General features: G+C 37.8%; 7 protein-coding genes and 1 long non-coding RNA gene across 19 annotated transcripts in view; 5 read left to right on the forward strand and 3 right to left on the reverse strand.

Moving 5' to 3' along the window:
- Positions 1-6,142: 6,142 nt before the first annotated feature.
- chst3a (carbohydrate (chondroitin 6) sulfotransferase 3a) lies at positions 6,143-19,085 on the reverse strand. 5 transcript variants are annotated; one of them, XM_020709560.3, is made up of 7 exons: positions 18,665-19,085; positions 13,056-14,175; positions 12,397-12,443; positions 12,040-12,212; positions 10,493-10,658; positions 8,172-8,711; positions 6,143-7,951 (listed from the first exon to the last, which is right to left on the reverse strand). In XM_020709560.3, the coding sequence occupies exons 5-7, from the start codon at positions 10,570-10,572 to the stop codon at positions 7,255-7,257; spliced, it is 1,317 nt and encodes a 438-aa protein (XP_020565219.1). In that variant the 5' UTR covers positions 10,573-10,658; positions 12,040-12,212; positions 12,397-12,443; positions 13,056-14,175; positions 18,665-19,085; the 3' UTR covers positions 6,143-7,254. The 5 variants fall into 5 exon arrangements, with proteins under 5 accessions (XP_020565219.1, XP_078787481.1, XP_020565218.1 ...); XM_078931355.1 differs by having other exon boundaries at positions 12,040-14,175; positions 18,665-18,741; positions 18,818-19,085; XM_020709559.3 differs by having other exon boundaries at positions 12,040-13,197; positions 13,271-14,175.
- LOC144984044 (uncharacterized) lies at positions 17,194-19,371 on the forward strand. Its single transcript, XR_013647654.1, has 2 exons — positions 17,194-17,554; positions 19,031-19,371. It is a non-coding gene; the product is annotated as an uncharacterized LOC144984044 (long non-coding RNA).
- A 2,563-nt stretch (positions 19,372-21,934) lies between these two features.
- cdhr1a (cadherin-related family member 1a) lies at positions 21,935-34,449 on the forward strand. 3 transcript variants are annotated; one of them, XM_011484433.4, is made up of 17 exons: positions 21,935-22,108; positions 22,822-22,917; positions 23,298-23,443; positions 23,525-23,575; positions 23,844-23,933; positions 24,939-25,025; positions 25,513-25,629; positions 25,907-26,050; positions 26,363-26,441; positions 26,528-26,628; positions 26,832-27,035; positions 27,690-27,842; positions 27,937-28,101; positions 28,803-28,870; positions 31,015-31,243; positions 31,346-31,603; positions 32,421-34,449. In XM_011484433.4, exons 1-17 carry the CDS (start codon positions 22,048-22,050, stop codon positions 32,619-32,621), a joined length of 2,250 nt encoding a protein of 749 aa, XP_011482735.1. In that variant the 5' UTR covers positions 21,935-22,047; the 3' UTR covers positions 32,622-34,449. The 3 variants fall into 3 exon arrangements, with proteins under 3 accessions (XP_011482735.1, XP_011482734.1, XP_078787752.1); XM_011484432.4 differs by having other exon boundaries at positions 33,095-34,449; XM_078931626.1 differs by lacking the exon at positions 21,935-22,108 and adding an exon at positions 22,712-22,738 and having other exon boundaries at positions 33,095-34,449.
- A 2,653-nt stretch (positions 34,450-37,102) lies between these two features.
- Positions 37,103-43,512, reverse strand: lrit2 (leucine-rich repeat, immunoglobulin-like and transmembrane domains 2). Of its 2 annotated transcripts, XM_011484434.4 has the most exons (4): positions 43,312-43,512; positions 42,359-43,149; positions 38,862-39,607; positions 37,103-37,974 (listed from the first exon to the last, which is right to left on the reverse strand). In XM_011484434.4, exons 1-4 carry the CDS (start codon positions 43,413-43,415, stop codon positions 37,951-37,953), a joined length of 1,665 nt encoding a protein of 554 aa, XP_011482736.1. In that variant the 5' UTR covers positions 43,416-43,512; the 3' UTR covers positions 37,103-37,950. The 2 variants fall into 2 exon arrangements, with proteins under 2 accessions (XP_011482736.1, XP_004077165.1); XM_004077117.5 differs by lacking the exon at positions 37,103-37,974 and having other exon boundaries at positions 38,672-39,607.
- Positions 43,513-44,928: 1,416 nt separating this feature from the next.
- On the reverse strand, positions 44,929-49,746 carry lrit1a (leucine-rich repeat, immunoglobulin-like and transmembrane domains 1a). The gene is made up of 4 exons (XM_004077365.5): positions 49,353-49,746; positions 48,491-48,951; positions 47,266-47,571; positions 44,929-46,953 (listed from the first exon to the last, which is right to left on the reverse strand). The coding sequence occupies exons 1-4, from the start codon at positions 49,472-49,474 to the stop codon at positions 45,887-45,889; spliced, it is 1,956 nt and encodes a 651-aa protein (XP_004077413.1). The 5' UTR covers positions 49,475-49,746; the 3' UTR covers positions 44,929-45,886.
- Positions 49,747-52,819: 3,073 nt separating this feature from the next.
- Positions 52,820-59,321, forward strand: rgra (retinal G protein coupled receptor a). Its single transcript, XM_004077118.3, has 7 exons — positions 52,820-53,211; positions 53,471-53,627; positions 53,774-53,895; positions 54,783-54,936; positions 55,051-55,168; positions 56,179-56,292; positions 57,471-59,321. Exons 1-7 carry the CDS (start codon positions 53,133-53,135, stop codon positions 57,612-57,614), a joined length of 888 nt encoding a protein of 295 aa, XP_004077166.1. The 5' UTR covers positions 52,820-53,132; the 3' UTR covers positions 57,615-59,321.
- Positions 59,322-65,890: 6,569 nt separating this feature from the next.
- On the forward strand, positions 65,891-68,435 carry slc18a3a (solute carrier family 18 member 3a). Its single transcript, XM_004077119.5, has one exon. It carries the CDS (start codon positions 66,367-66,369, stop codon positions 67,927-67,929), a length of 1,563 nt encoding a protein of 520 aa, XP_004077167.1. The 5' UTR covers positions 65,891-66,366; the 3' UTR covers positions 67,930-68,435.
- A 575-nt stretch (positions 68,436-69,010) lies between these two features.
- The window catches only part of chata (choline O-acetyltransferase a), a 6,825-nt gene continuing 6,248 nt past the window's right edge, over positions 69,011-69,587 (forward strand). For 2 of the 5 annotated variants that reach the window (XM_011484435.4, XM_020709562.3), the window contains exons 1-2: positions 69,013-69,166; positions 69,342-69,437. In XM_011484435.4, the coding sequence (XP_011482737.1) occupies positions 69,390-69,437 (48 nt within the window). In that variant the 5' untranslated portion in view covers positions 69,013-69,166; positions 69,342-69,389. Of the gene's footprint in view, positions 69,167-69,341; positions 69,438-69,587 lie in introns of all 5 variants that reach the window. The other 3 variants (XM_078931352.1, XM_078931353.1, XM_078931354.1) reach the window with 2 other exon arrangements.

Consider the following 69,587-nt stretch of genomic DNA (forward strand, 5'->3'; position numbering starts at 1 on the left):
AGAAATGAATGGTCAGTCTCACAAAAGGAGCTCAGCCTTGCGTCCAAAGGAAGAAAGGCATTAGCGACCTTTATGTGTATGCCGGTGGATTTCCGCCTGCCTCACTGTCCGTGTTATTTCCCCTTAATTAAAACAGTCACAAGTTTCATTGAGCGGCGAATCAAAGGGTGACCACACCATAAAGCAGAATCAACTCTGTAACCCCAAGTGTCCGTGTGTTTTTGTCTGTGCATGCAAGAAACTCAGAAATCAGACTTACACATGTGGACCAAGATGAAAGGGATTTAAGATCCACCCCTTTTTATGGTCAGTCACTTAGAAGTGGCCATTACTGTCTCACATTGATATAAAAACATGCCAGTTACCAGTTACTTTCAGATACATCGAAACCACAATTTAATCATAACTTTATTTTTTTATATAAAGCAGTTTCTTAAATGTAGAAATTTACAAATCCTGCATTTTGTAAAATCTGAACCTCAAATAATTAGTTTACTACCTGTAATTATTTTTGCTTTTGTCCTAAGGACGTTTGCTAGATCCTTAGATTAAAAACATAATAATAATAAAAAAAACATTATTTTCCCACAACAAGGCTCCTGGTGTAGAAGCCGGCTGGGATTCACCTCCCTTGTTCCCTCTGACACACAGTAAAAAAGAAGAAACAGCATAAATAATGGAGGGAGCATACATAATAGCAGAAATTGCTAATCATAGCTCGTGAAACTTAAGAGGCCCAGGCCAGTAGATCAGTTGGGGTGTGGGAGAGACGGGTACACAGGATTGAGTATCTCTTTGTAAACTGAAGTCTACATCTTATTCTCAAATAAGAAAGATGCCTTAAAGTTTAGAGGTAATGTTTTATTTTATTTTTTTAAACTAAATCAGCAACATTTTTAACAGGTGGAGAAATGCGTGAAATCTGAAAAAAATTATCAACCGAAACAAAATGTAAAAATAATTAAAGGTAGTTAAAACTGGGAACAAAAGCAGACATTCAACTAGTCACTGCTAACCTTTTGGGGGTGCCACAAAGTAAACATCATGGTTGTAGTAGCTTATATTTTGGGTTAATTGGGAAATTTAGAAGTAAAAAGGAGAGCTTACTTATGCTAAAGCATATATCACAATAAATTACAACATTTTTTGTCTTCTAGGAAGTAAGATGGAACAAAATCTGAGATGAAAACCTTCTCAGTTTATAAAAAAAACTCTTTTTTAAAATGAGAACATTGATTTTATCCTTACCGCAATTAAATATTCACAAGAATTTAAAAAGTATTTAATTTTGACGGAATATGTTGACCTTTCGAAACAGTAGTATGGAATATATTTCAAATAAAATACAGTATTTACAAGGAATTTTTTGTCTTCCCGTGAAATTTTCTTTAATTTTGCAAAGTTTTGATTTAGTAAATCCAGCACAGTGTGTTAAATCAGTTTGTGTTTGCTGTTCCTCTATTTACCAATAAACAAATAAATCAATCAATAAATAAATAAATAAATAAAATCCTCTATTTACCTTTTTCTTAATTTAGCTTACCAACCAACAACATTTCTGGCAAATAAAAATGAAAAAAAAAAGCTTTTTGTAGCATCAAAGGTATTGGTGTGTCTTACTTCTCAAATTTACAATTTGTTCTAAAACGCAACACCTTCATGCTGTTTGATTTTCAAGCCTCGATATGCAGCTTTAACATAAAAACTATGAAAGAAATGCAACAAAGTGGTAGAAGACAAGCTCTGTTTACTAATGCTGTTTGGTGCTAGTTCGTGCTGCCCCCTAGTGACGTAAGGGTGTAATTGCTGTGACAAAGTGGTTCAACAATCTGAGAAACATAAAAAACAAAAATATTTGAAAAAAACAACAATAATAGTTTAGGGTGAGCTGCTGAATTGATTCATGATATTTAATTTTGAAACAGTAATGTGATTTGAAGAATTAAAGTACTGCAGTTTGATATAAATCACGTAATAAAATTTGATTAGATTAAAAAACTGATTTGATTGGACTTCACCATGTGAAGCAAACAATTTCATAAAACATAAACATTTTAAATAAATATTATTTAATAAACAGATATTTCTGAAAAAGTTAGATTTCATATTTTAAATGTTTTGCTTTTTAACTTAATCTTTTTTATATTTAAATTGGTATAATTGTTGTTATTTTTAGCATTTATATATGTAAACCCAGTTTGGTTACCTAGAATACAGAAATTTCAAGGATAAAGATTAATAGAGATTTACATAGGGATAAAGATTTCTTAGTAAGACTTGTCATATTGGTCAACTTAATTAGCTCAACAAAGTTTACAGCTAAAAAAATGAAAATGAAGTTATCTCTGTCATGATGATGGACTAAGTGTCTGACAGGGTTTACATGACCCCATTGTATTGAATCAACACAGCCTCTCTAACACAGGAAGAGCAAAGGGAACAATTGCTCAAGTGAGTCTGAGAGAATTTCCCCTGAAGGGCTCTCTTGACGTGTGGGTGTGTTCATGTGTGTTCCCCTGCTTCTCCTTTTGTAAAATGTGCTTTTCTGGATGTTTCTGAGATGAGGCAAATACAAATAAATTAAGTGAGTATAAGAGGTGGGAAAAAGAAGCGGACATGAGTGCAACTCTATGCTGTAATTTTTTTTTTTTTAAACGAATGAATGAATGAATGAATGAATGAATGAATGAATGAATGAATGAATGAATGAATGAATGAATGAATGAATGAATGAATGAATGAATGAATGAAGCTTTACAGCACTTCTCAACTCCTTTAGGTATACAAACAAAATGAAAAACGGCACACAATTACAAAAAGCAGTCAGCAATAAAAGACATAAAAGATCATTAAGAATGCCATAAAACAAATAAAATAAAATAAAATGCTGAGCATTAAAAGTCGTTCTAAAAATGTTACTTTTAAATGGCATTTAAAGCTGGTAAGGACAGATCTCAGGCGCAGTTCTACAGGAATGTTCTTCCATAACTGAGAGGCAGTCGCCCGGTGTTGTTGTGACTGTTGTGGCATTGTAAAGAAATTTAGAACTCATGTTTGCTCTTGCAGATGGAGCATCAATACTGCAGTTTCGGTTGCTGAGTCAGCACGCTGCCTGCTTTGCGCTGCTTTCTGTTGTGTTGTCAACTGTACAAACAATTAATCTGGCAGGAGGGAACAATGGAGAATAAGGAACATTTGGTTACTCTTTTTCTTCTTTATACTTGTAACACTCTGAGCCTTGAATCATGAAATCTTATGAAACCTTGTTGAAGGTCATTGTAAATCAGTAAACTAGTAAAGTTTAATATTCAAAATAACATAAAATAACAATTAAAAAAAGGCGATTATTGACTTCTTCAAAGTTTTGTGTTGTATTTTTTTCTGAGTACCGGTTATACACTTAAGGAGATTTTACGTCACATTTTTACAAGACAAGTATTTGCCCAACGAGCAAAACAAAGGGGCTCTTTACACTAAAGCCCTAAACTATCAATGGTGGGAATGGTTATTTAACCCTTGTGCTATCTTAGATGACCCCATCCTTACATTGTCGTGTTCTCCCTACCATGACAAAGGTGGATAAAGGTGAAAAGATTTCATGTAATCCATGGACAGCAGTGAAGATCACAAATAATTGAAGAAAAAAGGTTCAGAGCACTGTCTAGTGGGTCTAGATGACCCAACTCCCAAAATTAAAGTGCCTAGGATAGCAGAAGGGTTAAAAAAATGTAAAACATCCCTTGTGCTTTCGAAATAGGTACCTCTACTACCTTAGAATTATGTTTTGCACTTCTTATGCCCTACCATTGTCTAGAAGATTCTTCCATCCAGCTATTTTCAGGGTCATGGTGTGTGTTGGCTGGACCTGACACAGCTACATCTGGCTAAGGCAAGAAAACCCTGTTTAGAGCTTACAGCTCAAAGACATTTTAGAATCACTGAATTTACCTTTTGGCATTTTTTTAAACTGTAGGAGGAAGTTGGAAGGCCTGGAGAAAACCCCATCAATGCACGAGAAGCACACAAAGCACTCTAAGAACGCCTCCTGGATTTAAATCAGGTCCTTCTCATTAAGAGTGCTGACCACTACACCACCATGCAGCTCCTAAAGTTTTTTACCAAGTGTTAACGACTGTTGAAATCATTCATACGACCGCTATTTATCTATATTTTCCTCTAAGTTAATTCAAAATATATTAGATTTGAATAGAAAATTATTTTTTGAGGAATAATACAAATAACGAAATGAATGACTCTTATGTACATGAGGGGGCAGTTCCTTTCCACTCTTGCTCTTGTGCGGTGGGATCATACTAAAAAAATGTTCATGCATTTATATAATTTAAATTTAATACTTTTTCAAGGGATGATGATAATGATAAAAAAAAAGAAAATCTGAGTTTTTGATTTTCTCTCTGTTTGTTCCTTATCATTTAGCAACTTGGAATGACTTTAATTATGGATAGAACTAAACTAAACTGAAATATTGGCAATAACAGGCGTGCATACATTTGCATTCATTTTAAGATGCGATCCAAACACCTGTGCTTTGTGACGCTCTTGCCATATTGTTTAGGACCCAAACTGAAGACATGGACTTCTTCACAATCAATAATAAATAAGTTTTCTTTCCTTAAATGTTTAAACTTTTTTCAAGATTGGCCAGCAGTTTTTGTTTTAGAACAGAAATCAAAGTTTGTGTTTCAAGTCTTATGAAGCGGGTTACATATATTGATTGTTTAACCCTTGTGCTATCTTAGATGACCGCACCCTTGCATTGGCGTGTTATTCCAACCATGACAAAGGTGGATAAAGGTGGAAATATTTCATGTAATCCATGGACACCAGTGAGGTTCACAAGTCATTGAAGAAAAAAGGTTCAGCGCGCTGTCTAATGGGTCTAGATGACCCACTCCCAATGGTAAAAAGCCTAGGATAGCACAAGGGTTAAATGCATGTTCTCCTGAAGCTTAATTGTAGAAGCAAAGAAGAAATTTTCCAGCAGTAAAAGACCAGTAAAAAGGCGCTCAGTGTCCCAAGCATCCGCTGGAATTATTTACCTCCTCTGATGGGCAAAGAAAAAAGGGAGTGTATGGAGAAACACCAGGTTGAGTGAGTTGAGAGAGGGCTATGCTGGAAAATCAAAAAGTAAATGACATGAGTCAAAAAAACAAGATAAATACACTGATTTCAAATATCTGTACAAAAATATGAAAAGACAAATTTGATTAAAAAAAGTTAGATTTCCAAACGAAATTTAGTAGAAGACAAAAATGGTCATTAAGAGATTTTTCTGATAGATAGCATAAATTCATATAGTGGCATTGATGTGTCATTTTATCTGTAATGTACTGGTTGCTGGAGATTTCAAAAGTCCTATAATACTATAGCAAGAAAGTAATAGCAGTAATGAGAAAGCGATTTTGTCTCAAAAAAAGTAAAGTGAAATTTCATGAAATGAAGATGGCCATTGTTATTCAAGTCAATAAGGCCTTCTTTTATAGACTAAGGCAGAGATGTTCTGTACTTAAACTTGCAGGTTGAAGCATCTTTATACATTCCGTTTGTGTTGTGACACACTCTTAACTGTTTTAGGAACATGGTTGACTGCACATTCTGCATTAACACTCCAGAGCTTTTAAAACTCAGTAAACTTATCACAAAGACAGAATTTGCAGTGCATGCTGGGCCCTCTCAATACTAAAACAGCCTGGAATCTGAGAAAATGTGATATGTTTTATGACCTATTAAATAATTTTGTATCCTTAATTCCATATCCAGAGTTTACTACAAGAAAGGTATTCCAAAATATGATTATGTAAATGGAAAGTTCAGGCAGATTTGACCAAAATTCTGTGCATTGCTTCCTACATTTAGACCAGAAATTTGATAAAATATTTTACTTGGCAACAATAATATCCTTTTTAATTATAGTTGTCAAACACTGAAAAACCGTCAAGTTTTAAACTAACAAACATTTTCGTGGATTCATAAAGGAAAGAAAGAAACTGTAGCATTCTATATGGTTTAATTCTAAAATATGTGGACTTCAAGAGCAAAAAAACTGAAAGCCTCTTTTCACAAAGAAAAAAAGCAACGCATCAGTTCACTAAAATGTTTACAAAGCAATAAAAACTAAGTATCAGGTTCAAATATTCACTTTTATTCTTCAAAAAAGCAACAGAAAACTAATGTTAGCAACTTGCAGCAACTCCAAGAATACCTAACTTGGACAAATTCCTTTCCATTTGGAGTGAAGTTTTACTGGCACCTTCACCAAGCCGAGTACAATGATGCCTTTGAGTCAGAGTCACAGTGGTTACCTTTATCCACCATCAATGCAGCACCACCTGGGTCAAACATAAAGTTAAAATAACAAGCATTCACAGAACTTTACAGGAACCTTCACCAAAGAACACAACTTTAATTCTAACGGTAAAAACATTTACATTTCTGGGCTTCAATTATAAATCTTTTTATTGGACAGATAGTTGAAATACAATGACACAATTATTTACTGTTCTGGAAATATATTCATCTTTAAATAACACAGCCTTATTAAAACATTAATTTATCACAGCAAGAACACAAAAAATGTGTTGAGGTAGGAAGGCAATGGGAAACTGGTCCATACTGTCATGGCTTTTGCAAATGATAAGATTACTGTAATGCTGACAACAACTGAGGTAAGGCATATTGCATGTTTCCTCATCATTTAGAATCAATATTTTTTTAAATATCTGTGTTAACATATCTTTTTAGGCTGTTATTGGGAAAAACCAATAATTAGATTGCAAAGCTAAAAACTGCTTTAGTGTGCAGGTATTTGTGCTGGGAACTTATACAATGACTTGTTTATATGTTTTAATAGGAATCTAATAGCTTAGAAATAGGATTTGGCTGAGGTGTAAACAGAATACAAAAACACACTATATCACTAATACCCCTGTACTCTTTCCCTGACAACACGTGTATGAACATGAAAATAGAGCAAATCTCATCCTGTCGGATATTTTTCTGTCATCATATTAAGGTAAAAGAACAGGCTTTTTTAGTGAAAGCTGAAATAAGATTGGCTCTTTGTAAAGGGAGGTCAAATGTTGGTAAAAAGTCGGCACAACATTATGTTCTTTATAAATGCTCTTAATGTTGTTAAAACTAAAATATTGTGTTTTAAGTCACTTTTGTAGGTCAGTTTTGGTTTGTGCTGCGATGTTTCCACTGTATCTATAGTTCTTGCAGATTCAACTCCTATTAATGAAACTGTTTCTCTTCAAGCAAACTGACAGACTTATTAACCAGTGTCTTTTCATCATCCACATACTTGTATCCAAAAAGCTTCATGGTTGGTCCACACACTTTCTGCACAACCTGAGCCAGTGTGAAAGGAATGCTAAATCTCCATTTATCTGCCTGTTCTGATGAGTTTTTCTGGGTGGAGTAAATCCCACTCGCTTCCTGAACGCTCTGTGTGTTCCTCAGAATCCACTCCCTGGCTTGGGAACTGAACGGTATCCCTGTGAATTTGTACATCTCCTCCGCCTTCTGCATAGGGTTTCTTGCAATATCTTCGTAACGCACCAACATGTAACGTCTCCTCAGCCAGGGAGGCTGGCTTAGTCCCATCTCCGCAGAAATCCTCAGCTGATCACAGTTTCCTTTGAGCCTCTTTACTTCCTCGTTGTCCTCTGGCACTTGGCCGTCCTGAGCCCAGGTCTTCCATGTCTGATATTTTGAGGAAAAAGCCACCATGCGTGATGCTAAAATGGCTCGTGGATCCCTAACCAGCTGAATAATTCTGACATCCAGACGGAGGTCCTCCAGCAAAGGCTGCAAAGTTTCCAGCAGTCGCACACGAACTGTCTTGATGGCACGGTATTGTTTAGAAAGACAGGATTCAGACGCAAGAGTCAAGTTCAGAGGCCCGCAGTGTCGAGTCTTACAGTGATACCTGGAAATGAAGAGTAAAATTCAAGAGCTTTTAGAAATCAAGAGTTGATCAGTTTAATTACAACATCTAAAGCAGGTAGCATAATCAATTTGTCAAGAGAATTAATATTCATTTTTAGTAGCTGTAAAAGGTATAAGCAGTTATAAATCCACACTGCTAGAGGCTCCTCTGCTGCAATTTTGTAGTTTACTTAACAGATGGAAAAACAAGCAGGAAATACCTTTCAAAAACCTCCTTAATTTCAGGAGTGCAGACAGGTTCCTCACAGAGTGCCATACTAGACTCCCTGCGGAAAAGATCAGGAGTGACGTGGTCTTGAGGTGGGGGAGAAATGAACTTCTCAAGCGGAGAGAAGTCACAAAGGAAGAGTGCCTGGATTATATCCCGGTAGATCTCGGGCAACAATGTCCCGTTGTTTGCCTCCACATCTGGGAAAAGCATGCGCTCCACGTGCCACAGGGGCTCAAACAGGTAGAACATGCTCTCTCCATGCTGGTTGAAAAACTCTCCTACAAACGAAGAGCCCGTTCGTGTGGAGGCCATGAGTAGGACATGCTTGTGGTCTAAGCTGTTGCCTACGTTGTCCACCTCCTCGGGTTGTTCCTCTGAAAAATTTGAGAAATTTCCTTTGGTTGAAGGCAGTTTTGAAAGCAGCACTTTGAGAACTGTGAAGGAGCTTCTAGCTGTCGTGTTGCTGTAATCCTGAAGAGTCTCTGGAGTCTGGTGTGGATTGTGCATCTGGCTCAGCTTATCAGAGACCCTATGAGATGCAGAGAGCACATCAAAAATTATCCATAAACTTAATTTTCCATCGCATTTCTAAATGAAATAGTATGATTCTCTTTATAATAAAACTAGACTTCTCCCGCATCTGTAACGATACCAAATATTGACGGTAAATAAAGCTATACATTTTAAGGTGTTTAAACAGTTACAGCTGCTAATATTTACCTGGGAATTCAATCAGCACTAAAATTCTTCCGTTGAAACAGAAGTGATCTCCAAAAAACAGGGAAAAATAATTAACAGGGGTTCATAAACTGTGTCTGAGATAACACAACTAGAAAAAGGTTTAAAATTGTTTACCCCAGAAGATTGATAATGATCAAATATTAAAAAATATTGCCAACTGGAATTGCCTTTTGTCCTCATGGGACAAAGTGTCATTCATGTTTCCCCCTTAGGCTCAATTCATTGCATTGGCCTTGCTGATGTGGTATGCTGGTATGCAAACCTTTTGCCACATAAGGACATCATTTTGAAGGAGAAGACTCTTTATCATGAAGAAACTGAGCTCACTTCTGCGCAAATGGTCTCGCTCACAACTCTGTGGCGAGTTTCTGAATAATTCCTGCTGCTCTGCAGAAACAATGTCCTTGAAAATGAGACGGTTTTATTTTATTTTGGCTAAAAATGGTATAATCATACTTAAAAAAAACACTGGGATTGCTTTTACAATGGATCAAAAGATGATTAAGATGGGTGGGGCTTTAACTTGAGCTATTTAACTTTAATTTTTTGTTTGTTTGTTTCTTTTATCGTTTTAGGTAAAGCACTATGAATTCTCTTTGTAGAAAAATGTGCTACACAAATAAACTTGCCGTGCCTACAGAGATTGAAAAGTAAAATATTTAAAGAAACATAAGTGGAAATATTTAATATTAATAAATATTTATTTGTTATTTTTAAGAGTGAATTGCTCCTCTTCCTTTATGACCTTTAGCAGATCTAACATTTGTTTGGCATTTAGCTCAACTTTACATATACCAACTGAAAAGCTTCCTAATATTTAACCCTTGTGCTATTCTAGGCACTTTAACGTTGGGAGTTGGGTCATCTAGACCCACTAGACAGTGCACTGAACCATTTTTCTTCAATGATTTGTGATCTTCACTGGTGTCCATGGATTACATGAAATCTTTCCACCTTTATCCACCTTTGTCATGGTAGGGAGAACACGTCAATGTAAGGGTGGGGTCATCTAAGATAGCACTAGAGTTAAATGAAAACAAACAAACCCTTTAGAATGACCACAAAGTATGACTGTTTGGCTTATCATATAATCCATTTGACATATTATAAGTATTCTCCTTTTTGCTTTATCTTTTAACAAGCACTATAGGAGATGGATTCATGTGATTCATGGCGAGGGAGCATTACAGACAAATGGCGGAAGGGCAGTACAAGAGGAGGAAGTTAGTCCTGTTTTCAGCGTTTTTTGTGACTTGTCTTGCAACACTATTTCAAATCAGTTTAACATCAGTGCCTGAGACAAAACGGAGTTGCTCAACAAAAGAACATTAAAATAACGTTAAAAAAAATGTCATCAACCACCTTGAATCCATTGAATACCAAAAGAAAGTCTACACATGTTTGTAATTCAAAACATTGCGCTTGGATGGATTTGAAAACTCTGTCTGGGAAAGTTTAAATTAGAAACAAAGAATCGTGGACCCCATGTGGTGTGAGATATTGAACAGTGTTGAAAATCAACTGTGGTATCTCTTGCTCTGCATTTTACACTGTTCTTTATTCACTTACCTTGACAAAATACTGCTCTCCTTTTCAATGATAACCAGGGCCACAACACAGATGAAGAGGATGGCATACTTGGACTTCATTCTTAATTTCTGGCTTTCACATCGAAGGTCTACCGTCTAGTCTTTGCATTAGTCATAACTTCCCAAACACAGTTGAAAGCTTCATTCTGCAGTTAAGCAAAACACAAAAAATTCAAACTTAATATACAATTTCAAAATAAATAAAAACACATTTTTTGTTTTATAATTTATTTTTAAAAACTACTTAATGGTCAGTGTTGCTGGAAAGAAAAACAATGAATGTACAAAACAGCATTGAGTTTTTAAGATATTTTTGTTTTTCAAATTGTAAAGCATAAAAATGATATATGTCTTTTATGTACAGAAAGGTCAGACTTGAGTAAAAGGAATTTTTCTACAAACATTTTTAAATAGAGCCAGTGTTTAAAACAAGCAAAGCACTGAGTCTGAAGTCACAAAATTCCCCATTGACATCAAGCCAAAGTCAATTTCTAAATGCAAAAGGCTTCAACAGCAACAAGTCCCTTCAAGTAAATGACTAACAGACAAAATTCATTCCTGATGACCAGGTTTAACGGATTTGTGACAGTTGAAACCTGAGCCTCAGTGACACTGGAATCAGAACAAGACATTTTTTTTTAAGAAAGTAAACATTTTTCCACATGAGGAGAAAAGATATTCATATTTCTTCAGTCTTCCGACACCTATTTACACTGTGTCTAGCCTGAAATCATTCAAATTCACACATTGGTTCTCATTTTCATTCACATAAATAAATAAATATTTTGCTTCTAGTAGTTAGTTCTGAGAATCACCTCATTACCAAAGTTTAACACGCCACAACCTGACAAGCTGACACACTGACGCGCCTGAGATGAACATTTTTCCATATTTAAGAACCACTGGAGCGTTTTGCATATCTGACTCTTTGCTCATGCAGAAACACACATCACTCCAAATATCATCTCAGTGCAAATTGCATTAATGGCTGCCTTCAGAGCGCTGGAGCGTGGTGTTGAGAGCTGTATTCACACTGAAAGCTGTTCCAGCGGAGGTGTAAACAATTAGCTGTTATTTGCATTTGGATTTCTTCATTTAACTGAGGATACAGCAGTGGGGGCCCCTCTGTTCAACACCATGCGATCTTTTAGGGGGAGGGGCACCTATTCAAACCACAACCAGCTACTGAACAATGTGTAAAAAGACCACTGATGTGTGTGGGGCTTCAATGAATCTATGTGCGCTTAAATAACCGTATTTATTTAAAAATTGTGTGTAAACCGTTTTGATGTGCTCTGCCAACATATTTATTCTATATCATAACAACACAATGAAAACAAATTAGCACATTGGATTTGTGGTTAAAAAAACGGATTTAGATCAATAATTGCGCGTAATTGCGCATTTCTAGCCATGGTTACGAGCGCTGGATGTAAGCTCTCCGCGCAGCGCCTTCGGCTTCGCTCGCTGTGCATCACTTCCTGTCAGAATAAAAGAAGAGGTGAAGATGTAGCAAATGCAACAAACCTTCGGTTCTCTCGGTGCAGTGGAGCAAAGCGTTCCAGATTCGTGCAGAAGTGAGTTCTCCTCGCATCCTTCTGCCTTTTCCGAGGCGCGGACGGACACACTGCCTCATTGTGTCCGCGGGTTCCTCTCCTCTGCCGGATGCGGCGTTGAGCCGCCAAAGAGGCGTGGGGTATCTGAGAGCCCGAACACGAGGAGAAAAGTTACTTATATGTAACCGGAGCGGAGCCCGACGCAAAGTGTAGTGCAGAGTAACCAAAAGTTTGGGCTGCGGAGTTTTCTTCAGTGGAAAATGACCAGTATCCAATAACCAACAGTAAAAGTGAGCTGCTTATTTCCATGATTCAAGCCCCCACTCACTTTTCTGAAGGACGCCTTGTGCTTCTCAAATCACGTGACCCCGCATCCTTGAGAGTGAACACAGAGACCTCCTCAGTTCAAACTCCTTCACTGTTCGTTTAATGTTCACCCAAATTAAAACTTTCTGACCATTTAAAAAAAATGTATTCATTGCTCTGTTAATAAAACACTTGGGGGGAAAAAGCATATTTTCACGTATTCATCTATTATATTGTCTTGTGCATTTTGTGCAAGTGCATTTTAATTAAATATATTGAATTAAAATGTACTTGCACATTTTGGATCTTCTTTTTACATGTTATCAAAATCTGCTTTGTTATATAGTTTTATAATAAGCCAAAAAATCTGAGGGTTTGATAATATTTTAAGAAATTGCAGCTCAGAAAAGGAAAAGTGTTTTCTTTTGAATAGCACACCAGTAATAAACCACTTTATAGAGCATAAAATAAATTATAGCCAAAAAACAAACAAAAACAATAATTTTATTAAAAACAGAAAAAGCTAATTCAAAGCAGTGATTGATAGTCTTTTTTTTTAAAGAGGAGACATCTGTCATCTGAGGAGGACAAATCGGTTTTAGTCTGGATTAAAAGCTTGCTTTCAAAAAATTGGGGGGAGGAAACAGATTTTGGAAGCATTAAATTGAAACAATACTTAACCATGTTGAGTTCTGACTGAACACCAGGAGGCCTTTCCCTGAGCTCCAGAGTCTGAGGTGATTCGTTTGGGACCAACATGCCAGAGGTGCACTTTGGTCAGTTCAGGAGAGACACAAAGTTTGTGCAACAGGGCAGCAAAGACCTGAGGACCAGACTGATATGGAAGTATCTGTATATCATTATCTATGGTAAACCTTCATACTTGTAAAACTTACCTGTGTAAACAAGCTGGTTCGGTCCTAAAAGGTGGAAGCATTTCTGGATTTTAATCTTAGGTCTCTTCTATGCAAACATTTGTGAAGCATAATTATAAATGAAAGTAAAAACCAGAAATTCATTCATCTTCTTCTGTTTGTCCCTTTCGGGGTCACATGGCTGCCAGAGCCTATCCTGGCCACTTATGGGTGAAGGCAGGGGACACCCTGGACAGGCGCCAGTCTGTCGCAGGGTCACACATATCACAACACACACATTCACACCTATGGACAATTTGGAGTGACCAAGTAATCTATGAAGCATGTTTCTGGACAGTGGGAGGAAGCCGGAGTCTCCGGAGAAGACCCACACATGCACGGGGAGAACATGCAAACTCCACACAGAAAGGTCCCCCATTGTTGTTCTGTTTCCAGGTCCCCCAGCTGGGACTTGAACCAGGGGCACTTCTTGCTGTGAGGCAAGAGTGCTAACCACTATGCCACCGTGCAGCCTAGAACCAGAAATGCTTTTTCATTTTCAAAATGAAGCTGCATTTTTTTTTATTCTATCATTTAATTGTAATGATGCAGAAAAGGGTATTTGACATTTCATTTTTTTCTCAAGTAAATGTATAGCAAAATTCATTTAGAAATGTGTAATTTGACAATTAAAAAGGATTTACAGAAATGCTTTTTTCATTTTCACAATGTAACTACATCAAATGACTGGGAACCGGTTTAGCTCGTGCTGGTTTGCAGCGCCTTCCTTCCGTGAAACCAGGGTTCAAATCCGGGCTGCTCCCTGTTCCCTTCTGTACCTCTGTGCTGGTCCCAAGCCCGGTTGCTTTGAAAAGGTTGCATCAGGAAGGGCATCGGGCGTAAAACATTGCCAAGTTTACCATGCGATTTGTTTGCTGTGGCAACCCCTGATGGGAGGAGAAAGAAGAACTGCATCAAATTACTCAAAAATAAAATTAAAAATCAATACTTCAAAATGTTTTTTTCATTTTCTACTTAAAAACCGCTTATTCTGTGTCGTAATTAAAACGAAAATGCAGAGAGGGGATTGCATTTCCTATATTTTTTCTAAATTTTCCTTATAATTTGAATTAATTGACAGAATAAGCTACGTTGAAGTAGAAAAGGAAAAAGCATTTTGAAGGATTGCTTTTTCATTTAATTTTGAGTCAAAAAATGAAGCTTCATTTTGAAAATGAAAAAGCATTTCTGGTTTTGACTTTTATTTTTAATTGTACTTCACAAATGCTTCCATACTCTTGATGCAATGAAATTTTTTTCAAAAGTATTCACTTTAAGTTAATAGACCACTTTAGTTTCTAGTTCTTTGCACCCCTTTCCCAACAGCTCTATTTAATGCAGCAGTCTAAGGTTTTTGGAAATGTGGTTATTTCTGATCCACTGAATGGAAGCTTAATTTTGTGTTGCAGGAGTTGAACGCATCTGCTTTCAAACAGAACACATATATATCCCTGTTATCACTGCTTGGTCCAGTTTTAGAATTGAAAGACAGCAGTGCTTCAATGGGCTTAAAAGAGCATCCATTTCAAAATTGCACCACAAATTTGGTTTGCTGCATCTTAAACACACCTTCAATTCTTCAATTCTTTTCTACGTTCGGCTTTTTTTTAACGTCTGTATAGTTTGTCAAAAATGTTTTGCTTGACTACTTTATTAACCAATTTTATATAAAAATCTATTTTTCATGATTAAGCCTTTTTTAATTTAATGTAAATGTGTATTTGAAAAAACCTTGCTCTAACATTGTCTTTTTTTATAGGTGGTATATGACATTTTTAATTATTAAATCATTCTATCCCGTTTCCAACTACTCATGCAATGTTCTGAAAAAAAAGCAAGTGAAAATTAAACACATGAATAAACATCAAATCTTATTTTCATACTTTCTCTTTTGTTTGGTTTACAGCATTAGATGATAAGAAATAATCAATCAATGTAGGCGCTTTATCCACTTCACTTTGACTATTGGAGGAAAGTGCAAACAAACATGGAAGCTGGCACATGGAAGGAAGGCAGAGATTTATTTTGAATCAGGAAAGTGCACTAACAATAACTCCCCATCAGGTGGCAGTGGTGTAAAAGACCAACCATTCAGAGGAAAGAAAGTTCAGCCTCCATGCCAGTGTGAATAAATTGCTTTTCAAAACTGTTTTAAAATATTTCTCTTTTCTATTAACAGCTCACAGAAATAATAATAAAAAAGATAGTGGGTTTAAAACACTTAAATAACTAATGTAATCAGGCTAATGCCATCAGGCTGTTCAACCTCAGCCTAAGTAAATAGTTTTTATTGTTTTAGTTTTTTTATTTGTTTTTTTTTTATTCCACTATACAAAAATGTATATACAGATGACTCTATTATATTCCTGCACATCTCTTTCCCTGTTTGTTATTTCAGAACACTGTTATTTTTGTAAATATTCTTTCTAAAATGTGTATTTGTTAATTACTGTCTGTACATACTTGTGCCAAACTCCATGCTACTGTGACAAGGAAATTTCCCATTTGTGGGATTAATAAACAAATCTAATCTAATCTAATCTAAAACTAAATAAAATACAGAATATATAATAAAATATGTAAAGAAATGGCTTCTTTCACAGTTTTGAAAGCAACTTATGATTCGAACTAATAATGATTCGATTGCCATTTATTGATTCAGTTTTTATAATCACTTCTAATTTCCGCATCATCGATCCAATTTAGCAGTATGCTATTTCTAACTCTCATTTAGCTGGTGTCTGATCCACATAAACCCTTGCCTCATCTATTCATCATTCAAGGGTTCCATGTGATGAAAAAAAAATAAAATTTAACACACTTCCAATGGAATATTGCACGAAAAACCTGCAACTAACATTGTGTAAAAGATGTGCTGGTCCATGAAAGGACAGAAAACAAACACCATTCCATTCTTTACACTGGTATACTGTCTCTCAATAACAAAAATCCTATTGTTTAACACCATTACTACAAAGTCATACACAGTTTAAATCAAATTTACATGTTAAACATCTTGAAAAAAGTCAAAATTACCTTTTTTTTCCTAGCATTTTCTTTTTTATCTTTGCTGATACAGCAAGGTAAATCATGTTTTTATTATTGTGGATGTGTTAAAGATGTAAAAATAATATATATGATCCATACAAATTTCTGTTAGAGAGTTTCACACAATATCACAAAAGTGCAGGTGTATTGTTTTTGTAAAATTAATGTGATTATTTAGTGTGAGCACTTTTAATTTTTCCAAAGTTACGAAATAGATACAGACCACACTCCAACATCCTTAACAAACTTACTTTACTTTACTTACTTTACAAGACAAATAATAAGGTTTAACAACAGAAGTAATGTTCTTAGGAAGTTAAAAAAAGAACTTTAAAAAAGAAACTGAGATACTTGAATCAGCAGCTAATACATTTGAAATTTATTTTATCTGACTTCCAGTAAGTAATTTTTCTGTTTATTTTAGTTGCCAATAAATGAAACGGAAATATATACTGCACAAGCTGACTTTAAAGTTTCAAATAATAGCAAAATATTTAATTTTTAGATCATAGGTGACAAGGATCAGAAGACAGGTAAAAAGAAAGATAAAGCTCATTAATATTTTCACATGTTAAGGAAAATCTGAAACGTGTTGATGTTGTGAAACAGTTTGATAGGAAATGTAGAGAAATTCTCAAACCTGCTTCTTAAAGTCCCATTGGGGTGTCCCTGATTACACCTGAAGTCATGTTTATCACTTACTTTTTTAGTTAAAAAATGTAAACATCTGGAGTGTAAATATGTTTTGGTCTTAAAGTGCCTTCTGCTTTCATTAATGTTGTTTGTGTGCAGGAAATAGTGTACAAGGTATTCACATTCATAAGTTGTTTTTACCCTTTGTTACTAATGATTGCTGAAGTCATTTCTCATTTCTGCAGTAGCAGCCAGTGATATCTTAGTAGGATTTTGCCCATTTCAGAAACGGGTTTTTGCTCTACTTTAGCACACTTGAAATTAAAAAGCGAAATGAAGAGTGTACTCGCTGCACCGGGAGATTAAAGGCGTGACCTAGTTTATGAGTGGACCCGGACTGAAAGCAAACCTCTGCCCTTGGCAAACTACACAAGAGATTATCAATAATAATCCAAAATGGTAGAGCTGTATTGGGTATCTAGACAACAGGTACTCTTACAAGCAGAGTTATCCCTGAGTGATACAAGTGTTGCACGATGACCTAAACTTTCCTCTTCTGCGATTTGTCAGACAGAACAGTTGCAGGTAAACACAGATATTCCCTTCTCCCTGCTGTTTTTAATAACAGGAGACTTAGGAAAATCTTTGATGTAGTTTTGATTCGCATGTTTGCAGAGATCTTGCAGTGATGGCCTTGCTCAACCAACATAAGATAGTTTGGGGCTATAAATATAAATAATTATCTTTTAGGATATTTTTAGGTTAATTGAGGATTTTTGTGATAAAAATGGTATCAGTATTAAATCGGTATTTGGATGTTAACATGGTCACTTGACTTTATTATCACGTTTCACAAACTTGTACTGGATTGAAGCTGAGCTTAATTTACATGCAGCTTTGCATGCTTACATTGTATCTTGAAAAGCAGCCAAGAGGTGGCACTAAACTTCAAAAAGTAAATAAAATCCTGCTTTACACTGTACAAGCCAGACAAAAAAAAAACCTTTCTCATATAATCTTCCTTAGAGTAAGATTTTTTTTAATATGCACTGTTTCAAGTAAAATCCAAACTATTTATTTTAAATGTCGAGGACAAATCATGGATGAAAGTGGCTTTTATGGGAAGGGACGAAAAAAGTTCCAACTTAATAAGTAACTGTGGTTAATTCACTACAGTAAGCAGTATTTTTATTGTATTTTCCAAATCAATTTTCTAAACTTTATTACAGGTTTTTTAAATTATTATTATCATGTATATTACAATTTTGTTAAATCCTTAACTGCATGCTATTCATTTGAACAGTTTAAATTTCAGTGCCTTTTTTGCTTGCAAAAACATGCTGATGAGATAGGAAAAACATTTCAAAATAAAGGCTGTTCACCTTTTTAATACATTTTACTCAATTCACATTAAATCTTAAACAGAAAACAAAAGACTGTTTTGTTCTAATTAATAGTGTTACAAAGCATTTTACTTAAAAAAATGATGTAACCAGGTCAAAAAAGTCATATCAGGTTTATTGAAACAAACTAATTTGTTCTGTGTTTTTGAGCAAAAATATGAGCTGTTTTTGTCCTGCAGATGTATTATCTGTACACTGAGTTATAAGCTCTGTACAAGCAAGAGTGACTATTTTTAGAAATGACTTCCGTGACCCAATGGAGAAGAAGCAGCTGAGCAAGAGATTTACTTACCATTATTGTTCCGAACTCCAATCGTGTGTTTTGGTCCCATACACAGATGCCCTCTACCCTTTTCTTTGATTTGTTTACTACAAAGCAGCAAGCCTATTAAACCCTTGTGCTATCTTAGATGACCCCACCCTTACATTGACGTGTTCTCCCTACCATGACAAAGGTGGATAAAGGTGGAAAGATTTCATGTAATCCATGGACACCAGTGAAGATCACAAATCATTGAAGACAAAAGGTTCAGCGCACTGTCTCGTGGGTCTAGATGACCCAACTCCCAATGTTAAAGTGCCTAGGATAGCACAAGGGTTAATATTTACTTTTCAATGTCCTCTTTTGCTATTGACATTTTTGTGTTTGTTTTTGTAGGGTAAATGGTAAATACACTGCAAAAACAGGCTATCTAACCAAGGCAAAAAAAAATAAGAATGGAGCAACATTTTGTCGTCTAGCAACGGCGCAACCAGCAGTCTTCAGGGTCCACAAAGTTAAATCTCTGTCCTGTAATAGCACTATGATGGACATGCCAGTATCTCTTTTAAATTTTACGATTAATTGCTATGTTGAATTTATATGATATGATGTGAAGTTAATAGTCTAGATGTTAAATAATTTTCTTATAAATTAATAAAAAATAGTTTTTGTTATTGTTGACAGCTAATGTTCACATTTATCAGTGGAGATTTTTTGCAATAAAATCTTGGAAACTACTTGTGTATTTTGTTTCTTTAAAACAAACTTTGCTTCATCATCTGGACAACATGAGCAGCACAATGATACTTTGTTTATTTTATCATGAGGCACTGGTAGTCATGACAATGCGCAGCACCAAGTAACAAATAGCTAGCTTTTTGTGAAAAAAGGGAGCTAAACCGTACAAAAAACAAGAATAAAGTACTAAAAACTGATTGAAAATATAATGTCTTTTGTAAGTGACAAAGGTATAAGCGGGTTAATGGCGTGTAATTCGGGTCGGATGGTTCAGGCTTCTATGTCGTGCGTTAATTTCTAGTAATGCACACTCCGTCGGCCAATAACCCTGACACATGTCACACAGGCCCCTCAGGTGAAATATATATAGCTGTTTGGTGATGAAACACATTTACATTCATAGGTTTAGCCATGTCCCTGAAGGGCAACAATCTACATGAAAAGCTGGACATGATGTGGCCATATGCTGACACGATAAGCATCACCCAGCATAATGGTTTTGTCACTGAGGGAGCAAGAGGTCATGCTGCAGTGATTCGAGGCAAAGGATTAGAAACTAAGAAGATGACCACGAGCTGTCATTTGCATACATTTTTGATTTTTAGAAGGACAGTCGCTTCAGAGAAGTACTTTTGCTACAGGCACAGATTTTTGTTGTAAAAATTGTGTCCCCACAGGTCCAAAGGTGTGATCTTAAATAATAATATTATTAATAATAATCTTATCAAAGTCAAAGAAATAATGGGTCATATTTTAGCATTCACTTTTTCTGTTTGTTCATTTCTGCATGTCAATTGTTCTTTTCTCTCCTGACTGTGTGTTTTGCGAGAAAGCGATGTGTGTGACAAGATGAGTAGAGATTAGAACACAGGGGGTTAATCTTTTGGTCGGCCATCTGCCAGTATCATGACAAACAAACTTGAGGTTCAAATTCAACTTCACTGATAAAGTGCAAACCAACTTTGCAGGTGACCCTTTCCCCCCCTCAGTTAATGTGTAGCTTGGTCATCTTTTGTATGGTGGAGCTGCTTCAATATGTATGAAAAATTAAAATGTGATTTTAATGTGTTTGTTTTTGAAAATTCTGTTAGGACTGGAGTGGACTTAAGTGTTGACAGGGTCAAACATTCAAAGGAACACATGGTTGACACAGAATCTTATTCTTCTGTTCACTGGACAGTTGTCATTCATCTCCATTAAAGCCAGGACTTTCATTACAAGTCAGCTGGGACAGGCGTTGAGACAGTGGAAATTAAAGTTTTGGGCAAACAGACTTCAGTTAGAAATTAATCATAATTAAAATTTTCATTTATATGTCTAATAAATTGGAGAAAAAAAAATAAAAAATAAAAAAAAACAACAATATACATTCGTCTTCTTAACCCGTTTTGTCCCTTTCGGGGCCAAGGGGCTGCTGGAGCTAATCCCAGCCAGTCATGGGTGAAGACACACCCATGCACAACTACAGTTAAACCTCAGCATCATTTTAAAAAAAAATGACTGACTGACCTCTCTACGGCAGGAAAAAACCCAAATGATAACAGTTTCACCACTGTGCCTAGAAGTTGATGTAAACATGCTGTTTTAGATTGTGTTTAGGGATGGTGGGAGAAATCCAGACTCCTCAGATGAAACATTCCACACAGAAAGTTCCCCCATTGGAGTTGTGTTTCAGGTCCCCCAGCCAGGACTTGATCAGGAGCCTTCTTGCTATGAGGCAAGAGCACTAACCACTGCACCACCATGCAGCCTATAATCACAATATGTGTTGCTTATATTAACTTTGTCTGCGTTTGTTCATGCATTTGATTTGGAAAACACGAAATATCTAAAAAAAAAAAAAAAAAGTGGTTGAAATACAAAACTTAAAACCAATCAATATAAAGTTGTTTTTTAGTTTGCCAATTTCATTGTACAGATATTTTAAATACATTTAGTAAGTGGGTTAGTTCTGCAAAAAAGGGTTGAGATTCTGGCAGTGAGTGTTCCAGCAGACGAGATAAAAAAAATATATAGTAATTAAACCACACAACAATTTAAGGCAATAAAATGAAGGGGGAAAAAAGAGATAAAATATAAAAATATTAGTAAATCTAATATTAAAATCAATTTTTTTTTTTTTTACAAATGCTTTTTAGTAGAGCTAAATAAGAAGTTTTGGATACGTTTCAGAAATACATTCCTAAATAATATAACAGTTCAGCATACAATATGTTCCACATTTTCACCATATTGGACAAAAACCATGGGGGAAAATAACAGTGCAATGTTATTTGACAAATGGGACCATCAGATATTGTAACTGGGAATATCCAAGGCTTGTTTTACAAAATTTAAAAATATTATAGCATTAAAAAACAGTGATATGACACTTAATTTAACAAAATTCTATCACTTTAGATAAAATGCTATTTTAAAAAATCCAAGTGTGTTCACCAAAGTTACATTAGCATCTTTTAAGGCATGATAAACATTTTCTATTGATTTATGATCTCCGGGCCCCAGGACGGCAGGGGCCTTGGAGTATCTCTTAAGATGAGTCATTGGATTAGCTTGTAAGCATCTGCTTTCAGCTCTCAGCAGCCGTTTTCAAACACCTTTGGAGCCGTGCCTCATGCACAGTTCTCTCAACAGAGCGGACTTTATGGTGCTTTTTTATTCCTTTGCTCTTTAGGATGAGGAATGTGAAGATTTTACATTTGCAAATCCTTTTTGTTTTTGTGCATGCCTGCTTTGGTAAGTTCAATCTACTGGTAGTTTGGTTTGATTTCATGTGACTCTAAAGTCATTGTTTATGTTGCTCAGACGCGGTTTTAAGTGTCTGGTTTGAGAGTTCATTTTTTTGCCTAGTTGGTCTTCCAGGTTAATTTTGCTATGAGTGCGATACAGGTCTTACTGCATGTGCTTTGCTAAATGTGATCAACTTTACTAACCTAATAAATGGGATCTCAATCAAATACATGTTTAGAGCTAAGATAATATTTTTAGTGATGTTGCGTAAAAGGAAAATAGAAAGGATTTCAGTTCTAGACTTAAAGGTGCTGTCTTAGAAGGCTGACGTAACTCTCCTGTAATCCGAAACAAACAAACCAGATCAGTCTGGCACGGGCTACTTTGAGCAAAGAAAATAGACAATTAGGTGGTTTGTTTTTAATTACAGACCTCTTCTAAACTTTATTGTGGGATGCCTGATCAGAATAAACCACTAAATAAAGGGCGGATGAAAACCAAAAGTGAAATACTTTTTTTTGTTTGAAAATCATTTGTAGCATACCTTTAAATAATAAAATATCTCTTAATGTGTTATCCTATGTTATAGAGAAACCAACAAAACTTGGAGTCTCTGAACACGGGTTACTTCTTTCTGTTAGTGTGTTTTCATTTTAGAAAATTATGATTGAGATTTTTCCCCACATAAAAACTTGATGGATTCTTGTTTTTGCCAACAGCACAGGCAGACTTTGCTCCCTATTTCTATGACAACGGACCTTACAGCAACAATGGAAATCTGGCCCTGTTCAGCCTCTCTGAAGACACCCAAGTTGGTGAGGACGACCTCTGTCATGGAAAACATTCACTGCAAACCATTAATGCATTTGTTTAATACGTCTATCTGTAAAATGTTCTGTACTCAAGCATCTTTAATAGATCAACATGGGAATAGTATAAGTAGCCTTTGAAAGATGAATAGATATGTAGCGATGGAAACAGCGGCAGCAACAATGCCATGTGCAGTTGCCACCAGGTCTGTTTGTTGGCTTTACAAGTGAAGCACCTGTTCTCTACCTCCAGTCAAAAAGCTCACAGTTGGTGAAATTTTGCTTTAGTTCTTACAAGCCACTGGACAAACCAGATAAATAAACACAGATTTTGGACAAAATATGTATCTGAATAACAGCCAACCATATTATTTCTCACTCTTCAGGTACACAAATCTATTGTCTCAACGGTACAGACCCAGAGGGTCAAGAGGTGAGGTATGGTGTCTCCTTTGACCCGGGGTCAAAAGAGTACTTCAGGGTGGACCCAAAATCTGGAGTAATAACATTAGTGGAAAAGCTGGACAGAGAGGTAAACCTATCCTAGTGGATTTATTGCACTAAAGTGATTTGGAATTTTTTTATTTATTTCAATATTTTTTTATTTACTCAGAAACAAGATTCTATTGATGTCAGTATCAGCATCACAGATGGAAGAAGCAAGGTACTGTTTTTGATCTGACAAAAGTTAAGCTTTAAATGAAAGCCTTAACATTTGCCATCAAACCCTTAGAGCCAGTACACCTGTTGAATTAGGAGATTCAGAACCAAGGATTATTTTTTTTAAATACTCTAAAGTATGAAAAATTAGCATTATTCTTTACTAGTAGATTTAATGTTGAGGTTGGTTGGTGTCTATTCTTATGAACGTATGTTTGATTGAAAGAAAAGCAAGCATTCATTTATTAGGTTTCTCTTTTAACTCTATATAGGTCACAGAAAGAGTTACAATTTTTGTGATGGATGCAAATGATGAAAGACCTGAATTCCAAAACTTGCCTGCAATGATCAACGTTGTGGAAGTAAGTGAAACTAAACTAAATTTGAATTGTAAACCGCAAGAAAGACAACCCAAAGATGTTTGAATTACTTAATTAAAATTAAATATTCCGGTCAATCTTTGCTCCAGTGCTGATCTATGGTCATGAGATCTGGGTCATGATCCAAAGAACGAGGTTCTGAATACGAACGGCTGAATTTCCTCCTAAGGAGCTCCAGGTGACCGAGGGCTTGGTCACCCAGAGAGCTCTCGGGGTAAAGCCGTTGATCCTTGAGGAGCTAGTTGAGGAGGCTCAGGATGCCTCCTGGACGCCTCCGTTGAGAGGTGTTCTGGGCCCAGAAAACCCATTACATTCCAGAGAGACTACATCTCTCTTGAGCTGGAGAAAGTGGCCGTTTAGTGGAAAGTCTGGTCATCTGTGCTTTGACTGCTGCCTTCGTAACCTGGTCCTGGATGAGCATAAGAAAATTGATGGATGGATAAAAAAGAATAATTGCATCTAACAATTATTTTTATTGGTGCAAAAAGTACAAGCTTCAGGTTTTGATCTGAAAATAGAATTTTGGCTAATATCAAGTTTTTCCTTACTAATTTTTTAGAAATACAGTTTATAAGTCTCCAAACAGCCTTGTCTCATGTGTTCCTGCTTCTGATTTAAATTAATCTTGAAACTTTCTTGCCTCTCTTTGGAATGATGCTCTGCAAACTGAAACTTCACAATTAGATTGAACTGGAGGTTAAAGGTATCAGGAAAAATGGAGTTACTGCACTATGAAATACCAATTACAAAATACATGACACGTTTTGGAAGGTATACCCAGTGTTGAAGTAAAAAAAAACATTACCAGAGGAAAATTGCATACTGATTCATGCTTATCTCGAATTTCACACAACTTGAGATTGCTACATCTCTGACATTTTGACCTTTTTCATGCATATGATGCATGAAAAAGGCTTTAACATGGCTTTAACATGATCTTAGAAAGATGTGAATATTTAATCTTGTCAAATGTTCTCTCCTTTTCAGACAACCGAGTCTGGAAGTAGTATCTATAAAGTTGAAGCAGTAGACAGAGATGCGGGCTCAGGAGGCTCAGTCACATTCTTTCTGCAGGTGAGTTTTCATCGAGATATACATGAGTTAAACATCATGAAAATTATGGTGTATTCATAGGGAAAATGATTAAATCACCACAACATTTTTGTTAGATTTCAAAGGCTTAGAGGGCTGCTCTGGCAATGATTGGCAGTAAAAGCTAGTTTGCACTTTGGACTATTAGGGCTGAAGAACAGCTGGTGGCAGCTTTACTGACTGTGATGAGTAAAGCTGCTCACATATGGGCACAGCTGAGTTCACCTGCCTGCTTTTGTCCTTGAGAACATCATGTTTAGTATATTATTTAAACTTCAAATCAACAAACTAGCTGTCTTTTAAGAGTCTCACTTTAATCTGCTTAGTTTTGATGCAAATTTCCAATTACTTTTTGATAATTTGTCATACAAATATGTACCACATAGGTTTTTGGTTTGTCAGGAGGGTTAGGAGTAAAGTTTTTTGGCCATAAAAATATTTGATTTTTTAAATCTTTCTTTTGTTGCAGATGCAGCAGGTATCTTTGTTCACCATTGACAGGCACAGTGGAGTCCTTCGTATCAAATCTGGAGAGATGTTGGATTACGAGAAGACAAAAACTCACTTTGTCACTGTCATCGCAAAGGTACAGGGGGTATTAAAACTCATCATCTTTCTCTATGTGTTCTCATTTCCAAAAAATAATGGTTATGTGTTGGTCAAATTGGAGGTTTCATGGGCTAAAAGAACACATTTTAGAGCTAATATTGGAGAGTTTGGATTTCACACCCAGGTGTAGAAAATGTTGTGATGTGCAATCTGAGAGAACAATTCTAACATTTTGACAAACATATTAAAGTAAGGGACGATTAGAGCTGGTTTTTTTTAATGTTGTTTGGGGGGCTCTTGTGTCTTTGCTCCAGGATGGTGGCGGGGACTACAATGGCAAAGAGCAGTTTATGTCCTCCTCGGCAACTCTAACTGTCAATGTGATCGATGCCCAAGACACTCCGCCATCCTTCATTGGGACTCCCTACTTTGGTTATGTGTATGAAATCTCTGAGGAGGTAAACACGAGACATTTCTGCCTTACATTTTCTTTCCGTATTTCCTTATTTATTACAATAAGGTACAACTTTTACATATTCATGTTATCATTAAAATTACATTACAAAGTGTCTTTTAGGGCTATGTGCATATTTTTATACTTTTTTTGTGTGTATTTTGAACAATATCTTTTTCATTGTGAAATGCAACCACTCTGCAAAATGTATGTGTTTGTTTTTTTGTTTTTTTTTGTTTTTATGTTTACCAAAATCAAATCATGAGTTCATTCAGGACATCTTATAGTAAAAACAATCCTTTCCACTTTTTTGCAGGGATCGGAAATATTCACCGTTGTTGCAGAAGATGGTGATGTGGGGAAGCCAAATCCCATCCAATACTCATTTGATGGAGGTTCGCAGTCACAAAATCATAAAATGACCCAGAAATTCCTGCGAATGCGTCTCAAAGTGTGTTATCTGCTTGGTTTTTTTAATAAGGTGACGATGGAGTTTTTGGCATCAACAAAACAAGCGGCTGTATTTTCCTACTGACTAATCCCATTAATCTGAGGAGGGAAATTTTCAACATTAAAGTCAGGGTAAATCAGATTTTTTCCCGTTAAATGTTACTTTTAATAACATATTACCTTTCATTTACTTGTTAAATGACAATTTTTTTCTCACATTTTTGAGTTTTTAGCAACTATGTAGACATATCAATAAGCAAAATATTTTTAAAATTTATTTTAATAATGAAATAAATAAAAGTTTAAAAGTGGCTGTGAACTAAACCTTCATGCAGGCATCAGAAGTGAGTCCCGAAGGCAAACTCCTGGACTACGGATACACCACAGTGGTGATACGCGTGGTGGATCTAAATAACAATCCACCAACGTTTTATGGAGAAAATGGCCCTCAGAACATGTTTGAGCTGACCATATACGAGCATCCACCGGAGGGAGAAATCCTGCGAGGCCTGAAAATCACAGTCAACGACTCTGATCAGGTGGGGAGCCAGTGTCTTTGTTTTTACATTCTTAAATAATCGTTGAAGCAGCAGCTGGAATGCAGCATCTTTTATTGTGCAACACATATTTTTTGATGGTGACAAGCTTTTGTTGTTTAATTTTAAATGACAAAAAAAATGTTTCATGGGAGTGAAATCTATCCACAATGCTATCTGCCTTTCTGTCTATGAAATAAGCTAAAGCCTGCCATTAGCTCAGGCAATCCTTTCAAAACTGCACAACAGTGAAAGCATGCCAACAAAAACTGAAAGGTGCACATCATGCCATTTGTTCTCTTATGCAAGCGCTTTTTGTGTTTTAGAGCAGCATCCAAAAGGATGATGGCTTCTGAAAAAGATTTTTTATCACATAATTCTGTCCCATCATCTCCTTCTCTGGACTAACATTATGTTTCACTCAGAACATTTTCACTTAAGCAAATATCTAAACGATCTATCTAACATCATTGTAGCAATTAAGGACACAAGGCTTTTATATTGTCCATAGAGATTATACTTGAGGTTTATCTACTTATTTTGACTTTACTTTGTGACAAATAGGAATTACTATAAATCGGGTGGTACATAATGTCCTGTAAGTTGTGTGTTGTTGGTTTTTTCTAGCAGTATGCTAATGTGTGTGTGCTTTTGCAGGGTGCAAATGCCAAATTTAATCTGAGACTGATTGGACCAGGAAGAATGCTACGAGTTGTCCCTCAGACTGTACTCAATGAGGCACAAGTGACAATATTGGTGGACGACTCTGCAGCCATGGACTACGAGAAACACCAGTTTTTAACATACAAGGTTATGAGTTTACATCAAAGTACAGTAAATGAATATTGTATTCCAGAAATATACTGTATGTGCATCAGGTGCCTCATTCTTTCTCTTCTAACAGTTACTGGCAGTCGAGATTGATACTCCGGAGAGATTTAGCGCAACAGCAGACATCATCATTCATCTCCTGGACACTAATGACAATGCGCCTAAATTCTCCCTGGAGTATTACATTGCCAGAATTCCAGAAAACTCACCCGGTGGCTCCAATGTGGTGTCAGTCACGGTGAGCCAGCCTTCATCCTGTCTAAAAATACATGCCGTCGTACGTCACTCAAAGCTAAAGAGGAATGCTGATTTTAACAAAATACCCAACAGGGCCATTAATTCCCTAAATGTAAACTCTTTGGGCGGTGGGGGTTGGGATAATATGTGAAATCATGTAGATAAAAGCTAGGCGAGGTAAGCTGCCAGATGGCTATCACTTTCATTTTGTTGTATAACAGAAAATTCCCCATTTATTTTTCGTCTCTTAATGCTTAACAGCACATGTGGTTTCGGCACAAAAATACAGCCCGAAACAAAGTGAATGTTTTTTTAAGGGATGGAGAATTGATTAATGTTTGTTGCATCTCTTTCTTGGCACTTGTCAGCTCGTTTCAGCTCCGCACAGGCAGGGAGTCTCACTAATAAGTTCTGCCCTTGGGTGAACACCACAGAGGGTTTTTGCCTTGATCCCAGGCAATTTCAATCAGATAAAAGAACAGCCTGCAAGTGACCTTGGACTCATCGAGAAAGAGAACAAGCTGGAATGGCAGACAGATTAGCTGAGGCCAGGGATAATATTCCTATGTAATAACAAATTCCTTTGAGAGGGGATACATGCATTTCATACATGCAGTAATTCAGACCAGAGAGGTCAATTTTGTGTCAAATTATTTTATCTGAAAGTTTTATTTTTCTTACCTCTGATGTGTTTTTCTGCAGGCAGTGGACCCAGATTCAGGGTCATGGGGGGAAGTCAAGTACTCCATCTATGGATCAGGGGCTGACCTGTGAGTAAGAGATTAGAGCTAAGCTAATGATGTTCCTCATATGTAATGATTAATATGTAGACAGTGATCCTCAGGTCCCTACATTTAATTAGGAGGATAGGATTAGTTAAAAAAATCTGAGGTATAGGGCATACATAAAGCAACTATTCCACATTTTAACAGTTTGCTGCTTCCTGTGAGTCTAATGGACTTAATGTATACAAAGATCATGCATTTGTGTGTGTGTGGGGGGGGGGCACACTATATGAATCTGCTTTGTCCATAAAAATCACAGCAGTATAAAATGGTTCACTCTCAGGTCACTTTTCAAAGAAACAAGAACACACCCTGGAGTCAAAAATATTGAAAGAAAAAAAAACCACACAGCCGGATCTAAGCAAAACTTAATTGTCTTGGCACAAAGAGTCATTTGATTTACAAGCCTTTGTTTACATAAAGAGTTTACTAAGATAAACATATGTGCATGAGAGATGCACATTGTTCTTTGGCTGCCTTAGAGCACTATGGCCTAAGGCGATTTCCCAAGTTATTTCTTTCATATACTCATATTTTCCAATAAAAATTGTGTTAGTCTTTTAGTATCCAGACTCCAAGAAAAAGCCTCAGGGACCTCTGTTCTCACCACAGACAGTTTTCCAATGAAATGTTATCGTATATTGTTCAGAAACAATGCAAATAGAGATGTGTACAGTCCACATCTCTGTCACACGGTCTAAATATCCATTTTCCATTATTCCAATTCAGTGGAGGTGGGAAATGTATTTCTGGGATATTTGGTACATATTTTGAGCTCTGTAGTAATCAGTTTAGGCAGATATTTGATGTCACATGGCAAAAGAAGGATTTCCAACATAAGCACTAGAGAGATTTGGAACACTTAGGCTTAGTGCATACTTGTTTAATCAAAACCATTTTGAGGCTGTGTCTCCTCAGCCTCAAGATGAGAACATGAGAACTGTAGTTTGCTGTTTGTTGTTTCAAGCCTTACCCTTTCTCACAGAATGGCATAGAGTACTTAATTTACTGCACTCAGGACGCCACAGGGATGATCTTTGCCAGTTTGCTCTCAGTCTGTTTTTAATCCATTAATGGGATTGGAGGAGAAAATAGACTGCTCTTTGGTTCTTTGTGCCTAGCATGTTACAGAGTCACTTTACGGTAACCAAACAAGACACCTAAGTGAAGTCAACTGGCTTCACCCTGACTTGTTGTGCTCGTTGTATACTTAAAACATGTTCTGTTGGTCAGTGGGGTGCTATTCAAAAAATATTTGTTATTAGTATTTTGGAGTTAGTTTAGAATGTTTGAAGTGATCACATGTATGACATGTATGAATGTAACACAGGTCATTTGAACTGAAACATCACCCAAGTATAGCAGCAAAATTGAGTGGCAAACTAATTGATTTGTGACTCCTCCAAATATAATATAATTTGTAGCTCTAAATAGGGCATTGGAGTTGGTTCTGTTTATCTTCATTCAGTTCTGTAATGGACTGCTGACTTCTTCAGATCATATTCTGCTTTTTGACAATCCAACCTTCAACCTTCTGCAACCCTGATGAAAGTTATAGCATTCAAAACATGAAAGCATTGAGTGTATTGATCACTGACAGAAAAGAAAATGAGTTTCATTGACATGTGTTGATATATATATATATTTTACTTTGGTGTCAAATAGATATTTGTAGTGGTTAACTTAAATACGTTTTTGCAGTACTTCCTGCCAATAGTAAATGATAATACTGTACATGCTGATGTAATTCTCTTGCAAAAATATCTGTAGATGATTCAGTTTTGGCTGATTTTTTTGTGTCGAAAATCACATTGTTCTTAGTAATGGACATATTTTGACTGCAGATAATTGGATTGTTGTTTTCGCATCCAAGAATAAATTGCTGATGTGTTAATGAAGCAAGTGCAACTTGTTGCGCCATGAGCCATATTTAGAAAGAAACAAAGGTTGGTAAGAAATTAGAGTTTAAAGTTATCAACACCACTATCCTGGAACAATACTGCTGTAACTGATAAACATTTCCACTTACATAACAGGCAATGTATTCCAACTGTTCATGTAACTTAGCTATTTTGCCCATAAAGAAATAGCTAATGCTGAGTTTTGTGATGTTGGGCTAACATTTGCAGGTTCCTTATCCAGCCTGCATCAGGGATCATCTACACCCAACCATGGGCAAGCCTGGATGCAGAAGTGAGATCAAAGTATAACTTCTATGTGAAAGCAGAGGACGCAGAGGGGAAGTACAGCCTGGCTGAGGTCTTTGTCACTGTGTTAGATCTGAATGACCATCCTCCTGCTTTCAATCAGAACTTCCTAGAGAAGACAATGGTGATCGGAGCACCAGTGAAAATAGAGGTAGAAACATTGAATTTTTAAACTTAGACAATTAATTCAAATTTCTGTTTTTATAATATGGCCTCTTTCTTTTGTGTGTGTGTCTAAAATGTCTCTTTTCAGGCCATAGACGATGACGCAGAAGTACCAAACAATGTTATTGAGTATGCCATCATGAACGCTGAGCCGGACAACAACATCTTTGACATTAACTCTGACACGGGAGAGATCAAGCTCAAGTCCTATATCAAGTCAATGGCCATCATTCAGAACATTACCAAAAAAAGAGACCACACCTGGTCCCTGGTGGTACAGGCTCGAGATCGAGGCCAGCCTTCCTTCAGCACCACTGCAGTCGTCAAGATTGGCATCACTGAAGCCGTAAGTCCTCATCGAGTGGATTTGTAGGTGTAGAACTGTTAACATGGCTTATGTGTTCTAAAAAAAAAAAAAGGAAAATAAAACTATTTTTAGATGAATCAACAGGAGAATGAGAAATACCAAACTATGCTTCTTGTGAAAAACAAAAAAACCAAAGAGGCCAACAATCTAACCCTTACAATACAATGAACTTAGTATGTTCATTGTTTTCGGTATTTGCTACCATACAAGGGAAAAAGAAAGGTGCAACTGCTTTCATTATCACATGCTTGGCCCTACCAATCACATGTTAACTCATTATTTTGATTAACTCTATAAAGAAAAAATATTTTCACACAAAAACATTTAAGAAAAAGACCAATTGATTATTTGTTTTTACTACTGGCACACAAAAGTAATATTGGGTAAGGTTTTGGTAAAGAATTGCCTTTTTGGGTCAATTTCATATTTTATCAATCAGTAGGGTATGATGTCATTGGATAATGTGAAAGATAATGGAAAACAGTAAATCACTTTAGTATAGATTGTATTTGCGCTTTTTAAAATATATTTAAACGCCAAAGCCTGCATTTTTGAGGTGATAAGGTCTCAAATACATAGAAACTGTAAGTTTGATGTTGGCTATGAAGATCTCCAGTGTATGATTATAAGCGTTGGTGAATTTCTTTTACAAAAGCTTCATTACTTACTCCAAAGTCTATATGCAGCACTACTATCTCACTTTAGCTCATGTTCTCATTTTTCTCTTTTCTTTATCTGAAACAATAACATAAAACATGCAATCCTAAACTTACAGATGAAATTGTCATGTTTTCAGATCAAATCCAGATTTTTCTCGTACTTCCTGGGCCTGCGGAAACGTCCCGGGGCAGTGTTTGGGATTTTTTTGACCCTTGTGACCTTCGCCATTACACTGACTATCTTCATTTCGACTGTTATATACTGGAAATCTGTTAAAAAGACCCGTGTCCAGCCTCAGGGCAAGATCAGAAAGATAATGAGGAGGCCCCTTTCTTGAAGGAGAACTGCCTTGCCTGAAAAGGCACAGCAACTGTTGTTTTTTTTAGCGGTGTGCTGAGAATTTGCAATTGTTCATTTTCAGAGGATCATGTAGTGGAAACAAGGCTGTGTCTGTAAAAGAGTACAAGAGCACGCTGTCCTCTCAGAAGTTACTCATTATGCTCTAAAAGATCCCAACATGGCAGGAAAACGAAACATGTTTTCCAGGACTTTCTGTAAAATTACATTTTTAAATTTCGATGTTAATATTCTTGATGCTAAAAGGTCTTGGCTATGGGTTTCTTCGTAAACGTCTCTGATCTTGTCTTTTTTAAAATATAAAACAATTCTACTCTTGAAAAGAGTAGTACAGTAAATGATGTAAACATTTGTTTTGATGTTTAACCTTTATATGAAACTTACCTTTACAAACATGAACTTTTGTGTGACTTCATCCCCATGGGTGTGAATTCTCCCTGTGCTCTTTTACAGACCCAACTCAAAGGGGGGCCTTTGGGATCATTTATTATGCAAAATAGAAACAATCCATTGCAAGTCTTAGGGACGATTGTTGGTTTCATTAGTCTGATGGTCATGGTCACTGTCATCATCTCCACTGCAACATTTATGCGCAACAAAAAGTCCAACCGAATCCTGCCGAACCGCCGCATACGGAGGAGGCATCAGCCTCAGAGACAGCACTTGTGGAGTTTCAAGAACCTCTTCAGGACACCAGATTCCACCAGAGAGAGATTCACAGCTGCAGATGAGGAACAGGCGCCTCAGACAATCGGAGAGAACGTCAACTACAACAATAATCTCAGTAATGTTGTGAGACACTGGTCCCCTCTTCCTCCACCACCCTCTGCACCTTCTCTGCCCCCTCCACCGCCTGCTTACTTCCCAGGAGAGCGACAATGGGTCATACCAACCGTCTCTGCAACAGTGGTGCCCAAACCCAGAAAGAAAATGGTGAATGACCGACAGGACACAGTGAACAGAGCGCTTGTTTCAGAGCTGAAAATGAGACTCGAGCAGAAAAGGATGATGTCACCCTGAGATTGATTGTAAGAAAAAATAATTTCATTTCATTGTGAATCTGCTTAGTGGCTGCCAGTACAGATTAAAATATTCATAAATTCTACTAAAATAAAAAATGCAACTTTAAAATACAAAGATGATGCCTGAGGGGCACATCTGTGCGGATTTTAGTAGATCAGAAATGACTCCTAAGCAGCTGCTTTCTACAACTTTGTGGTGAAATTATTAAATAAGGTGAAGTCAAAGAATGAAAACGAACTCAGTTGTAAACTTGTGCTTTGTGTGTTTGTGTGTGTGTGTTTTGTGTGTGTGAATGCATGCGTCCCTGAGAACCATCATAAATAACTGATGAAATTTCACAAATCTCTCCAAACAACCTCCTTTTTTCTATATATTTCAGTACAAAGCTAATTTCTTTATTCTTGTTTTGTTGTTTGTGTCCTTGTGAAACAGCTGGATTCTGCCATTTCAATACGCTTGAGGCATCAGTTGCTTCACTCTCTAACTCTCAAACTGACTAAAGTGGAAAAGTCTGACTGACTTAAGTTGAAAGAGACCCAAACCTTTAAAAGCAGCTCCTGCTTTATGATTCTAAATATTTTTATAATACTGAATGTGATTTGTTCATTCTAACATCTCAGTATATTTTTTTCAGTAGGTGGGTTTTTGTTGAAAGTGTTGGAACATCTTTAAATTTTAATGCAAAAAAAAAACACATTTGTTATTTTTCCCCTTAAAAACGGTCTGTAAACCAGAAGTCCGTCTGGCACTGACTTCATTTTTTAAATAAAAAACAAAAAATCTCATTGTTTTGTGTTTTTTCAGAAAACTTACAACAAGATTTGTGTGGGTGGTGTCTGAGCACAACCACCAATCAGAAGACTCTTCCCAAGAAGGTAGTGAAACAGTGAGACACACCTTTGGTGTGATTAATTAACCCTTGTGCTATCCTAGGCACTTTAACGTTGGGAGTTGGGTCATCTAGACCCACTAGACAGTGCTCTGAACCTTTTTTCTTCAATGATTTGTGATCTTCACTGGTGTCCATAGATTACATTAAATCCTCTCAACCTTTATCCACCTTCGTCATGGTTGGAATAACACATCAATGCAATGGTGGGGTCATAGGATAGCACAAGGGTTAAAGGTTCTGAGGCTTTTCTTTCATTGGCTGCAGAGTACTACACTGCCCCCTGTTTAAAAGCAACTCAGAAACAGATAACTAAGCAGGAATATCAGAAGTGGTATAGACATTTGAAATCATAATTAACATTATGATTTTATGCAGTTGGGGGGAAAAAGAAACAACATCAATTCATCAAATTTGACTTTTAATAAAAAAATATTGACCCTTTGCAAAATCCTTTTTCCATGGCAGACCCCACTTCAACGATGTTTGGGGACCTCGCTTCCCTTCCACTGACTGGTCTCAGCAGTATCGTCCACCATGGTGGATGTTTATCATCTCGTTCCCGCCTACTATAACGCAGAATTATGACCTTTGTAGCGTATCAATGACGTACGGGTCGGATACATGTGGCCTGGCCGTTCAGGCGGAGGTGACATTTCAAAAGATCGGACACGTATTGGATTCAGGACCACATACCCAAGTGGCCTGGGTCGCATTTGAAAAGATCAGATCTGTGTCGTTCAGACTGTCATGAAAAGATCAAATACCGGTCGCAATATTTTAAAACATATTAATTATTTCAAAATAACTTTTATTACATACACCTTAAATAAATAAACATAAAACATAAACAGATATTATAGTGAGAGGAAATTCACTACCACAAAAGATTAAGCTTCTGTTTTTGCAAAACAAAGCTTTTTTAGGCAGTTTGTACCTATTTGGTTGTATAATGTTTATTAATTATGAAATCATACTAAGCTACTCTCTGTGTATTTGTATTAATATTCATCAAACATGCATAGTATCTGAAAGTTACACAAAACATGACATTTACAAATTATTCCCACTAATCCGTATACAGGAACTTGGTCATTTATGTACAAGATTGAGAAAGTGGCTGTAAACCAGAAGTCCGTCTGGCACTGAACTCTTTCTGCAACCTCGGCTTTCAGTTCACGTCTAACATTATAAAAGGCTGACGATTTTTAAAAAAATAAAAGCAATGCTTTTCTCAGATTAGTTCACTTCCAAAAGAATTACTCTGATGATTTTTATATCATGATTTTTTAGTGTTGCAGGCTGTTAAAGCTCTGAAGTGAAATGAGGCAAACATGAGGAGCAGCCTAAACGATCATGCATTATGCCATGTAAGAAGCAGCCCGGATTACTGGGCTATTTGATAGAGGATTACAGAGTTGAAAGTTGCAAAGAGCATTGATGCTTTAAAATGAAAAAAGGGAGAGAAAAAAAGAAAGAAAAAATGCAGGGTTCAAAAACCCAGACATATGCTTGAGTTACAGAGGTTCTTAAAGGTAGATGAAATATGTAGGACAGAACATTTAAAATATGTTTTCCTGTTTACATAATTTTCACAGTAGACTATAAAAATATATAAAGTGTTGTAATGAAAGTAAATAAATAAATAAAATCCTAGGACATTTGTGTTGTTATAACTGAAGCATTGAATTGGTCAAATTGTCTTGTGCCATACACAGTGGATAAGGATTACAACAAAAAGCTGCATCAATCCCTCCACTCGCATAAACACTAATGATGGAGCAAGAAAGCTGATGCTTCAGCGGTCTAGAAAATAGGGGCCACCTGTCTCAGACAGATTTTTATTTATATATTCTTACTATTTTTTAAAAGATCCTGATCGTAAACAAATATGTGCAAACCAAACTGATCTCTTTGCATCATAAGAGAGAACAAATGGATATGAAGATGAGGCTTGTGTGATCTGATCCAAATGTGACGTCAGACAAGGGATGTTGAAGAGGATGTCTGTGTTTGGGTATTATGTCAAATAAACAATGCAACCGGTCACTGCTCGTCTGATGTACCATCTGCCTCAGCTGATCAGTGCAGATCAGAAGTGATGCGTACTTTGCTGTGTTGAGTGAGGGAGAAAACAGAAAGACACAAAAAGGGTTTAGACGACAAAAAAGCAAGTGTTGGCTAAAATCTGGCCTGGATCTAGACGCAAACATGATTAGCAAAAATTCAAGGAGAGGTGTGAGTGAGGTGTGGACTAAAATGTAGAATATAAAAAGATTTGTTTTGGTAATATTTTACTCTTTACTTGCAGTGATGAGCAAGAATTATCTCATTTCTGTTTACTCCAGTCTTTATAGATTGAAATAAAAAAATTGGCTTTGCTTTTTTGTCCTTGGAGAAGTAAAAAATAAAAGATCTTTCCTCACCAACACTAATGTCACTTTCTGGTCAGAGTAAACAGCAGGAACTAGCAGGAATATCTGCAATACAGTATCTCCTCAGGTCCAACATATGAAGCTTTCACAACACTTTATCAGTAACCACAGAAGTTTATCCCAGTGATTTTATTAAACAAGGTTTACAGAAACTCACATATCATTCATATTAAATGTAACCATCTGCACAGAAATATTATTTTAACTTCTAAAGGTTTATTTTAAGGACTAAACAGAAACCTAGAACATTGTTTTAAGAACAGAAAAAGTCCTGCAAATCAGAACTCAATTGAAAAATGTGTTTGATAAAGATTGACATACTTTGTTAATAAATGCATTAAATTCCAACAACACTTTGAGTGCAGTCTTTGTTTTGCATTTTTGGTTACAAAATACGATCAACTTGAGTTCTTGTTTTAATTAAAGTGGTTTGGTTTAAAGAAAAGCTTCATTTCAACATTTCCATTGACTGGTTTGGGACAGTTTACAAAATAATTCAATAAATTTAACAGCACCACTGTGTACAAACAAGTCACAAAGAAAACAAATTTTTGCTGAATTATTTTAAATAGATGACTAGCTTTTACACATTTTTAAATTGTGTACTTAGGCATAATACATATAATTGTACATAAAGAAAGAGCTACTTAACATTGTAGAATAAAAATATTGAAATGTGTAGAAATATTTTAGTACTAGATACATGATCTTTTTGACCCTTTTTGTTACATTAACTTTGCTTGTAAAAAGAAGCCTTTTGATGTTTTTATGAACAGTGAAACTGGGAACAATGAATTTAAATAAAGCTACTTGAGTCATATATTAGCTTCATATCTAAAAACTGTTTTGCTAAGAGACGAGATCTTTGGACAAATGATGTCAGACCAGGGATCTAATGAGGATGTTTTTCGAACAGAAGCAAAACATGACAGTATTTTGACTTTTACTCTGTTGACATATGGTCATCTTTCACATCTTCTTTGGGCCTAGAACAGAGGGAGAGAAAAGATTAAAACCAGGGCTGGTAATGTTGCTTCTCCATTACATATGGAAGTTAAAGTGATGCTCTAAATGTTTTATTGTTTGATTTAATGTGTAAAAATATGGTCCATTTTTGCCGAAAGAAGACATGAGTGTGAAAAATAAACAGTAAGGATTAGAAGTGTTGTTTTTTTAATTCATTTCCATTCTGTTTTTACTGAGTAGCAACAGAAATACAATTCAGCTATTGATGCTTCAAAACTCCTCAGCTTCATGGCAATGACTGAAACCTAAAGAATAAAATCACTTAGTTTATATATGTATAAACTAAACAGTGCTAGCCTTCTATTAACAAAGGTTTCAGCTAATGGAAGATTTTTTTGGCAGATTCGTTTCCAAAGTTACATTCTATATCACAACAAAGCATTTTATTATTTTTTTAAATCTTCTAAATCCATTTTTTCAAATAAGCATATTTTGTAGAATCAAACAATTTTAATAACTCACCTCATTATGTGGCTATTAAGAGCTATCAATTGTCAATTTGTTTTTAACAATTTTTGTGGGCTTATAAACTTAAACTATATATTAATGATAGCAACAAAAAGATGTGCAGAGTTGAGTTATCCCATGGAAATCTAAAAAATGCTAAATCTAATATTCAATTTTTTCCTTTTATTAAGGGAATTTCCATTAGAAATACTTTTTCAAAGGTTATAGTTATTTTTAAAAATGTAAATTTGCCAACATTACTCTTCAGTACCCTAAAGAATTTTTTAGAAATGGTTATTTCTGTGTTTTAATCCCAAAAAGCTGTCTAATATAGTCCTGCTGTGACTCTACTGTGTTCAGATTTTCCTTTATGATGCCAGTCTTCCGACCTCCTCCTCACCTTCCTCTCTTCGCTGGAATCTTTATTGACCAGACCCTCATCACTGGCAGCCTGCAGACTATCGAAAGTGCCCTGCCTGTCGTGCTCCGCTCCAGATGAGCTGCTTTCTCTTTGACGGTTCTTCCAGGTTTTCATGATAACCTCCAGACAGGCAAACTTGGTGTCAGTGGTGCAGGCATACATGCCGATGGGCACAGCCAGAACCATGGCTAAAACTACAACCACAATGTGGATAAGCTTCTCCCTCTGCTCCATCTCTGTGATGTCACTCCCTGTCACAAATACAATGCACTGGCCCGGGCGTGGCACCTGGTTCTTGAGGGTGACACAGATTTCATATTTGGTGGCAGGCATCAGGTCAGAGACAGAGTAGGAGTGGATCCCAGGTCCAATGTAGGTGGTTTCTTTCTTAGCAGTGCCTGATCGGCCAAAGTGGATGGTGAACCAAGTTTCAGACGGGTGCTCGAGAGCAGCAAACCACTCAATGGAGATCCCACGAACTGTCTGCTTGTTGATTCGGATGTCAATGAAGACGTTTTCATCACCAGCACTTGGTGCACCTGGGAAGCCTGGAAGATGAGGGGACTGTGAGCTGACCGCAGACTGGACATCCAGAAGAACATTGGCTGAGGAGTTTCCTATGAAGTTAACTGCAGTGCAGGTGTAGACACCATGATCTGCCATGCGGACAGAAGGGATCACCAGGATGGATTTGATGGTATCCTCAGCTACTCTTTCCTGAGATTCTGGGAGAAAAACAAGGTATGCAATGTCATAGCAAAGCATGTCTACTGAAATGTAAAGTTAGTCATCACCACATACATTAAATTTTCCATCAAACAAATAAATTTTGCATTTGTTGTTCATCTTAAAACAATTGTGCAAAAGATTAGAACAGAAGCAATGGAGTAATCATGATTAGATAACTTGTCCATAAACTGAATTTTAAATTCTATACATTTCTTTAATCATATTTTTAAGAATTAGCAGAAAAAAACAAACTAAATTTAGAGATTTCTGTTTTGCTTTTTTCTATTGCTGTAACTATAATTCTTGATATAGTTTTACATTACTATAACAGATTTGAAAAAGATTGCATTGCTTTTGGAATATGTTTTTGCTTTACAGTAGAAAAACAGAGAAGAAACCAAAAGGAAACCAAAAACATGAAAAGACAGGCATTGCTGCTCTTACAAATTTAGCATATTGCTAAAAGATTTAGCAATAATAATCAGAATTGAACCATCTTTCTAACTGCAGCTAGAACCTGTTAGATAGATCATGCCCTTGTACTATCCTAGGCACTTTAACGTTGGGAGTTGGTTCATCTAGATCCACTAGACATTGCACTGAACCTTTTTTCCTCAATGATTTGTGAACCTCACTGGTGTCCATGGATTACATGAAATCTTTCCACCTTTATCCACCTTTGTTATGGTAGGGAGAACACGTCAATGTAAGGGTGGGGTCATCTAAGATAGCACAAGGGTTACCATCATATTATTTCTGGTCTTATTTCAACAGCAGCTCACATGTGGAACTTTAAAACTTTGCACACAAAAAAAGGAAAATTATATAAATAATTTGATGGCTAATGCATTGAACATCCATGTTCTAGCCTGGAAAATGTAAGGTACTACTAGTAATGTACTTATATAAGATAACCCCATCTCCTCAGGACATGCCTGGTTTAAGAGTGCATGTAGAATATCAAAGGGGGGCAAGTCTGGGTGTCCTGACAGGTTTGTGGATACATTTATTTTCACCTTATATAAATCATTTATTTCTTATGTTTACTGTTGAATACTCTTCCTCTGTATTTACAGGGCTTAGGACAGGCACAAGCAGGACACTGGTTTGTGCTCTGAGACTGCATTTAACTTTGTTTGTCTGCCCATCGATCCGTCCATTAAAATGGTCAGAAAAATGTTTTTAAAAAAGCAGCCTTACATTAAAAATAAAACTCATTTGTTGGGTGAACATAATAAAAGTATTTCCATCTAAATAAAATGTGTTTATATGGAAAAAAAATATTTGTGTCAGGAGATCTGAATGCAATTATTTTGGTGCTACATCATTTTTTTGTGTTACTGTAACATGATGGTCAAGGTTCCGTTTAACTGCCATATCTGACAGCAGGCACAATGTGCTTGTGACCATCACTGCACTACAATACTTATTGATATTCAGTAATTTAAACATGAGTCCAGTTTAACTCCATCTGGTGTCTATAAAAAGCTGAAATAACACTAAAATGGTAAATACTTGTATAATGCTTTTCTACCTCCAAGGACAAAGTGCTTTTACAGTCCCTGTCCCATTCACCCAGTCACACACACATTCACACACTGGTGGCCACTCTGCTGCCAAACACATGCCTGCCTATCACCAGAGGCAAGGTGGGGTTTAGTGATTTGCCCAAGGACACTTTGACTCATGGGCATGCAAGGCGGGAATTGAACCTGCAACCTTACGATCATGGGTCAACCGCCCTACTGCTGCACCACGGCCACCCACACTAAGTTAACTTTAGTGTGAATACTAATTCACACAATGTTGAGAGCACGGCTAGGCCACAGGTCATTTGAAACGATTTGAGACCACTTTGAGATAATCACCAGTTCCAAGGTATTTACATATTTTCTTCATTTGCATCCCTTATTTTCAAAAGTACATTATTTTACAACTGAAATGTGTGAGTGTGTGTGTGTGTGTGGGGGGGGGGGGGGGGGGGGGGTCCTGGACCTGATTTTTGGCCACCATCTTGTCCACAACCAGGTCCCCCTCAGAAAATAGATCCACCTGTTACTGCTTTGGGGTAGTTCTTCAAGCTGGGTTTTGTGCCTTACTGCCACCTTCTGTTCTGGAATATACTATATTCGCTGTCTCAACCTAATACACTTAAGTAGAGCAAAAGCTCTATAAGCTGATGGCTACATTTTTAAATGAACATAATTGAATAATGTCGAAACACAAAACATTAATGGTGGTAGGGGCAATTTTTACACCTGGTTTGATTTTTTTGAGTGTATATTTTTTTTAACTTGTATTGTTTTTTGTTTTTTCTTTTTAGTTATTTATTTTACAGGCCATCACATTTGAGGGGACAGTCCCTGCATTGCCCCCCTTTTCCTGCCATGCTTACATCCGAAGACTCTCACACGCCTGTTTGACTTCTGATCTAACCAATGTTCATATTAAAAATACAAAAAACAAAAAAAAAGCCATTAAAGTAAAGGTTTGAAATCACAATATGCAGTAAAAACTCCCCTCTAAGGGTTTAGTGAAAACAAATCTGGCATTAATTACATTCTGCGTAGTAATCTATAATCTCCAACAATTTAAATTAACGCTGAGATCATGCGTTGAGAATGTTTTGATAATTTAATCATATGAGCTAATAATATATGGATTCTTTTTAAATATGCATTACACATTTGTGATTAAAACTTGCATGCAATTTATCATCATTCATTACTTGAAGTGGATGTTCCTACCAGGAAATCCTCTGATTATCTTGAGGCCATATGTCCACCACACGGCAGGGTCAGGCCTGGCCTTGGCCACACACTGCAGGGTGACGTTCGAGCCCAGCGGCCGGCTCACGTTCGCTGTCGTGGTGGTCACGGCGGGCTTCACGCACGCCTGTAATTCGATTTCATGGAAGAACTTCCCGGCTTTAAAGTCCGGCCCTGAGCAAGTCAAGTAGGAGTTCATCAGAATTATTGGGGGGCTTAAAGATAAGATAAACTCCACGAAGCCTTTCAGTCGGCAGTCGCAGAGCCAGGCGTTGTCGTGCAGTGCTAGAACCACGTTCGGTCCGGACGCCATCGCCTCGCGCTCTTCCATGTTCTGTAGTTTTTGGTAGAGAGGCCAGTTTTGAAAGACCTCCTTTGAAATAACCGTGAGACGATTGAAAGACAAGTCTAAATACGTCAGACCAGGTAAAAACTTTAAGGCATGTTCCGGCAGGACGTCCAGCTGATTGTGCTTGAGGTCCAGGATCTTGAGAACCGGCGTGTCCTCGAACGCTGTCCATGGTACTGAACGCAGCTTGTTCCCTTGCAAGCGGAGCTCGGACAGATTCCCCAAACCCTCCAAACCTTTTGAGTTGATCACTGTGATGTCGTTGAAGTTTAGCCACAAATTCTCCAAAAGTTTCGTTATTGAGAAAGCACCTCTGGGAATTTCAGTGAAGTGAGATTTTTCGATTCGTATCTTAGTCAGATCACCTGGAAGGTTCTCTGGTATGGCGCCAAACGCACCATCCTCCATACAGACGAGTGACCTGTGGTTTTAGAGAAAACTTCATATAATTTCACGAAAATATCTTCAAAAACACCCTCTAATTTTGTTTCAAAGAGGAAAAAAAACTTGTATGTCACCGTGTTGTAATGAAGTAAAAACAAGTTAAAAATAGCAACCTCTTAAGTCTGACCAAAGACCTTACCTTCCATGACGGTCATCGACGCAGCTGCAAGCAGGTAAACACCGAGCGAGGCTCCCTTTAGTGTTAAACAAAATTATAACCAGCAGGAAAGAAATTATTTCCATAGTCTGAGTGAACAACTAAATTTCAGGGTTAACATTTGTGCTCAAGTCATGTGCGTTGCAGCAGACGACAGAAGCCTATTAAGCTTAATCCCTGACACAGTTTGCATGGAACAAGTGGCTTTTAATTCTTGGAGGAAGGATCACTATCACAAAGGTACACAATGCTTGTCTGCCAAGTTCTTTCTTTGCGGAACAAAATAATAATAAGGTGTTTGAGTGACCCAATCATATACAGATCTACATTTGGAATAGAACAATGACATATCTAAGACCAAAGCATAGATAAAATAACATAAATGTATATATATATATATATATATATATATATATATATATATATATATATATATATATATATATATATATATATATATATATATATATATATATATATATATATATATATATATATATATATACATATATATATATATATATATATATATATATATATATATATATATATATATATATATATATATATATATATATATATACATATATATAAATGTAATGCCACTACACTCAGCTCCTGGTCACTGCTTTAACCCCCTGCCTGTTTTTTTCTTTTAATCAGTTGATGTGGGATTATCCCCAGACCATTTTTACCCTTTATTGTTCCAAGTTACATTTTACCTAAAGTACCCTTAATGTATAACACAAAACACTAGGTCTGCTATTTGAGAGCTTTCAGCTGTTTATTTGGGTCTACACCACAAAGAGACACTCTTTGATATGTAATTGTCTTCCTCTGCATGCATGGGGTGGGGAGGGGCGGTGTTAAGGATCAGAAAATACAAACAATTCAGATTACTGATTTGTTATAATTTAATATAACTTGCCACTTATGCCCATATAGTCCAGCTAAACATGTAAAGTAATAGTAATCTTTAGTTTGCATAAAAAACACAAAAGTTACTAAACTCATTCATATATGTTCTTAACCTGCTAAATTCCTGTCGGGGTCACATGGCTGCCAGCCAAACCTGGCAACTATTGGGACAACTACTGGACAAGTCGCAGGGACACAAACATTGACACCTGAGGACAATTTATACAGTCAGGACCAATGCTTCAAAAAATGCTTTAGTTTTTCACATTTTTATGCAATCTTTTGCATTAAGTCTGCACTTCAATGGCATCTGAGTTGTTTTATTTAAAATTCACTGTGGTAATGTACAGAAACAAAATTAGAAAGAATGTGTCTCTGTCCAAATATTTATGGTCATTTAGCCTATGAAGCATGTTTCTGGACTGTGAGAGGAAGCCAGAGAAAACCCATCCATGCTTGGGGTGAACATTCAAGCTCCACACAGAAAGGACCCAGCTGTGATTTGGAATGGGGGCTTCTTACTGCGAGGCGACAGCGCTTACAACTGTGTAGCCCTCAGTCACAAAATTTTGAACTCTAAACAAACATACATAAGCTATAAAGACAAAAATCTGATTTTTTTTCTACTAACTGTTATCAGGATGAGGAAAGTTGTGAAAACAAACACATTTCAAGACTAAATTAGTATAAAAGTTTATTTAAAGAGATTCCAATATGTAGTGTGACTAAAATAAATAGATCTACATAATACATGGGTTAATATTCCCCAAACTGGCTTGATATGGGTACAGTATTAAAGTATATTTCTCATCTCTGGGAATAAAAATCATTTAGCATAATTTCTTCTTTATTTACATGGTGTCATAGTTCAGTTCTTTTGTGTACGTCTCTCCAGCTCCAGCTTGTCTCCATTCACCAGTGTTGAACCATGCCTGTGTGTATATCTTCTCTGTGAACATATGACAGATACATACAGAGGCACAGGATTAACTGTGTGTGTAAGTGTACATTATCCGATAAATATTTACAAATCGTACATATGAGATATAAACAAAGGAGTGTCTACCACTGAGTTCCCTTTAAATCAGATTAGGTTGAAGGGGTTTCTTCGCTGGGTCATTCAAGAGAGATGAAATTAAAACTCCAACTGTGCCATGTCCTTTTTTTTTTCTTACAGGCTGAGTGAAAACACGTTCTTTTACACAAGACAGCAATTGTTCAGATAAATGTGCAATATTACAGTGGTGTTCTCCCTGTGAGAAAAAGCACAATAATTCTCTTAAACTGATATTTCCATTATAGTGCAGCGTGCAAAAGCCCTTTGATAGAAGTTGGCTCTCTGTGGAGGTGGAGTTGGTGGCATTATCCAGCGGGGAGGGACGGGTGGTGGGGAATCCCATTGAGTGGGGGATTGAGTGCGTGTGGGAGGGGGACTGACGTCAGGATGCGTCGTAGGGTAGGGGTAGGGGCGGTGGTGCGGGTATGGATGTGGGTGGAAGTGGACTTGTGGACAACGGTGATAATAGGTGTTGGGGTTTGAAGCACAGCGTTGATGGGCGTTGGGGTTTGAAGCACGGCGTTGATGGTGGTGAGTCCGAGGAACATGGCGTGGTGCGGGAGCCGGAGCTGGAGCATGACGTCAGCAGAAGTACTCATTAGGCTGTCCCTCTATTTTAGCTGTGGCCTCAGAGTCCAGGCTGGAGCGGGCCGACAGCAGCCTGTTGGACTCTTCTGGGTTCAGTCTGTTCAGATACTCCCCTTCTAGCCCTTTAGCTTTAGTAGTAGGTGACAGTGTTTCAAAAGTCACATATGAATCTTGAATGTCCTTTGATTTCTTGCCCCAGTACTTTTGAATGCGTCTCTTCAGGGCCCCACAGCACACAATAACAGTGAGTGGGACTGCAATGACACAAGCCACAGTGATGACAATAACATTAATCAGCTTCTGGGTGCCTGTAGCACTCGCTGCTTCATCGGTGGAGAAAATGACACACTGCTCCTTCTTGGGAATCAGCCCCTTCACGCACACACAGGCGATGTACTTGGTCCTGGGTACCAACCCATCTATAGTCACACGGGTTTGCCCTGCTCCAACGTTTATCTTCCTCATGTCCCTTTCTCCAAACACTGCATATAACACAATAAATGATGTTGTGTTCTTTGCTTTCGGGGCTCTCCAGTTCAGGGAGATTGTGTTGTCAGTGTCCCCCACCACCTTCACAGAGCGAACAAGTCTATCGGGGTCCTGCTGAAGCGATGAAGTGTTGGCAGCCAGGTTGCTCAGATTTGTCTTTTCTAAATCCAGAAGAGCGTCTGGGTTGGAGGAAGTGGCAGCCCCTTGGGTGGCCCTGTCAGTCAGACTATAATTGGCTGGTCCCTGGTCAGGTCCAAGACCAAGTGAAAGGCCAGGATCAGCGGTGGACAAAGATGAGGTGGAAGAAGTCTGAGCTACATATCTGGCTACTAGTTTTTCCTGATAAGCAGCTTTGCCCATTTGGTTAGGTTTCTTGGCCTTAGCCTTCTTGTCATTGATGGTTTGATTCCCTTCCAGTTTTGATGAGTTAGAGACAACAAGAGAAATTATAGCCTCAGCATTCCCTGCATAGTTAGAGGCTGTGCAGATGAATTTCCCTGAATCACGAAAGGACACAGCTGGGACACTGAGGATGGACCAGGTGATTCCCTCCTTAGATGTTTCCTGCAGGACTGTGGTGGCAGAAAGAGACAAGTGTCAAATTTAAAATGACAGCATGTGGAAAAACTTGAAAATCCTACTAAATTTGGGTTCTGAGAAACTCTCCTGATGACAAATGTGCAAATAAATGTCAGGCAGGTTATTACACAATGTTGCTTTGATTGTGATCCCCATTGCGTAACTCTCTGATGGCAACAGCTGTGAATCAGATGTACAGTCTAAATAACCACAGTGGTAGCTTTCTGATTAATTGACAGAAGCACAATAAAAAGACTAAACCATCAGAGCACATGTGAAACACGCGAAAAGACATGCTGGCTCACCTGTTCCATTAAGGATCTGCCCATCTGCTCTGCGCCATGTCAAATCTGGAATGGGAACGCCAATGGTGCCACAGCGAAGCAGCACATTGTTTCCAACGGGGCTGCGGACTCGTGCTACAGCTGTGTGGACGCGTGGGAGCTGACATTGACGTAACTCGGCATCGCTGAAAAGCACCCCTGACAGGCTCTCCGGGGCGGAACAACGGAGTCTTGTGTCAATGAATGCCACTGAAAGAGTGGGCGACTTCTGAAATTGGACCAGGTCATGCAGCCGACAGTCACATACCCAGGGGTTGTCATGGAGACCTGAGGATAAGTGGACAAGCCATATTAAAGAAGGAATTTGAGTGTCTAGATGTGTGCAAAGTGGAAGACCAGGCTGCAGATGGCTGGTGTGGATGCTATGATCTTAATCCTGTAAGAGGATTTCCATTTAATTCATAAACTACATCATGAACATGATTATGGCAATGATGTGATGATGATGATGATGATGATGATGATGATGGTGGTGATGACACATTAAGGTCAGAAGTGGTCTGGTGACCAAGATCACTCTTTGTGGTAATTTCATGTTAAATAGGCACAGAACTGATCCTGGACCAGCTGTGTTTCTTGCTGCTTATATGAGAAGCTGTGAAGCGCAGCAGCAAACCTGTGTTTGGCTTTAAGACCAATCAGTTTATCAACTACTACTCTTTCATTTTATGATTCTCAAATCTAAAACTGGTTAAAAAACATTTCTTATTTATCAACATATCTGTTCACAGTAAATTATTTTTAAAGATGGGTTCTGATTGTTAACTAATCAACAATTTGATCTTATAGCATGTAAAATACTCCTGTGAATCTAATAAATGTTTTTTAAAATACTGAAATGCGTATTTTTGTTAAGCAAATACAAATATTTGATAATCTAATATTTGAAACATTGAAAATCATTTACTTATTAAAATATATATTTTTTAGCTCATTTATTGTTTCTTTTTCTAATCAACCTATTAATTGTTTCTGAAATGGGTTTGACATATTTGTGTTTTGTCATTTTTGCTTTTGCATTATTCCACAAGTAATGCTTGAAATAAACCTAGAAATGAAATCATTTAATATGCATTTTGTAGACTTTTCTTCATTAACGACAAGATGATACCTGCTACATCTTATATGCAGTATTGTGAGGCCACCATCTACTCACTCAAGAAGAGTTTGATACAAGAACACTTACCAAGGATCATCTTGGAGCTCTCAGGACCTTGTGTGGGCTTTGCGGCCAGCCACGTTGACAGCACCTCTGCTGAAAGGGTCAGCAAACTATTGCTGGACAGATCCAGGTAGGTGAGGTTTTTGATGTACGTGGTCGCTTCTGCGGGCAGCAAGGTGAGCTGGTTGTTGTGCAAATCGAGAAGTCTCAGGCTGGGGGTGTCCATGAGAGATTCCCACGGAAAGGCGGTGAGGTCATTCCCATCCAGACGGAGCTCTTCCAGGTTGTACAGTCCCTGGAAACTGTCTGGATTCAAGGTGGATAGAGTGTTGAAGGACATCCACAGGAATTCCAGGCTGGAGAGGTAGTTGAAGGCTTCGCTTGGTATCATCTTAATGGATGTCTTCTCAATTCGCAGCTTGGATGTGTCAACGGGAAATCCGTTTGGCACAGTGGATATCTCAGGATCATTGCATATCACACTTCTGCAAGTGGAAGACAAAAATGGGCTAAAGATTATTCTCCACAAAATACATTTCGGCATTTCTTTTTAGTGGCACAAAAAGTGTTGATACAAAGGGGTAATGTTACAGTTCAGTCACCCAGACAAAAATTCCAGATAAAAACCCCTATGCACTGAAAGTTTGGGGCATAATCATGATAGAATGTTAAACACTTTGCTTATCCAAACAAATAAAAGCAAATCCATAACAAAATGCTTTTAAAAGATAATCCTGCCTTAAATAAAATTGGATCCACATGCACTTTTTAAAATTGTATGTGCACGTGTTTGCCCCTGTGAAAACATCTTTCTTCTCACAAGAGAACTTCTGTCATCTATGCAAATACAAGTGGGTATAAAAACTTTTTTTTACAAGAATCTTACCTGGCTTTTGATCCATCACTCAAATTGTGGTAAAAACAGCTGCACTGTGAAGGGCAGGAGCTCACTGGAAAGATTAGTTCCCCTGTGACCATGCAGAGCACAAGGAGCAGCAGGGGCAACATTTTGGCGCAATTTTATGCTCACGCAGTCTTGCCTACATGCGCCCAGTTTGCACCACTGAAGTCAAACTGACTTTTTCTTCTCTTATTTACAGAACTGTCATCTGCATGGCTTTATACCACCGCTTCGGTGTCCCATAGTGATCAGACTGCTATGAGTCCCGAGATAAAAAGGATAGAAAAGGATTAGCGAAACGACTGGCGTTCGTTTCATTTGGATGCGTATTGCATCCCGGAATCCGATAGGCTGCGCAGAGACGTCTCTATTTATTATCACAGAAAAACACTTCCGAAAAGGTCATAAGCCATTGGGATGTACTGTTTTCCCCCTCTCTCTTTCTTTCTATCTCTCTTTCAAATGTTGCATGTCCATTTCAGCCCTGCCGTGACTGTTAAGCTGGATGAGAGGAAATAAATATGTTTTACCACAAGGTGGCCACTATATTATATACTTTGTAGCTTTAACCTTGGGGACTGTGAACATATGCTAAACAATTTTAATATATTATCAAACCATAAATTTATATATTTTTTAAGTGAAATGTACAGTTCTTGATGAAAAAAAAACTAAAAGTTGGGGCAATGTCATTTATGTCAATATTTTGTAAGATGACAAAATAGGAAAAATACATGAGTTTCGGGAACAGATTCTGTTTAACAATCAAAAACTTTACGTGGCTCAACAACTAAAGATCACAGACACAGGCTTAAAAGAAGACATCAACTAACTCAAAATAAAGGTGGAGAAAAATAAAAATGATGAATGTTTATAAGCAGAGTGCAAAATAATCTAGGTTATTTTTAAAATTTGACTCCAAAAATAGGCCCGTGCAACACACACTTAAATCCATTTGTGTGTAATTTACAAAAAGCTGCTGAATTATTTTTTATCCGTATTTTTACTTTTAAAAAGTAACAAAAATTGTCGACTGTTCATGTTGCCTGGTTTGAAAAAAACTTGGCAAGCCTGTAAAGTGAATGCTTTGTAATCACATTCAAGAATAAAAATAAATGTTATCCTCAGCCTTCATCGCTGGTAAATAATTTTAAACAAATTAAATATCTATTAAAAGTTGGTGAATTTAGGGTTTAGTAAATTGGTTCAGTGCCACTGCATTTTCTTTAGCAGTTAACTGTAAAACATATATATATATAACGAAATGGGAAAAGTATGAATAATGTAAATGTTGTAAAGAGCTGGCAGGCTCTAGACAATATTCTAGTGAATCACAATTTTTTGAGAGCTGAGCTGAGAGCGGCAGGCATAGCCTTGAGAGGTCAACTGACAATTTGGCAGATAGTGGGAAAATGAGGAGGATTTTATACTGTGGAACCCTGATGATGAAACTGGCAGCAAGTAAATGGGAGGTGGGACTCCACCCAGTTCATGCAGGACAGACACACAGAAAAGAGGACAGGGATCCTGACAAATAAGTGGTTCTTGGCTGGCAGACATTGTCTTAAGGTGTTACAATGAAGAAAAACAAATGTTAAACAAACCTCATAGCTAAATTTCTCACCATTGTTTGAGACCATGCAGAGATCAGAGCAATACAAAATCACAGAAAGTAGCAACGACAGAAAAGGATAAAGACTGACATATTTCAAAATCCTTTGAACATTTGCGATAGAATAGAATAGATAAAGTATTCACTGCAGCAGTGGGAAAACAGAAAGCATACAAGCAAAAATGTCACAGAAACATATGTTTCAAGACAAAACAGAGAACAGAACGGGATGAAGACGGACAAAAAGATATTCTTGGAACATCTGTTGTAGGACAAAAAAGATCAATTTATCATCACAGCAGTGAGAGACCACATTGCAGGCAAACATTGGAACATTTGTAAAAACATATAATAGCAACCGTAACAAGGACAGACTATCATGAAGACAAACTCAGAAATTACTGAAACATCAACATTAAAGATAACGACAAATACATAAACACTGGATGTTGGAAGACAAAACAAGTTAGTTACTATAATAATGACATTTACATTCATAGCAGACAAATGAAAAGGGTACAGTTAAGAAACAAATCCACTGTGTCCCAAATAAACCAAAATTAGTCCAAGCTCATAAAAACATAACTCTAAGTGTTGATCTGGGTCTTTTTCATTTATACCAAACTTCTATGTTTTAGTTCATTTATTTTATCACTTGCTAAGTGCTTCGGTACTATACCTATTTCCATTACATCACAAGCTTTGTGATCATGTAATCCCAAACCAGCATCATTTCATCTTTTGTGTGACACTACAAACAGCTATAGTTCTTTGCAGCTGAAACATGAGTAATCCATTACAAACTGGTGCTGGCCTCGGAAAAGTGGCTTTGTTAGAGAATCAAAGATTTATTAGCTTAAAGAAAAAAATGGTGTGCAAAATAAAAAGCCAGCAAAATCATAGCACAAACTTCAACCTAAATTAAGTTTGTGTTGGTTGAATCCCAAAACGCATCTTTGAAGTTTCTTTTAACAATTGCCAAAAATTCTTTCCATGCTTGCTAACAAGCAAAACATGCAAATGTTAGAGATTCCACCAGTAGAGGGGGACTTCACACCATAGACACTGTGGGCACCAGGACCCTTACCATGACTTTGACTATGACCCCACTTGTAAATGCAGGAAACCTATTAAATACTTTTAAACCTTTTCATCTTTGAAAACTTTTTGATTGAAGAAAATCTGCTGCAGGAGAAGGATCTAATTTGACACTGAGTGTGTTTTATTTTGAAAGAAAATCATTGCTTTGTCAAAAGAAGCTAAACTTGTTCTGATCTAACGCCATCATAATCTAAATTTTATAAATATTTGAAAGCCATGTTTTTTTTAATTAATGACTTAATGGCAACAAAAACAGTGTATTTTCCTGAACAATGAAGTGGAACTTTGCAGCTCTTGCTGGATTTTGGTCATGGGAAACTGTCCCACATGACTCTTTTAGTGTTAATGGTTGCAGACTCCAGATCCATGCATAGTAACAATTGGTAAAATGCAGCTTCTGTATACATTTTAATTGTCTGTCACCTATCCTAAAAACAGTTTGTTTTTGCATGAGCATCAAAACAAAACGAAGCAAGTACTGGCTTCAACCAGGAAGTAGGACAGAACTTGAATGGGAAGCATCCCATTTGCACTGTATTTTGTTTTAAGGCTGCGACATGTAAAATTACCATCAAAACAGTTCAATCAAAGTGGGGCGTAAACTGTCCACTCTGCATGAGTGGAGCCGCTGCATCATGGAAGACACCTGTTGTTGAGGCGCCCTAAAGCCCTGAAGCCCTAAAGCTGCGCTGGGGCTGCAAGCTGCGTCAAAACGCGTCCCGTGATCGGCTGCAGCCGCATCCTCGCCGTGACTTGCAGAAGACAAAGACTTGTTGTATAACTCACTGAAGGCTGTATTGTTGTGGCGGGCAAATGCGCATTAAAGGCTACGGTTTGTGCGGTTATGTTCATTAAAACATTCCTGCGCGGATTGGGGCGACATCGAGTGAGAGAGCGCGGCTTTACATAATAAACTGCACGCTTTTCGCGTGAAATGCGCCTTTAAAAGCGAGCTCCGTACTGACACACTGAAGCGCATCCAACGGCTGAGGAGAGCCTCAAGTCTGACAGCTGCTACCGGTTGCAACTGGTTGCGTCAACACGGCGGTAGGATGGCCACGTCGTACCCTTTACCGGAGGGTTTCTCCGAGTTCGACGTGTTTTCTCTGGGATCTTGCCTGCTGGTGGAGGGTGAGTGTCTTGGAATTCAGCCATGGTGTGGGGCTGCGCCCTTATGGCGCGCTTCGTCCGGTCCACCTCTGACAGGACTTGACACCGATCCCGTGATGCAGCGTGGAGACAAAAAAAAAGAATTTTTCGTTTGGGTCTCCACGGAAAGCATCCACACAGAGAAACGCGCGCAGCTGTTAGCGATGCGTTGTTCTACAGTCACGCACAGTTTTTAACCAAGAGGGTTTAAGGTGTCTGTTTGTTTGTGTTCCACCAAAAGGGCTGTTGGGCATCTTTCTGAATTCGGTGACAATCGTTGCTTTCCTCAAAGTCAGAGAGCTGAGAACCCCGAGCAATTTCCTGGTGTTCAGCCTGGCGATGGCTGACATCGGCATCTCCATGAATGCCACCATTGCAGCCTTCTCCAGCTTTTTGAGGTGAGTGATGCTAAGGTGCAAAAAGTACAGATTATCCAAATCATTTCTAACTACAGGAAGCAATAAAACAAAAATGCGAAATAGGAAAGAAATAATAGCACTCTTTTTGAAAATGTTGAAGATCCACTAATGTTATATGTCACCAGGTACTGGCCTTATGGCTCAGAAGGATGCCAGACTCATGGCTTTCATGGCTTCCTGACAGCCCTCGCCAGCATCCACTTCATTGCAGCCATCGCCTGGGACAGATACCATCAGTACTGCACCAGTAAGTACACACAGTGTTGCTATGCACAGCCAGAAAGTCAAATGCATCCCCCAGCCACACATGACCTGAAGGGAGCAGCTGGTCAGTCTTTGCACTGGTCACAGATTGTTTACATCAGAGTGACAAAGTGATGGCAGCTCATCAACAGAAAAAAAAACCTGCATGCTTGAAAATAAAACTTTAATTTTAAAGATAATTTCAACCTGAAAGTAGCCTTAAAGATGCAATGCAATATTTTTAAAATGTTCTTTCTGGCATTTTTCTGATGATGGAGGACATACATTAAGAAAATTAAGCCTAAAATAGTGTTTCTGAGTATTTCTACAAGCTCCCTCCCCTGCTCTGTTCAGATGCATCTACTTGTAGATTCATGTAGGTTTTTGTTTTCCTTATCCGTGCTGACATCTGGCTCAAAACTGTACAGATCTGGTATTGTTCGCCATTTTTGTTGCACTGGAAATTTTAGGTTTGGGTAGTGAGTGGCTGTAAGCTAGCAGGAGAGGTGTAAACAGATGGATGATGGGGAATGGGGGAAGCCTTATTCTGCAGCAACAATTCCGCCCACAACCAGAAGCAAATTTAAACTATTGCTGCTCTGCAGAAACTATGCCCTAAAACACAGGGTTTTTTGGGGGGTAAAAATTGCATAACCACAATTTAAAGACTACGATGAATGCTTTTATAATAGATCAAAAGATTATCATTGTGAGACTTTAAGCCCTAAAAACAAAATTCAAATGAGAGGGAAAGAAGAACCAACTTTTCCTTCAGAATCAAGGTTTTTGTTATAGATGCAGAGTGGCATTTTAGAATTTTTTTCAAAAAAAATTGGGCTGATGTGTTTGAAAAGCCTTTTAAGCAGACATTACAATTGTTACTCTCACCAGGGACAAAGCTCCAGTGGAGTACTGCCATCACTCTGGCTGTACTAGTTTGGATCTTCACTGCTTTCTGGGCTGCCATGCCCCTTATTGGCTGGGGAGAATACGACTACGAGCCCCTCAGGACTTGCTGTACACTGGACATCAGCAAGGGAGACAGGTATTGTTCTTATCCAAGTGATGCCACAAAGACAAATTCAGGTCACTTCACATCTTTTAAATTTATCTTCTGAGACAAAATCCCACAACCTTGTTTATGTTCGTCTTTTAACAGGAACTATGTCTCCTACGTGATCCCAATGAGCATCTTTAACATGGGGATCCAGGTGTTTGTTGTTATGTCCTCTTACCAATCCATTGCACAAAAGTTTCAGAAGACTGGAAACCCCAGAGTAAGTAACACAACACGGCAGTCCTCAAAATGTCACACTATTGCGAGATTTTTACTCCGTTTATGAGATTTCAACCAACATTTTTAGCATTAATGATTAATTAAAAAGAAACAAATGAAGAGGAGTAGTGATACATGGTTCAAACCAATCTGTTATTGCCAAAAACTGACAATAAATCATCACAATAATGCTTGATCCATAAATTTGTAAAAATATAGAGTCAACTTGGTGCTTTCTCCTGCTTTGAAGTTGCTCACTAGCGGAAATAAGGTGAATTCTTCTAAGTCCAACCAGCTTTCCAAAGCTAAAACACAGACGTGGAATGTGAAGCATGCACTGACATACAGGTCAGTGCCACAGGCATTAGACTCAATGCTTCAGTTATGAATGCAGGCAGTGGCCTGTGTTTTGACAAGAACAATTTGTCAGCCAATAGCAAGTGTAGTGATAGAGTTCTGCAGGGACTGAATCTTGTGGCCCCACATCAGGTTGCGTAAACCCATTATTAACAGTCATTTGAGCTGGCCAGAGATTCACTCATTACAAACAGAATGTGTGCGCAGTAGAAACGCTAAGCTCCCCACCAGATAAAAGAAACATTGTGATTGTCATAAGAGTTTTTAGAGTAATCAACAGGATGTAAACCCTAAACATATCTGCCTGATGTTCATCTGACAAACATGCTGAGGAACTCTGCTCTCAGTGCAAAGTCTTTTTTTGACAGATTTGGCTGAAACTCAAATTTTGTTGCATTGATTTGAGGAAGCTTTCAGACTAAGCTTGGAATAAAAAAAATTGTAAATTTAAATTACTGACCATTACTCAGTTAATTTTTAGCTTTTCAATGATCCGAACCCACCTGTGCCTATTGATGTAAATATGCATCAAACCACTTCCGCTTCAAACTTACTTTAATTTTACATTTAAATAAAAGCAAAAAACATAATTAAAAATGTTTTTTATTTCATAGCTGGGAATAAATTCATGTTTTCTTACGGTTCTCTCTGCAGTTTAACGCCAGCACTCCCCTGAAGACTCTGTTGTTTTGCTGGGGTCCCTATGGCATCTTGGCCTTCTACGCCGCTGTGGCTGACGCCAATCTGGTCTCCCCCAAAATCAGAATGGTGAGAACAACCACAATCTCTGTTGTTCCAATCTGTTATTGTGGCATTCATGGCATAAAGGAGGACTTGGTCCTTAGCTGCTCAGATGAGCACCACATGACAATGTTGTGTTCTTGGTTAGTGAATAACAAAGAAACCAAACAGCAAAAACAATGTGGGAAAAACTGCATCTTTTTTTGTTGAATTTGTGTTTAAATTAACTCAATTGTCCATAAAACCAAAAATCATGGTAGGTTTCTGGTCTGTAGCCTTAAGGTTTATGAGGGCAAAATCCAGAAGAAGGGGGGCACATCAGCAGTGATATTAGAGAAATACCAAGCGTCTCGTTCGCCAGATTCTACTGATGAAGTGTTTCAGGCAGATTCCAGGCTTCCTAGGACTGATCATGGCAGCAGGGTCATCACAAGTTCAGACTCAATGGGAAAATAAAAACAAGGATCACAGACTCATACCTATGACTTGCTTGGAAAGGTTTCAAGCTTAGCAGCAGATCTGCAGTTGAGTGGCTGACTGAGAAAGTATTTAAGCTGGGGCCCCGTCAAAGTCCAGATGTAAGTCTCCTTGAAATACTGTTCAATCTTGGACCGGAAAGGAGCTCTGCTTCAATGAAAACCAAATATCTTTGATCCAATGTAGTAAAGAGGAGGGGTTAGTCACCTCCAAAAACAAAACATTGCTGGCAATGGCTGTACTGCTTCAAAAAAAATCACCCTTTTTTTTGCACTTTATCATAGTTTTCTTTTCAAATAAGAGCTGTTTGCCTCATTGCTTACATTCAAAAACCTGGTAGGAACTGATTAATTTTGTTATTTTTCTGATATATTTAGGACTTGGCTCAGAAAAGAATTTGCTTTCTCTTTGACATGCCTGAAACAAACTATGTGCAGTTTAATAACCAGCTAAAAAGACCAGTGCGTGCAGCACCGTGGTGCATGATTGTTTTCTTGGTGCTTCATTTATAAGCTCCACAGCAGGGTCTATTACGAGTGCTGTTTGCATGTCTCTCCTCTGATTGGCTGTTTATGATGAAGACCTTTTTCCTTCTTGATGAGTCCCATAACAGGCTCCATAGGTTTGTGTTTTCTGAAAAACAAATATCACCAAAATAACATTTTTTAGCTGAGCCTAATTGTACCTGGAAGTTTGGTAGGTTCTGACGTCTCTATGTGTCCTCACAGATTGCTCCTATCTTGGCTAAGACCTCTCCCACCTTCAATCCGCTCCTGTACGCTTTGGGAAATGAGAACTACAGAGGAGGTATCTGGCAGTTTCTCACTGGGGAAAAGATTCATGTACCTCAAGATGACAATAAGTCCAAATAAACCAATCCAGCATCCACACTTAAACACTCACTGTCCTTGATGTTTCTGTCTGTGAGCATCCATGCATGTGTTGTGTCTTAAGCAGTGATAATCATTGCCCCCTGTAAACATCAGAACTTTGTCTCTGCAGTTTTTGTTTTTTTCTGAAGGTGCTGAGTTATTATTTACCAATACTTGGAAATATCGGAAGCTGCTAACATAGCCAGTTTTGCCATGGAGGAAATGCTGAAAAATGGGGCTATTTCTGTAACAAATAGGATTTCTTTCACATTCAGGTTTAATTTCAAGGAGTAGCTTTGATTTGAGCTCATCCTAAGAATTTCATATTGCAAACAGATTTCATCTTCATTATAAAGCGACAATTGAAAGCTGAAATTGAAAGCACATTCACATATATACTGCAATTTAGAGCTTCAAATGTAATTTTATTTTATTTTAACATTTTTACAGCACAAATTTTCTATCAAGCATGATGTAAACAAGTAAATCTCTGATAAGCACCTCCTGTAGAGGTATTTGTATTTGTGTCTACAGTGCAGAAAACCCTTTGCTCAAGTATTTTCCCAGAAGTTTGGATCTGACTGACGGTGAAAACATTTTGTTAAAAAGGTTTGGACAACCCATCTCTAGACCATTGTGATAACCAATTGCTTTTTTGTTGTTGTTGTTTTATTTTTTCCTTTTCTGCTGTGATAAGTCAACAGTAACTCATCACACTCCAAGACTCGTCTCTGTATGCAGAGCAAAACTTCAATAATCCTTGGAACAAAAGGTCTATTCTTCAACTCACAGCCCCAAGGACAAGTCAGATTAGAGTGTGGTTGTAGATTTACTGGTACGGCTTGACACTTGTGTCTGAAACACAAAAAAAGAAGTCATAGGGACAAAGAAAGTGTCCACTTGAAGAAGAAACAGTTAGTTTTGTGCAATTTCACAGCCTCTCCACCGCAGATTTTGAAAGTCTCTATTGACCCAGTTAACCTTTTTTTTGCACACCATGTTTTCCCTGAGAACTTTGGCCACAAATCTTTACCATAGACACAGGTGATTGCTGTAAGAATTATTTTAAATGTCAGCGTAGTATTAAAGAATAATGCCCAACAAATTTGATCTCATTTCTGCATTTACAGCAGCCTTGAAAGATCTATATCCCTTGGGCTATCCTATGACCCCACCCTTACATTGACGTGTTCTCCCTACTATGACAAAGGTGGATAAAGGTGAAGAGGATTTCATGTAATCCATGGACACCAGTGAAGATCACAAATCATTGAAGAAAAAAGGTTCAGTGCACTGTCTTGTGGGGTCTAGATGACCCAACTCCCAATGTTAAAGTGCCTAGGATAGCACAAGGGTTACATTTTATTTTTACACTCTCTGATTCAAAACAAGGAATGTCAATTCATCATTTTAAAAGAGAACAGATTTCTAAATTTAAACTGCACTCCTTTAAAAGACATATATATTGAACATCATTGTTGTTGTTTACCTGAACATGGGGGCATTAGCTCAGTTGTTGTCTAATGTATATGTGATGTAAGTCCAACTCTCACTGTCTGTGAAATATTTAGAAAGTGGCAAACATCTTTTTCTGATGAAACCAGACTGATCGTGATCCTGTTCTGTTGTAATAACATGTACAGTGGCTTTTTGTATATTTATTATTCCCTATAAAAATGCTATATATATGTATATATAGACAATGAAGGATCTTGTGTCTTTATTTTTAACATATAAGCTAATAGGTGGCAGTGGCCCAGGTGGTTGAGTATGTCATCCAATAATCGAAGGGTCGGCGGTTTGATTCCCACTCCCCCCAGTCAACTGTCGTGTCCACCAGTGTGGCTCCACTGGTGTGTAAATGCGTATAAATGTCCCAGTCAAATGGTCAACGGGCCGTAGGCGCGAAGCGGCAGCCACGGCTCTGTCAGCCTGCCCCAGGGCAGCTGTGGCTACATCAATAGGTACCATCACCAAGCATGAATGAATGAATAATAGTGAATGAATAATGGAGACATTGTAAGCGCTTTGAGCGTCTGGAAAAATGCAGATAAATCCAATCCATTATGATATTATTATCAAATACATGTCATTATCAATTTTTTTCAGGCTGGGTAGCTCGGTTGGTAAGGTGGAAGGCTGCCACGCAGGAATCCAGGGTTCGAGAGAGAGGAATGAACAATGGTAATGGGGCAATTACCATGTCAATAATGAGCAATAAACATCACCCCCTTTGGCAAGACCCTTAATGCTACTGCCTACCGAGCGCAGTTCGGCTGGGCTGACCCGATGGGTCAAATGTGGAGAAGAATTTCGCCATTGTGGGATAAATAAAGTATCAATTATTAATTAATTTATGTGTTTTGAATGGTTATTTTAAAGAAACTTATAATCAGGAAAATGTATAATCTGAAGAAGTAACTTGAAAAATTAATAATGAATGATATGAATGATTGATGCTTGTACTGATGAAAACATCAGAAAGAAAAACAAAAAGAAAAAAAAAGTCATGGCCACCAGCTTATAAAAGATTTTTTTTTACCTGTTTATCCTTTATTATTACAAGTTTTTTCCTTCAGGATTCAGGTGAGCATAATGTATGATAATTTTTTTTCAAACGTGTTTTAAAGTGTCAAACATCAAGCAGAAAACATTCTGCAGCTTTACAGGCAGTAAAATTCCATGTTTTACCTATTCTACTTTTTATTCTAAAGTGCATTGTAATGCATGTTTGAGCAAATACAATAGAGTGAGCCCAGTGTGACATCCAGTGGAACCCCCGTGTTGAACCATATAAGCAGATTAATTGATGACAGCTTGTCAGTAGAGTGGGGCCTTGCATAATTTTTACATGTGCTTTGGGAAAACCACCGCCCTGATGCATCAGCAATTTTCCCATTGATTACAGTTCATGGGAAAACACTTTTGCAGATTCAGCTTTCAGTTTAACTCCTTCAACAGTTTTGCTATATACATGAAGCCTCAATGGCTTTTTTCTTGTAATCAAAACAAAAAGAGTCCCAGGACACTGAGGAGCACATGGAGATGTCAGATGGTGGGAAAGTCACTTTGACCTCACTTCCTGAAAGGCTGCAAACTATGATTAACTACCATTGGGGATTTTGAGACATTTCACGCCCAGTGTGCCAAAACGAACAACAAAACAAAACGATGAACAAGTACTGAAAGAAAGGAAAAATGCATGGAAATGAAAAGTAAAATTTGTAGCCACAGTCCTACTTCAAGTTCTACAAGAATCAAGAAAACATAACATTACCAATCATGCAATTTACCTTTTTTTAACACTTTCAAAACAAAAATTATTAAAATTGTCTGTTTATTTTCCTAATTCAAAGCCCAAGAGCAAGTCATTACTTTGAAATGTTTATGACTAAATATTACACAAAATATCAGACAAAATTCAGGATAATATATTAGTATGTTGTCATAGATGACGTTTGCAGATTAATTATTTAAAGCACACGAGCTTAAGATTTGACATCACATAACTGCTGGATTATGACGTTTTGAATCCAAATTTCTGGCAGGAAAGCAAGGTTAGCTTTTTCTTTTCATCCGCTTTTCCTGTCTTACAATCAAACATATTCAGGTATTTAGAGTTCTCTGAGGATTATCTGTTGCCAACCAATGAAGTCTCATATGGGTTTTTCAAACGGATTACACAGCAATATGAGCACAAATGGCGTCAGGAGGGAATCAAAGCAAGTGGGAAATGTTCGAGAAAAACTGGCAAGATTGAGTACTTCAATGATCAATGAAAAAATATTTTTTCTGGCAAGTTGTTAAAAAAACATACATTTCCGCAGAAGTTAATTCAACACAATCCAAGCATAAAGAAGTGCAGCATTTTGGTCTCTGATGTAGCTTTTCTTCAGAAAAAGTGATGATGATTTGGAAAACTGAAAATACAAAATCTGATTCTGTTTTGCAGTAAAAACAAAACGGCAAAAAGCATGCTTAGTCCTGTGGTCATGAGGTTGCTGGGACCTACTTACTGCCAGAAAAAGGCAAGGTACACCCTGGACAGTTTGTTAGGATATCACAAGACTAAACAGAGACATCTATCAAACTAAGAAGCCTGTTTTTGGACTGAGATGAGGTGCCTGTTTAAGAGGAGACCATCCAAGCTCCACACAGAAAGGACACAGCTAGGATTTGAACCGGGGACTTTTTGCTGTGCAGCAAAGATGCACCACTAAACACCCGAATTTGTTTCACATGAAAAATGAAAACGAATAAAAACATTACATTTTTGAGGAACAAAGATGGTAAAGCAAACAAAGGAACATTTTCAACCTGTTAAATATGATATTTTCAGACTTTTTCTTCCTACTTTTTCTGTTTTTTTCACATAATTGTGCAGTTTCAATGGCATTTCTAACCTTCAAAAAATTTTGTAAGGATTACTCATCTTTTCCCGTCACACTCTCCTAACAATTCTGTTTTTAACGTTCAGCCGCTCATTGAACAACTAGACACAACAAACGTCAAGAAACGTCAGTCTGCTGTATACTGTGAGGCTGATTATGTAACCCTGGACAACATTAAGACCGCACACACATACCACACAAACACATTTGCTCTCTCTTGCTCAGCAGCCACAAGACAATCAGTGCTAATGCTGAGCACAGCTGCTCTTCCAATCAATTCAATGACTGCTGGAAACCCGCTATTCCAGCAAGTTTGTTTTACTTCAAAAAGCAGTGCGTGATGCCCTGTACCTGTGATCAGCTAAAACACACTAACATTTACCTGACATGTTCCTCATTAAGGGAAAACATATTTAGAAGAAACTGTGTTTTTTAAAGGATTAGAGTTTGAGTGTAATCTGGATTAAAGTGGGGCTGCCGTCAGGCCTCTTTACAAATTGCTGTATGGAGTCGTTGAAGCTCGCCCACTGGAACCAGAACAGAGTGAGCATCACTGTTCAGATGACACATGTTATACCAACACTTAAATGAAAAATACGTATTATCTTTCAGCAGTCACCAATACATTTTTAATTATTTTTTACTTTTTACAAGTGTTTTATCACAATCGCATATCTGCTATTGCTATCTCCTATACAACAAACCGATTCCATAAATTATTGATGCTGTTTTCAATCCAGTCAGCTGTCGAGTGAGCTATCAATCTTTATTCCTAAATATTTAAAAGTTGGGTTTGTGATGCAGAAACTGAAAGGTATTTCTGGGTTTTAAATCTTGTTTGCTAGCTTGGTATGCATTTGAAAAATAGGGCTCACCTTAAAAGGTGAATGTTTCTTCAGGTGCGCATCAAGCTCACATTATAGCCTACAGTTATCCCTGCACACAGTTCACACAGATACTCCTGTGGTAATGTGGACCATGTGAACTTCAGTTGCCTAACAATTGACTTAACTTGATTTTAAGAGTGTCTGACTGAGCTGGAGGACAACTTCCTAAACCGTGTTACCTTTACACCCTGAAATATAATCATGGATATCATTGATCCATTCTATTTTTACATCACCTGCATAAGGCGTAGAAAAGTTGGGATTTTGTTTAGCTGCTAGAAATCTACCGTAATTATTTTGCACGTTTACACGGCTGGCTGAAATCTCTGAAGCTCATTTCAAACCAAATAAAAACAGATTTACGACTAAATGCAAAAATGTAATTTTGAAAAAAGTTGACCTTTACATGGTTACAAGGGACTGAGTGTATCCTGCCCTAAAAGGTTGATTAACCTCAAGTGGAAGACTTGCTCCGAAAATCTACTTGGACTAGCTGTTTTTGTCTCCCTCTCATATTTCTGTGTTTATGGGAAAACACGAATGGGTGGAGGAAAGTTTACGGATAGTGTTTACAAGTCTCTTCATTCAACCAGAAGTGGGTGTAGGCCTCCATTCTCCATTTCTGGCTGAGCTCTCCAGCACAAGTATGTTCACAGAGGGAAATAAATGTGATTATAAAAGCTGATCTCTTACTTACGTGATGTAACATTTTGTCTAAAAATAAATCAGAAACATTTTGTGCCCTCTTTTGGTTAGACTCCCAGGATTTATTAGCCCGGTTTAACTTACATAAAGATTTGACTAAAACAGCTAAATTAATTTGTCAGATTTGGCCCAAAACACGAAAATCCGTTCCGGTGTTCCAGTGTTCCAGTGTGTACAGAACTGTTTCATATTTGACATTTTGACCACATTACACTACATTGTACAGGAATATCATGATGGAAAACGTCTTTCATTTTCCTGAAATATTTAGTCAAACAAAAGCTTTAAACTATAGAAACTCCAAAAATGAACATTCTAATTACTCATAGTCTTTTGAAAACTTTCAAAAAAAACTGCTGCATTTACAAGTGTGTTGTTGATTAATTTAGTACGAGTTCTTTCCTATATAACAAACTTTTCAGGCAAATTCTAAAATGAAAGAATAAAACTTAAAGGCTTAACAGGATATCAATATGAGCATGCAAATTTCTCAAATTGTAATGACAGCTTTCAGTTGAAAATTACTTGAATCCTGTAACGTAAGTTAAAATTTCACTTAGACTTGATTTGGCCATTATTTAAAGTTTCTTTAGTGTCTTTGAAAGTAAAGACTTTGTAAAAGATGCAAACAACTAAAAAGGAAGGTTGCGTTGAACTAAGGAACTAGGTGAATCCTAAAAATAAAGAAGTTTAAGAAGTCCCACCTACTGATAGGTGAGGGTGGGATAGATCCTGGGATACATACATGTTGCCAGTCAGTCAGGGCCACAAAATCCCACACTCACATTCACAAATGGGGCAATTTTGAATCTTCAATTAACCTATGAAGCCTGTTTTTTGATTGTGGGAGGAAGCCAGAGTGCCCAGAGAAAACACAAACATTAATGGGGAGAACATCCAAACTCTGCTCAGTAAGGTCCCAGGAGGGATTTAAGCCTTGCTGTGAGGCAGGAGCACAGACCACTACACGCCGGTGCAGCCACATGTTTAACTTGTTACTGAGCAAAGTGTGTGAAGAGCAACTTCTGGTAAAATAAAGACATTTGATTAACATGAATCTTTTTTTTTTTTACCAGAAAGGATTAAGTGTGAAAAAAACTAATGTTAACTCAGATATTTTAAATTAAATATGGGGTTTTCATAGTAGGCCATTGAAGTAAACCATAAAATTTTATGGATTACAAAGATGATCTTACTGTGTTGGAGGATTGTAACCATTACCAAATACACAAAAGTAAACGATAAGAACATAATCCCCTTTTCACTTCTCAGGTGAGCATTTATTTATTTACCAGTACAGTTTCTTTCCACTAGAGGTCAGTGCTGCACTGTCTTCTGAAATTAGTCAGAGGCCTCTCAAACCAGAAAATGATTAAAAAATAAAGACTGGAAGTGAAATTAAATAGTTACACAACAAATACTTCTATTTTAAACGTGTAATTTCAATATGTGGTTAACAAAACATCTGGTTTATTGATAATTTAACAAACACGCAACACACAAACTGTTGTTTTATTTTATTTTTATTTTTTTATTTTTTTTATTTTAAGGCAAAAATCTGCACTGGAATGTGACTGGAGCTGCTTTAGCTTGGTTTCACCTGTAGATGGCGGTGTGCTACTTTTAAAGACCAGCATTCACTGGACAGGACAAACTGACATAAAGATGGATGTGTGAATGGATGGACGTAAGGCTGTCTTTCCTCATTTTTGCTCTTTTTATTAAAGGCATTAAAACAGAGCAGAATGATCAGGGCAGATGTTTGTTATTGTATTTATTTTATCTATTCACATAACAACTGTTCAATATTTTGTGGCTAATCTTATCTGGGAAATAGTTCAAGATTTTTGATAAATCTCTGTTTTATTAGAACCCCAGGCTCTTTGGAACTGTCCACAGGAGTGTGGTGCTGAAGCAAACAAACAGAAAAAGCGCCCGCCTCCCTGCCTATTGCAGGACATATATTTATCCTCAACAAATTAAGTCAAAATATATTTACATTTTTGGGAGTTGTATTTAAGTTGAAAACTGTGGAAATTATTAAAATTACAAAAAGTTATAAAACAGTTTGAGTTGGCTGGATGTGGGAAAAACCTCAAGAATATTTTTTGCTTTGGTTTGACACAGATGACTGGACAGCAGTGTGCACTCGGGATTCTGTGTTTAATTAGCATAAAAGATCTGCTGGAGAGCAGCGGAACTGTGCGTCACAGCCACCGGTGAAGGTGGGAGGGGGAAGGGGGATACCTATGGGAGTCCACAAACTGCACTGTGTATTCCTCCCACGATCTATACAAAAAAATTGCCGTGCTGATGTGAACTGATGACTTAGCTTGAGGTGTTACAGGTGACTGGAGACAGCCGGGTGCGTCAGGCAGCCAAGAGCGCAGCAGTCGGACCTAAGCGGGGAGCGCGCGCTGGTGTAGCCGCTGCACTGTTATCTGTGGGCGACTCCCACCCTGTCAGAGCGCTGCCCGGGACTAGCACGTCACCTCAGTGACGGGATACAATGAAGCAACCCAGGAGGACAGGGGTGAAACAAGTCCAAGTCACCGGAGTGGAAAAGCGCATGCGGTGACGGAGAGCGCATGGGAAAAAGAAGAAGAAGAGGTAAAACAGCGGAAAGTTATTTAGACAATTAGAGGTCCTGGCGTTGGATGAGAAAATAAGTGCAAGAGAAGCAGATGAGTGCATAATCCTGCAACCAAACTGGTGGACTAAAGTCGCTTTTCAGAAGTCTGCACGTTCGGAAAAGAAAAGGAAAGTTCCATGGAGCCTGACGGGAATAGAGAAGAACAAAGTCCTAATGTGGCTCAGACTGCTGCCTCCAAACTGTCCCAGATGGGTGAAAGAACTAAAATACTGGGCAACGTCATTCAGGATCCAGAAAGGCAGAAACGAATAATTTTGGTCATAGTCTGTGTAGCACTTTTGTTAGACAATATGCTCTACATGGTTATTGTGCCAATCATACCAGATTATCTTGAGGGGCTGCAGAAAGCAGCAGATAATGCCCAACATGCAATTGTGCGGCACAGCAACTCCACCAACAGCAGCACCCCAAAAGCCCCCACAGGGAACTTCGACCTGCAAATAGGAGTCCTGTTCGCCTCCAAGGCCATCGTGCAGCTCCTGGTCAACCCGATAAGTGGCACCTTTATAGATAGGGTAGGGTATGACATTCCACTCTTCATTGGCCTCAATGTCATGTTTCTTTCCACACTGACATTCGCCTTCGCTGAAAACTACGCGACCCTGTTCCTGGCCCGCAGCATCCAGGGCCTGGGCTCTGCGTTCGCGGACACCTCAGGGATCGCCCTGATCGCGGACAGGTACACGGAGGAAACGGAGAGGAGCAAAGCGCTGGGCATCGCGCTGGCGTTCATCTCCTTTGGGAGCCTTGTGGCGCCCCCCTATGGAGGGGTCCTCTATGAATTCGCGGGGAAGCGAGTGCCCTTTCTGATTCTGGCCTGCATCTGCCTCATTGACGGGGTGCTGTGCCTGACTGTGCTCAAGCCTTTCTCCAATCAAGAGCGGGGAAACATGCCGGTGGGTACCCCCATTTACAAACTGATGATCGATCCGTACATAGCTGTGGTGGCCGGGGCTCTCATCATCTGTAACATCCCTCTCGCCTTCCTTGAGCCCACGATTGCCAACTGGATGGAGGACACGATGCAGGCAACCGAGTGGGAGATTGGCATGACGTGGTTCCCCGCGTTTTTCCCTCATGTTTTAGGTGTGTATCTCACTGTGAAGTTGGCTGCCAAACACCCCCATCTCCAGTGGTTCTATGGGGCAATGGGCATGGTCTTTATAGGGGCCAGCTCCTGCACAGTCCCAGCGTGTAAAAACTTCGGCCAGCTCATGATCCCGCTGTGCGGCGTCTGCTTTGGCATCGCCTTAGTGGACACGGCGCTCCTCCCAACGCTGGGCTTCCTCGTGGATGTAAGGCATGTGTCCGTCTATGGTAGCGTTTACGCCATTGCTGACATATCTTACTGCGTGGCCTACGCCCTGGGGCCCGTGGTTGCGGGACAGATAGTGCACAACCTCGGGTTTGTTCAGCTCAACTTGGGCATGGGGCTTGCCAACGTGCTTTACGCGCCGGCGCTCCTCCTGCTGAAGAACGTGTCCCAGATGAAGCCTTCCTTCTCCGAGAGGAACATGCTCCTGGAGGATGGCCCCACGGGGCTGTATGATACGATTAAGATGGAGCAGAGGGAGAAAAAAAGAAAGGGCTTGTGCACAACGCTGGACGAGAACGGCATTGAGACTTTTGTTCAGCGCTCCTACTCCGAGGAGGAATCCTCAGGGGGAGAGTACGCGTAAAATACCTTTAACCAGGTGTAAAAAATAAAAAATAAAGTGCCCATGTAGATGTGTGTATCATTGTCTGAGTCAATCAACTGTATAACACGATTAGGACTGTGTAGTATTACTTACAAGCCGCTTGTTGTGACAATCCCAGTGGGTTTCTGTCAAATCGAGCGGCTGAGGCTTTTGCAGGTAAGAAGCGCGTCTTCATCATGCGCATAAAACTGTGTCACTGTTTAGTAAATTGAATAATGCAGGGAGCGATGTATAAATGTACTTTGGAGTAAAGAGCGTCCGTAATGGATGCGTTCTGCAATGTGAAATATTTATTTTCTGCAGACTTAAAATATGCAAAAATCGTGTGTAAAAACTGTTTTGGGAAGAAAAAAATGTGGATTGTGCGCCTTGGTGATTCATTTATTTTTACTTTTTGAATGTGTATCTTGAATGCAATGCAAATGATCTGCATCTGTATAGACATGTATATTCATAAGCATAATTAAATACTTAATGTGAAATAACGTCCTGATTTGAGTTCTAATCATTTAAATGTTCCACTTAAAGGAGGAAAAATATCAATCTGAATAACAACATAATTTCGTATAATAAAATATTATTTATACTCTGTGTGTTCATAAAAATAAATATAATAATGGAACATAAAGCTTTGTTGATCTATGTTGTTGTTTGTATTGATAAAAAATGTGCTGTTAAGGTAATAAAATTTACTTTTTTCTTTAAAAAAAAACATCAGTTGGAGTAAAAATGCAATTATAATTATGGCCTAAATAAGATCTTTCAAAGTAATGCAGATGTTTACACGTATCTATGCCTATACATATAGAAAACCAGCACATCTGGAAGTAACACCTCTGTTACTTGACAGAAAAAACATGCTGGAACCCTGCAAAACCCAAGAAATACGTCAGTAAAACGCCTCTTGTTCCGCCTCGCAGCCTCAGTCTGAGTCTCAGATGGCGTCTGGAGAAAGTGGGCTGAGGTTGTTTGGTGTCAAATAAAATTGTCGGCGAATAGCAGGACTTTTGGGAGGAGCCCCGCCGCCAGGAGGCTGTGGTACCTTCTCAGCATCTCTCTTGAGCCAGCTGAGGGAGTTGTGCGCGTGCCTTGCAGGAGACTGAAAGATGCTTGAAACCATAAAGGGATGGATGTGTTGACAGTTTAAGAAATATTAAGATGGACCAAACTGAAGCTCTTTTTTGAACCCCAAGCAGAGAAAGGATGCTTCTATGTGGTGAGTAAAAAACTCCTTTTATTGTATCTTCTACTTTATGTGATGGAGCTTGACTGCCAACACAATCCATGTTTTATTCTTTTAGTGTTTTGTTTAAATGATGGCGTAAATCTGATCATTCTAAGTTAGACTTGTTTTGTTATAGCATCATTAAAGCACAATATTTTGCTTGTAGGCTCTGATTCTAGTCATAAACATATTAGCCAACCATCTACATCTCAACATGCCAGTTCAGGACCAAGATTCTTCCAAAGATGCAGCTGAAGAAAATGTAACTATTTTTCTATCCTCTTGTTTTTTTAAAATCATTTTTAAAATAAGAGTTTGTAGCTATGAATCGTTTAAAAATAATTGTATTTTAGAAAAAAAAACTAAATTTGATTTAATTGTGTGTTGCTAAGACTTTTTTGATTGTTTATAG

This window comes from Oryzias latipes, chromosome 15, assembly GCF_053564925.1.
Source record: "Oryzias latipes strain Hd-rR chromosome 15, Olatipes_Hd-rR_3.1".
Classification (NCBI taxonomy): Eukaryota; Metazoa; Chordata; class Actinopteri; order Beloniformes; family Adrianichthyidae; genus Oryzias; species Oryzias latipes.

Bases quoted from the DNA above. Each gene is read 5' to 3' on its own strand.
- chst3a (XM_078931355.1), bottom strand. From the start codon at position 10,572: ATGAAGTCCAAGTATGCCATCCTCTTCATCTGTGTTGTGGCCCTGGTT. The intron at 8,712-10,492 runs GTAAGTGAATAA...TGCATCTCATAG, and splicing joins GAGAGCAGTATTTTGTCAAG to GGTCTCTGATAAGCTGAGCC. The intron at 7,952-8,171 runs GTATTTCCTGCT...CTTCATTTCCAG, and splicing joins ATTAAGGAGGTTTTTGAAAG to GTATCACTGTAAGACTCGAC.
- cdhr1a (XM_011484432.4), top strand. From the start codon at position 22,048: ATGAGGAATGTGAAGATTTTACATTTGCAAATCCTTTTTGTTTTTGTG. The intron at 26,442-26,527 runs GTTCGCAGTCAC...TTTTTTAATAAG, and splicing joins CCAATACTCATTTGATGGAG to GTGACGATGGAGTTTTTGGC. The intron at 31,244-31,345 runs GTAGAAACATTG...GTCTCTTTTCAG, and splicing joins GAGCACCAGTGAAAATAGAG to GCCATAGACGATGACGCAGA.
- lrit2 (XM_004077117.5), bottom strand. From the start codon at position 43,415: ATGGAAATAATTTCTTTCCTGCTGGTTATAATTTTGTTTAACACTAAA. The intron at 43,150-43,311 runs GTAAGGTCTTTG...CTAAAACCACAG, and splicing joins GTCGATGACCGTCATGGAAG to GTCACTCGTCTGTATGGAGG. The intron at 39,608-42,358 runs GTAGGAACATCC...TTTTTCTCCCAG, and splicing joins GATAATCAGAGGATTTCCTG to AATCTCAGGAAAGAGTAGCT.
- lrit1a (XM_004077365.5), bottom strand. From the start codon at position 49,474: ATGTTGCCCCTGCTGCTCCTTGTGCTCTGCATGGTCACAGGGGAACTA. The intron at 48,952-49,352 runs GTAAGATTCTTG...TTCCACTTGCAG, and splicing joins AGTGATGGATCAAAAGCCAG to AAGTGTGATATGCAATGATC. The intron at 47,572-48,490 runs GTAAGTGTTCTT...ACTTATCCTCAG, and splicing joins GAGCTCCAAGATGATCCTTG to GTCTCCATGACAACCCCTGG.
- rgra (XM_004077118.3), top strand. From the start codon at position 53,133: ATGGCCACGTCGTACCCTTTACCGGAGGGTTTCTCCGAGTTCGACGTG. The intron at 54,937-55,050 runs GTATTGTTCTTA...GTCTTTTAACAG, and splicing joins GACATCAGCAAGGGAGACAG to GAACTATGTCTCCTACGTGA. The intron at 56,293-57,470 runs GTGAGAACAACC...GTGTCCTCACAG, and splicing joins TCTCCCCCAAAATCAGAATG to ATTGCTCCTATCTTGGCTAA.
- slc18a3a (XM_004077119.5), top strand. From the start codon at position 66,367: ATGGAGCCTGACGGGAATAGAGAAGAACAAAGTCCTAATGTGGCTCAG.